Source organism: Pristiophorus japonicus, unplaced genomic scaffold (assembly GCF_044704955.1).
Source record: "Pristiophorus japonicus isolate sPriJap1 unplaced genomic scaffold, sPriJap1.hap1 HAP1_SCAFFOLD_331, whole genome shotgun sequence".
NCBI classification, from domain to species: domain Eukaryota; kingdom Metazoa; phylum Chordata; class Chondrichthyes; family Pristiophoridae; genus Pristiophorus; species Pristiophorus japonicus.
In genome coordinates this window covers 1-72,089 of record NW_027253117.1, presented here as the reverse complement: position 1 = coordinate 72,089, position 72,089 = coordinate 1, and the positions used below count along the sequence as shown (strand labels likewise).

General features: G+C 47.0%; 1 protein-coding gene across 1 annotated transcript; it reads right to left on the bottom strand.

The window, feature by feature from the left end:
• Positions 1-30,027: 30,027 nt before the first annotated feature.
• Positions 30,028-67,967, bottom strand: LOC139249761 (di-N-acetylchitobiase-like). Its single transcript, XM_070872550.1, has 7 exons — positions 67,821-67,967; positions 63,998-64,136; positions 46,922-47,130; positions 44,408-44,579; positions 44,223-44,320; positions 41,084-41,245; positions 30,028-30,876 (listed from the first exon to the last, which is right to left on the bottom strand). Exons 1-7 carry the CDS (start codon positions 67,950-67,952, stop codon positions 30,691-30,693), a joined length of 1,098 nt encoding a protein of 365 aa, XP_070728651.1. The 5' UTR covers positions 67,953-67,967; the 3' UTR covers positions 30,028-30,690.
• Positions 67,968-72,089: the final 4,122 nt, after the last annotated feature.

The following is a 72,089-nucleotide window of genomic DNA, read 5'->3' as shown; positions in this document are numbered from 1 at the left end:
GCTGGGTTTGGGGGCTCGGGCTGAGCTGGGCTGGGGGGCTCGGGCTGGATTCGGTTGCGGGGCTCGGGCTGGGCTGGGTTTGGGGGCTCGGGCTGGGCTGGGCTGGGGGGCTCGGGCTGGGTTCGGTTGGGGGGCTGGGCTGGGCTGGGTTTGGGGGCTCAGGCTGGGTTGGGATGGGGGGCTGGGCTGGGCTGGGCCTGGGTACACAGGCTGGGCTGGGGGTCTCGGGCTGAGCCGGCTGGGGGTCTCGGGCTGGGCTGGGCTGGGCTCGGTTGGGGGGCTGGGCTGGGCTGGGTTGGGTTGGGGGGCTCGGGCTGGGTTGGGCTGGGGGCTGGGCTGGGCTGGGTTGGGGGGCTGGGCTGGGCTGGGTTGGGTTGGGGGGCTGGGCTGGGCTGGGCCTGGGTACACGGGCTGGGCTGGGGCGGGGATAGAGATGACACCTGGGTAGGCTCCAGCCTGTGTCACAGGGGGGAGAGGTCATTGGCCAAGTATCGGGAAAATGCTGAGGGATGTGGGTTGTGGTTGGGAACAGGCAAAGCTAGTGGAACGGTGCAAGGGTCAAGTCTGAATATTGTGGAATTGCAGAGTATGATATTATAGTCTGTAAGTTAAAATGTTAATCTTGCTGCAGTTACAGCCTGTATAAAATAGAACATTCTCTTGAGCAATGCAAAGATATTTTAGCAAGTGCAGCATCAATAAAATGTGTTTTATAAAATTGTGCAGTGTCTTAAATAATTGTGATCGACCTCCAACTGCATAATGCCACGGTTAAGGCTTGTGGTTTACACAGAATGTTCATCCCAAAGCACCTGTTAAAAATCCTGGAATCCCATGTAAAAAAATGGGATTTGACTGAGTCATTGTAAAGGGTGATTAAACTGGTCATGATTAAACTGAACCTTACTTATCCCTAATTTGTTAGCCATGGTTGAGCCAGCTTCCCTATTTTATTTTTACGCCAGACAGGGATGTACAATTGTTGAAGTTCATCCATGTGATCTTTAAATGTGATCTTTAAATTATCAACAAAGGCAGACATTGATGCAGAGATGCAACATCGCCTCCAGTGCGCTAGTGCAGCCTTCGGAGGTCTGAGGAAAAGAGTGTTTGAAGACCTGGCCCTCAAATCTACCACCAAGTTTATGGTCTACAGGGCTGTAGTGATACCGACCCTGCTGTATGGATCTGAGGCATGGACCATGTATAGAAGGCACCTCAAGTCGCTGGAGTTATCTCACCAACAATGTCTCCAACACTGTCTCTGCAAGATCCTGCAAATCTCCTGGGAGGACAGGGGCACCAACATCAGTGTCCTCGCCCAGGCCAACATCCCCAGTAATGAAGCACTGACCACACTCGATCAGCTTTGTCCTTTTAGAATTATGTTGTGGTGAGGGTAGTGTATTTGATTCTTTAGGACGCGGGTTTTTTGTTGGACCTCGGCCTTAAGCCGTCTGTAATGCTGCTTTGCTGCTCCCGAGTTGGGTTGTTGCTTAAGGCTCAGAAATGCCCTGCGCTTGCGATTTATTAGCTCTTGGATCTCCTGGTCATTCTCATCAAACCAGTCCTGATGTTTCTTGATTGAGTGACTGAGTTTCTCTTTGCAGGCACTGGTTATAGAGGCCTGGAGGGCAGACCAAGCGCTGTGTCTCGGGGTCATCAAGGGTCGCCAGGTTAGCAGTGAGGCGCTGGCTGTATAGGACTCTCTTAGCTGGGTCTTTGAGTGCCCTGGCATTGACTTTTTATGGGACTGCTTCTGCTACCGTTGCTGATTTGGGGCTATGTTGATGTCGATGATGCATCGGATTAGGCGATGGTCCACCCAGCAGTCATCAGCTCCTGTCATGGCGCGGGTGATACGCACATCCTTGCGATCTCTGGCTCGAGCAGGTGCCAGTGTTTGGAGCGAGGGTGTTGCCACGATGCCTTGTATTTGTCCCTCTGGTGGAACAAGGTGTTGGTGATGACAAGGTCGTGCTCTGGACAGTTTGTCAGGAGCAGGGTACCGCTGGAGTTGGTTTTCCCTACTCCCTCTCTGCCGATCACGCCCCCCCCCCGCAGAGGTCTGTGTCCTTACTGACCCTGGTGTTGAAGTCGCTGAGGAGGATCATAAGAACAGAAGAACATAAGAACATAAGAATTAGGAACAGGAGGAGGCCATCTAGCCCCTCGAGCCTGCTCCGCCATTCAATAAGATCATGGCTGATCTGGCCGTGGACTCAGCTCCACTTACCCGCCCTCTCTCCGTAACCCTTAATTCCCTTATTGGTTAAAAATCTATCTATCTGTGACTTGAATACATTCAATGAGCTAGCCTCAACTGCTTCCTTGGGCAGAGAATTCCACAGATTCACAACCCTCTGGGAGAAGAAATTCCTCTCAACTCGGTTTTAAATTGGCTCCCCCGTATTTTGAGGCTGTGCCCCCTAGTTCTAGTCTCCCCGACCAGTGGAAACAACCTCTCTGCCTCTATCTTGTCTATCCCTTTCATGATTTTAAATGTTTCTATAAGATCACCCCTCATCCTTCTGAACTCCAACGAGTAAAGACCCAGTCTACCTAATCTATCATCATAAGGTAACCCCCTCATCTCCAGAGTCAGCCTAGTGAATCGTCTCTGTACCCCCTCCAAAGCCAGTATATCCTTCCTTAAGTAAGGTGACCAAAACTGCACGCAGTACTCCAGGTGCGGCCTCACCAATACCCTATACAGTTGCAGCAGGACCTCCCTACTTTTGTACTCCATCCCTCTCGCAATGAAGGCCAACATTCCATTCGCCTTCCTGATTACCTGCTGCACCTGCAAACTAACTTTTTGGGATTCATGCACAAGGACCCCCAGGTCCCTCTGCACTGCAGAATGTTGTAATTTCTCCCCATTCAAATAATATTCCCTTTTACTGTTTTTTTCCCCAAGGTGGATGACCTCACACTTTCCAACATTGTATTCCATCTGCCAAACCTTAATCCATTCGCTTAACCTATCTAAATCTCTTTACAGCCTTTCTGTGTCCTCTACACAACCCGCTTTCCCACTAATCTTAGTGTCATCTGCAAATTTTGTTACACTACACTCTGTCCCCTCTTCCAGGTCATCTGTGTATATTGTAAACAGTTGTGGTCCCAGCACCGATCCCTGTGGCACACCACTAACCACCGATTTCCAACCCGAAAAGGATCCATTTATCCCGACTCTCTGCTTTCTGTTAGCCAGCCAATTCTCTATCCATGCTAATACATTTCCTCTGACTCCACGTACCTTTATCTTCTACAGTAACCTTTTGTGTGGCACCTTATCGAATGCCTTTTGAAAATCTAAATACACCACATCCATCGGTACACCTCTATCCACCATGCTCATTATAGCCTCAAAGAATTCCAGTAAATTAGTTAAACATGATTTTCCCTTCATGAATCCATGTTGCATCTGCTTGATTGCACTATTCCTATCTAGATGTCCCGCTATTTCTTCCTTAATGATAGTTTCAAGCATTTTCCCCACTACAGATGTTAAACTAACCGGCCTATAGTTACCTGCCTTTTGTCTGCCCCCTTTTTTAATCAGAGGCGTTACATTAGCTGCTTTCCAATCCGCTGGTACCTCCCCAGAGTCCAGAGAATTTTGGTAGATTATAACGAATGCATCTGCTATAACTTCCGCCATCTCTTTTAATACCCTGGGATGGATTTCATCAGGACCAGGGGACTTGTCTACCTTTAGTCCCATTAGCCTGTCCAGCACTACCCCCCTAGTGATAGTGATTGTCTCAAGGTCTTCCCTTCCCACATTCCTGTGACCAGCAATTTTTGGCATGGTTTTTGTGTCTTCCGCTGTGAAGACCGACGCAAAATAATTGTTTACGGTCTCAGCCATTTCCACATTTCCCATTATTAAATCCCCCTTCTCATCTTCTAAGGGACCAACATTTACTTTAGTCACTCTTTTCCGTTTTATATATCTGTAAAAGCTTTTACTATCTGTTTTTATGTTTTGCGCAAGTTTACCTTCGTAATCTATCAGCTTGATGTCCGTAGGGACGCGGGACAAGGATTCTTCGAGGCTGGAATAGAAACCCTCTTTGGTCACATCTGTTGCATCGAGCGTTGAGGCGTACACAGTGATGACTGTGGAGCATTGGTTCCAGGATAGGATGAGTCGGAGAGTCATGAGAGTATATGGATTTTAGCAAGGCTTTTGAGAAGATCCCACATGGCAGACTGGTCACGAAAGAAGTTAAGGATTGCATTAGATGGAAAGCAGAAGCTTATAATGTTGTGAAGCATCGTAGCAAGCCTGAGGATTGGGAGAGTTTCAGCAAAGGGTGACCATAAAATGGATAAAAAGGGAGAAAATCGACAAAGAGAAAACTAGCAAGGAATATAAAACAGATTAGAGCTTCTACAAGTTTGTAAACAGGAAGAGAGTAACAAAAGTAAACATTGGTCCCTTAGAGGCTGAGGTAGGAGAAATTATTATGGGCTATGAGGATATGGCAGAAACGTTAAACAAATATTTTGTATCTGTCTTCACAGTAGAAGATGCACAACACGTACCTAAAAGGTGGGGAACCAAGGGTCTAGTGAGGGTGAGGAACTTAATGTAATTATTATCAGTAGAGTAAAGGTACTAGAGAAAGTAATGGGACTAAAAGCCGACAAAGCCCCTGGACCTGACGGCCTATATCCTCGAGTTCTAAAAGATGTGGTTGTGGAGACAGTGGATGCACTGGTTTCGATCTTTCAAAATTCCCCAGATTCAGGAACGGTCCCAGCAGATTGGAAGGTCGCAAATGTAACCCCGCTTTTCAAGAAAGGTGGGAGAGTGAAAACAGGGAACTACAGGCCAGTTAGTCTGACATCAGTCATCGGGAAAATGCTGGAATCCGTTGTTAAGGGCACTTAGATAATTATAACATGATTAGGCAGAGTCAACATGAGTTTTATGAAAGGGTTTGACAAAGTTTAGGGAAGAGTTTTTTGAGAATGTAACTAGCAGGGTAGATAAAGGGGAACCAGTGGATGTAGTATATTTGGATTTCCAAAAGACTTTCGATAAGGTACCACATAAAAGATTATTACACAAGATAAGGACTCATGGGATTGTAGGTAATGTATTAGCATGGATAGAGAATTGGTTACCAGACAGAAAACAGAGAGTAGGGATAAACGGCTCTTTTTCAGGTTGGCAGGCTGTAACTAGTGGGGTGCCACAAGGGTCAGTGCTGGGGCCCCAGCTATTTACAATCTATATTGATGACCTAGATGAAGGGACTGAGTGTAATGTAACCAGTTTGCTGATGATACAAAGTGAGGCGGGACAGTAAGCTGTGAGGAGAACACAAAGCGTCTGCAAAGAGGTAAAGATAGACAAAGTGAGCGGGCAGTAAGGTGGCAGATGGAAGAACAGAAAAACAGAATAGTTTTTAAATGTTGTGAAACTTTAAATGTTGGTGTTCAGAGAGATTTGGGTGTCCCTTGTGCAAGAAACACAGAAAGTGAGCATGAAGGTACAGCAAGCAACAAGGGAGGCAAATGGTATGTTGTCCTTTATTGCTGGGGGGTTGGAGTATAAGAGTGAGGAAGTCTTGCTACAATTGTACAGGGATTGGTGAGACCACACCTGGAGTACTGTGCACAGCTTTGGTCTTCTTATTTAAAGAAGGATATACTTGTCTTGGACACGGTACAACGGAGGTTCACTGGATTGATTCCTGGGATGAGAGCTGTGTCTTATGATGAGAGATTGTGTAGAATGGGCCGATACTCTCTGGAGTTTAGAAGAATGAGAGATGATCTCATTGAAGCATACAAGATTCTGAAGGGGATTGACAGGGTAGTTATAGGGAGGGTGTTTCCCCCGGGCTGGGGAGTGTAGAACTAGGGGGCATATTCTCAGGGGTCGGTCATTAAAGACAGAGATGAGGAGGAATTTCTTCACTCAGAGGGTGGTGAATCTTTGGAATTCTCTGCCCCAGAGGACTGTGGATGGTGAATCTCTGAACATATTCAAGGCAGAGATCGAGAGATTTGGGGCGTCTAGGGGAATCAAGGGGATCTTGATATGGGGATCGGGCGGGAAAGTGGAGTTGAGGTCGAAGATCAGCCGTGATCTTATTAAATGGCGGAGCAGGCTCGAGGGGCCACTTACAAATTAGGGATAGTGTTAAATCCAAGGAAGAGGCATATAAATTGGCCAGAAAAAACAGCAAACCTGAGGACTGGGAGAAATTTAGAATTCAGCAGAGGAGGATAGGGTTTAATTAGGAGGGGGTAATAGAGTATGATAGTAAGCAAGCAGGGAACATAAAAACTGACTACAAAAGCATCTATAGATTTGTGAAGAAAAAAAGATTAGTGAAGACAAATGTAGGTCTCTTACAGTCAGAATCAGGTGAATTTATAATGGGGAACAAAGAAATGGCAGACCAATTGAACAAATACTTTGGTTCTGTCTTCACTAAGGAAGACACAGATAACCTTCCGGAAATACTTGGAGACCGAGTGTCTAGTGAGAAAGAGGAACTGAAGGAAATCCTTATTAGTCAGGGAATTGTGTTAGAGAAAGTAATGGAATTGAAGGCCGATAAATCCCCGGGGCCTGATAGTCTGCATCCCGAGTATTTAAGGAAGTGGCCCTAGAAATATTAGATGCATTGGTGGTCATTCTCCAACATTCCATGGACTCTGGATCAGTTCCTATGGATTGGAGGGTAGCTAATGTAACCCCACTTTTTAAAAAAGGAGGGAGAGAGAAAACAGGTAATTATAAACCGGTCAGCCTGACATCAGTGGTGGAGAAAATGTTGGAATCAATTATTAAAGATGTAATAGCAGCGCATTTGGAAAGCAGTGACAGGATCAGTCCAAGTCAGCATGGATTTATGAAAGGGAAATCATGCTTGACAAATCTTCTAGAATTTTTTGAGGATGTAACTAGTAGAGTGGACAAGGGAGAACCAGTGGATGTGGTGTATTTGGACTTTCAAAAGGCTTTTGACAAGGTCCCACACAAGAGATTAGTGTACAAAATTAAAGCACATAGTATTGGGGGTAATGTATTGACGTGGATAGAGAACTGGTTGGCAGACAGGAAGCAAAGAATAGGAATAAACGGGTCCTTTTCAGAATGGCAGGCAGTGACTAGTGGGGTACTGCAAGGTTCAGTGCTGTGACCCCAGCTATTTACAATATACAATAATGATTTAGATGAAGGAATTGAGTGTAATATCTCCAAGTTTGCAGATGACACTAAGCTAGGTGACAGTGTGAGCTGTGAGGAGGATGCTATGAGGCTGCAGGGTGACTTGGACAGGTTCGGTGAGTGGGCAAATGCATGGCAGATGCAGTATAATGTGGATAAATGTGAGGTTATCCACTTTGGTGGCAAAAACAGGAAGGCAGAACATTATCTGAATGGTGACAGATTAGGAAAAGAGGAGAATCACAAGACCTGAGTGTCATGGTACATTAGTCATTGAAAGTTGACATGCAGGTACAGCAGGCAGTGAAGAAGGCAAATGGTATGTTGGCCTTCATAGCGAGAGGATTTGAGTATAGGAGCAGGGAGGTCTTACTGCTGTTGTACAAGGATTTGGTGAGGCCACACCTTGAATATTGTGTTCAGTTTTGGTCTCCTAATTTGAGGAAGGACATTCTTGCTATTGAGGGAGTGCAGCGAAGGTTCACCAGACTGATTCCTGGGATGGCAGGACTGACATATGAAGAAAGACTGGATCGACTAGGCTTATATTCACTGGAATTTAGAAGAATGAGAGGGGATCTCATAGAAACATATAAAATTCTGATGGGATTGGACAGTTAGATGCAGGAAGAATGTTCCCAATGTTGGGGAAATCCAGAACCAGGGGTCACAGTCTAAGGATAAGGGGTAAGCCATTTATGACCGAGATGAGGAGAAACATCTCCACTCAGAGAATTGTTAACCTGTGGAATTCTCTACCACAAAAAGTGGTTGAGGCCAGTTCATTAGATATATTCAAAAGGGAGTTAGATGTGACCTTTCTGGCTAAAGGGATCAAGGGGTATGGAGAGAAAGCGGGAAAGGGGTACTGAAGTTGCATGATTAGCCATGATCATATTGAATGGTGGTGCAGGCTCGAAGGGCCGAATGGCCTGCTCCTGCACCTATTCTCGATGTTTCTATGTTTCTATGCTGGGGATATTGGCCTGGTCGAGGACACTGATGTTGGTGCGTCTGTCCTCCTAGGGGATTTGCAGGATCTTGCGGAGACATCGTTGCTGGTATTTCTCCAGCGATTTGAGCTGTCTACTGTATATGATCCACGTCTCTAAGCCATACAGGAGGGCTGTGTGTACATAACTATTACAGCTCACAGATAGAATGGAGGAAGCCCTGGAGACAGTGGCACATCTGTGCCTTCTCCGTTGAAGATGAAGACATAAAGAGCTCACAGAAAGCTGGTGATAGAATTACAAATATCTCTGACACACACATTGTTGTCTTAAAACAAACTTCTGTTTGTTCACTTGAGCAGTAATGATTTCAGTCCTCTGGTTATAATCATTTTATTCTTTAAGCTCAGCATCAAATGTGATTTACAAGCAGAGTATAGTCGCAGATAGAGCTAGGAATCCCTTGGCATGGTTATCACTGTGCTCGCCAACAAAGGACAATACTTACACTGATACACTATTGGCTTATCAAACATTGCCTAATATGGTAGTCACTGGCTGCTGCATTGTGCAGAGACACAAGTCTACTTCAGCACCCAGAGAAACATTGTGGGCTTGCTGTGTAAGCATAAACCACTAGTCTCTCAACTTTTCTGATCCTAACATAATATTTCTAATCTAGAAGAACATTCTATTGAAGGCTGGTTCGTCGCAAAACACCAGTGGTTGCTAAGTGAACTCTGTCTGTCTCTCTCTAATGATTTTTCCCTCTATTGAATGAATCTCCTTTCAGAAGCTGAATTAACCGGGGTCCATATGCTGACTTATTTTCATCAATGGCTGAACTATGAGAAGACCTGAGTAGAGATTGTCAAAATTGTGACTTTGTCACAACGAAGTCCTATCTCTTTATTGTGTCTTCCAGGGACTTCACGTGAACAGCAAGTGTGACAGGACATCCATGAGCACGTTTCCTCGGAGGACCTCACTCCTTCTGAGGGTGCACTGTCACAGGATCGACAACCATGCACCAGCACAGAGACTCACACTTCAGTGGGTTCACTTTGAGAGTTAGTTGTGTGTTCACCTGGTAACTCACACCTCACAAGTGAGTACGAGCAGACGCTGGTGGTAGGGACAGCTGTGTGGAGGTCACATCGGGGGGGCGCAGTACTTTCCGAGCTCTAATCAGCTGGATACAGACACTGAACTCTGGGGCCTATTGTTGAGAACCAGATTGCTAGAGGTGCATCGGCAACTTGGGCAGGTACTGACAGAAGTGTCGCACACACTCCCCACAATAGCGGAGAGGATGGAGGAGACCAACTTGATCGCTAGTGGATTGGTAGTGTAGGGAATTGTAAGAATGTCTTCCATGGAGCGAGAGTCCGTTTCCATGGAGCTTGAAGCCAGGATCTCAAATGAGTCCATGCAGGGATCACGGCGGCCTTTGAAAAATGTTGTGTGCTTTCTGCCAAACATTTGCCAGATGGAACTGAGAAAGCAGCTGTGATAAGTGAGGTTTTATAAAGATGGGACAATGATAAGTTTAAATACCCACCTGAAACACTGCTCAAACTCACCTGTTTCTCTTGGCAGTTTCCCGAGCCGGGGGAACCTGTGCTGCCCAAGTAAAATTTGGAGCCAAGTTTAAAAACAATTAAAAAATACCTCATTAACATCTCCTGAGTTTTTACTGAGTCCAGTTCATTAGATATATTCAAACGGGAGTTAGATGTGGCCCTTACGGCTAAAGGGATCAAGGGGTATGGAGAGAAAGCAGGAAGGAGGTACTGAGGGAATGATCAGCCATGATCTTATTGAATGGTGGTGCAGGCTCGAAGGGCCGAATGGCCTACTCCTGCACCTATTTTCTATGTTTTTATGTTTCTATTGAGGATGTCAATTGCACCAATAATACCGTCCGCATGCAATTAGGAAATGCCAATGTCGGCCAGGAGGTTACTCACCGGTATGAAATCACACCTCTGGTAAACCTGGAAGTGGGAGCGATGCAGCCGGGTTGCTCACCCGCTGTAAAATTAAAGTGCTACCCCCACCCGCTCACAACCCACCCACCCTTGTGGGTTAAAATCCCTCCTGCCCCCACCCCCCGCCCCGATGTGACTGAATGTCAGCTGGATTTCAATTTTGTTTGCCCGGGATGAAACAGGAGAAATACTTCAATCGTTTTATGTCTAATGTTTCAAAAAGGATCGTCTTTGTAACATTGTATTGTGAGCATACAGCACAAATGGATTTGCAAATTGTACAAAGCGTGCTAGTGTTTTGGGTATTCTCCCTGCGGGACAAACTGAACTGAAGTTCATGCCTTGGAAAGTTGCACATGATGTGATCAGTTTAGGAGATAGCTTTTTGTCTGAAGGATGCTGACAGGTGGTTCATATCCGTTGTTTCATTTTAACATTCTCATTTCCTGCTCAAACGCAAGTCTCAAGACCATCAACATTTGATACTTGCTTCTCAGAGTTTACAGTATCTAGAAATTGCAACTTCTTTATGTTGTATTTAACATCAAACTTTTTATATTGAGACCAAGTATTGCTTGCTTTGAAAGAATTTATCTTGGTCACGGCAAGGATTATACTTGGTAAACTATGGGCAGTGTGAAAATCATTTGAATTAGCTCTCCATGTCCTTCTGGGGGCAGCCCTTACGGCTAAAGGGATCAAGAGGTATGGAGAGAAAGCAGGAAAGGGGTACTGAGGGAATGATCAGCCATGATCTTATTGAATGGTGGTGCAGGCTCGAGGGGCTGAATGGCCTACTCCTGCACCTATTTTCTATGTTTCTCTGTTTCTATGTAACCCAAATTTTGTGAGAGGAGTGAAACTTTAGCGCTTGGCACTGAGTTTCACAGCTCCCAACTGTTATCGCAGCCAAATGGGCTGTGAATGAATTTCTCCCCCATAGAATCATAGAATGTTTACAGCACAGAAGGAGGCCATTCAGCCCATCGCGCACTTGCCGGTTATCTGCAGCAGCACCTCAGGTAGTCCCACACTCCTGCCCTTTCCCCTGGGCCCTGCAATGTGTTTTTTCCCAGGTCCTGATCCAATTCCCTTTTGAAAGCCTTGATAGGGTCTGCCTCCACCGCCTTTTCAGGCCGTGCATTCCAGATCCCAACCACTCGCTGCGTAACATTTTTTTTTCTTCTGTTGCCTTTGTTTCTATTATCAATCGCCTTAAATCTGTGTCTTCTGCTTCTCAACCCTTCTGCCAATGGGAACAGTTTCTCTTGATGTACAGAGCCCTCATGTCTGCCCATCCCACCAGCCTGTCTGTGCCTTCCTGAAGTCTATCACTACCCTCCTCACTGCTCACTACACTTCCAAGTTTTGCGTCATCTGCAGATTTTGAAATTGTGCCCTGTACACCCACGTCCAAGTCATTAATATATATCAGGAAAAGCCGTGGTCCCAGTCCCGATCCCTGGGGAACACCACTGTATACCTTCCTCCAGTCCCAGAAACAACTGTTCACCACTATCTCTGTTTCCTGTCACTGAGCCAATTTCCTGTCCACTCTGCCACTGTCCCTTTTATTCCATGGGCTTCAACTTTGCTACAAGCCTATTAGATGGCATTTTGTTGAATGCCTTTTGGAAATCCATGGACACCACGGCATCCACATTACCCTCAATAACCCTCTCTATTACCTCATCAAAAGATTCAATTAAGTTGGTTAAACACAATTTGCCTTTAACAAATCCATGCTGGCTTTCCTTAATTAATCCACACTGTCTAAGTGACTGTTAATGTTGTCCCTAATTATCGTTTCTAAAAACGTCCCCACTACCGAGGTTAAACTGCCCGGCCTGTAGTTGCTGGATTTATCTTTACACCCTTTTTTGAACAAGGGTGTAACATTTACAATTCTCCAGTCCTCTGGCATAACCTACCTTTCTAAGGAGGATTGGAATATTATGGTCATTACCTCTGCGATTTCTTCCTTCACTTCTCTCAGCATCCCAGGATGCATCCCATCCGGTCCTGGTGACTTATCTACTTTAAGTACAGACAGCCTTTCCAATACCTCGTCTTTATCAATTCTTATCCCAGCCAGTATCTCCTCGATCTCCCTCTTTATGATGTCGATGGCAGCATCTTCTTCCTTGGTGAAGACAGCTGCAAATAACACATACAGTACCTGAGCCTCCATGCATAGGTCTGCTTCTGTCTCTAATCGGCCCCATCCCAGAAAAAATACTTTGGTTCTGTCTTCACTAAGGAAGACACAAATAACCTTCCAGAAATACTAGGGACCGAGGGTCTAGTGAGAAGGAGGAACTAAAGGATATCCTTATTAGTCAGGAAATTGTGTTAGGGAAATTGATGGGATTGAAGTCCGATAAATCCCCAGACCTGATAGTCTGCATCCCAGAGTACTTAAGGAAGTGGCCCTAGAAATAGTGGATGCATTGGTGATCATTTTCCAACATTCTATAGACTCTGAATCAGTTCTTATGGATTGGAAGGTAGCTAATGTAACCCGACTTTTTAAAAAGGGAGGGAGAGAGAAAACAGGGAATTATAGACCGGTTAGCCTGACATCGGTGGTGGGGAAAATGTTGGAATCAATTATTAAAGATTTAATAGCAGCGCATTTGGAAAGCAGTGACAGGATCAGTCCAAGTCAGCATGGATTTATGAAAGGGAAATCATGCTTGACAAATCTTCTAGAATTTTTTGAGGATGTAACTAGTGGAGTTGACAAGGGAGAACCAGTGGATGTGGTGTATTTAGACTTTCAAAAGGCTTTTGACAAGGTCCCACACAAGAGATTAGAGTGCAAAATTAAAGCACATGGTATGGGGGTAATGTATTGACGTGGATAGAGAACTAGTTGGCAGACAGGAAGCAGAGAGTTGGGATAAACGGGTCCTTTTCAGAATGGCAGGCAGTGACTAGTGGGGTACTGCAAGGTTCAGTGCTGGGACCCCAGCTATTTACAATATACATTAATGATTTAGATGAAGGAATTGAGTGTAATATCTCCAAGTTTGCAGATGACACTAAGCTGTGTGGGACCTTGTCAAAAGCCTTTTAAAAATCCAAATACACCACATCCATTGGTTCTCCCTTATCCACTCTACTAGTTACATCCTCAAAACATTCTAGAAGATTTGTCAAGCATCATTTCCCTTTCATAAATCCATGCTGACTTGAACCGACCCTGTCACTGCTTTCCAAATGCGCTGCTATTACATCTTTGAAATAATTGATTCCAGCATTTTCCCCACTACCGATGTCAGGCTAACCAGTCTATAATTTCCTGTTTTCTCTCTCCTTTTTTAAAAAGTGGGGTTACACTAGCTACCCTCCAATCCATAGAAACTGATCCAGAGTCCATGGAAGGTTGGAAAATGACCACCAATGCATCCACTATTTCTAGGGCTCCTACCTTAAGTACTCTGGGATGCAGACTATCAGGCCCTGGGGATTTATCGACCTTCAATCCCATCAGTTTCCCTAACACCATTCCTGACTAATAAGTTCCTCCTTCTCGCTAGACGCTCGGTCCCCTAGTATTTCCAGAAGGTTATTCTGCAAACTGAACATGAGATTTCTCTGGCAAGTTGAGCAAAAACACACCACTGAGTGTGTATCTCTTGACAGTTACCGTTTGCAAACTCCAATTGAACCTGGCACAGCAGACACAGCGATGGCGGCTAAAAGGATCGTTGTAGCTCTGTGGGCTCAGCCTGCAATGCAACACTAAATCTGTATATACAATTAAACATATAAATACAAAAATTGGACAATAAAAGGTACCAGAAAGGCTGTCTGTGCTTAAAGTAGATAAGTCACCAGGACCAGATGGGATGCATCCTGGGATGCTGAGGGAAGTGAAGGAAGAAATCGTGGCTGTACTGACCATAATATTCCAATCCTCCTTAGATACAGTACCAGAGGACTGGAAAATTATAAATGTTACACCCTTGTTCAAAAAAGGCTGTAAAGATACAGTTTTGGTTTCCATATTTACGAAAGGATATACTTGCTTTGGAGGCAGTTCAGAGAAGGTTCACTCGGTTGATTCCGGAGATGAGGGGGTTGACTTATGAGGAAAGGTTGAGTAGGTTGGGCCTCGACTCATTGGAATTCAGAAGAATGAGAGGTGATCTTATCGAAATGTATAAGATTATGAGGGGGCTTGACAAGGTTTATGCAGAGAGGATGTTCACTGTTAGGGGAGACTAGAACTAGGGGACATAATCTTACTATAAGGGGCTGCCCATTTAAAACTGAGATGAGAAATTTCTTCTCTCAGAGGGTTGTAAATCTGTGGAATTCGCTGCCTCAGAGAGCTGTGGAAACTGGGACATTGAATAAATTTATGTGAGAAATAGAGAGTTTCTTAACCGATAAGGGGATAAGGGGTTATGGGGAGCGGGTGGGGAAGTGGAGCTGAGTCCATGATTGGATCAGCCATGATCTTATTGAATGGTAGAGCAGGCTCGAGGGGCCGTATGGCCTACTCCTGCTCCTATTTCTTATGTTCTTATGATAAATCCAGCAACTATAGGCTGGTCAGTTTAACCTCGGTAATGTGGAAACTTTTAGAAACAATAGCAATAATAATCAGGGACAAAATTAACAGTCACTGGGACATGTGTGGATTAATTAAGGAAAGGCAGCACAGATTTGTTAAAGGCAAATCGTGTCTAAACAACTTGATTGAGTTTTTTGATGAGGTAACAGAAGGTTGATGAGGGTAATGAGGTTGACGTGGTGTACATGGATTTCCAAAAGGCGTTTGATAAAGTGCCACATAATAGGCTTGCAGCAAAGTTGAAGCCCACACGAGGCTCATCCAGGCCCATGATCTCTCCCTCGCCCCCGCCCTGTCCAGCACCGGGGAATGGCTGTCCCCACAACCCAGCCCGCGGCTCAGTGGGTACAACTCTCGCCTCTGAGCCAGAAGGTTGTTGGTCCAAGTCCCACTCCAGGGAAGTGAGCACAGAAATCTAGGCTGACACTGCTGTGCTGCACTGTGGGAGTACTGCACTGCCGGAGGTGCCGTCTTTCAGGTAAGATGTTAAACTGAGGCCCTGTGTGTGATCTCAGGTGGATATAAATGATCCCATGGCACTATTTCAACAAAGAGCTGGGGAGGTAATCTGGCAGCCTGAACAATATTTATCCCTCCATCAACATCACCAGAAACAGATTCTCTGGTCAGATTATCACATTGCTGAGTGTGGGAGCTTGCTGTGCGCAAATTGGCTGCAGCGTTTCGTACATTACAACAGTGACTACACTTTAAAAGCACTTCATTGGCTGTAAAGCGCTTTGGGACGTCCTGGGGTTGTAGAAGGCGCTAGACAAATGCCAGACTTTCTGTTTCTCTTACTTCCCAGGGCGGCCGGATTAAAGAGCAGCAATGAGTGCTGCCCTCTGCGGGGGAAAGCTGGAATTACATCGCTTTGTAATTCCCAATTCCCCATCTCATCCCAATCACAGGCTCTGGTTAAAGGTTTCTATCTCCGGCAGGTGGAGCCCGGTTTCCCCCAGCCCGGGCTCCTCCTGAAGAGCAGTCCCAGATGCAGCAGGCAGTACCAAGGATGTGGAGCTGTGGCTCTGTTGGGCAGAGTTACAAGAGCCAGACTGAAGACCTCTGTGTGTCCCATATCTCAGCGGGTCTGAGGCCAATGTGTCCCTTCTACAACCGGTCCTGGTGTGGGCTGTAACAGGTTCCATACCGGACTCTCGCTCTGGATCCAACAATCCTTTCATTGCGTGATACAATATCTTTAAACATGAGACACACAGAGACATACATCATACAGCCGCGTGTTCTTTCTCTGGGTAGAGAACTCTTGTTGCTCCTTCCACTGCTGACTTTCTCTGCAAATTGCACAGAAAAGTGGGATTCTCAGGAGACAATTATCAATGACAGATTTTATTTAATAAGACTCCTGGAAACATTATTTCCTTCAAAAATAACAGTTACAAACTGCATTTATCCCATTAACCATCGTTCCTTACCATGGCTTGTGGAGACAATGCTGGTGGTATTTCTCCAGCGACTTGAGGTGCCTGCTGTACATGGTCCATGTCTCTGAGCCATACAGGAGGGCGGGTATCACTACTGCCCTGTCGACCATGAGCTTGGTGCCGGGTTTGAGGGCCTGATCTACGAACACTCTCTTCCACAGGCGGCTGAAGGCTGCGCTGATGCAGTGGAGGTGGTGTTGGACCTCGTCATCGATCTGTGCCTTTCCTGATACAGGTTGAGCGTCTGAAATCCCGAGTTCCAAAATGCAGAATGTTCTGGAATCCGGACTCCGCCCGTCTCGGAGGCCCGACCTCGCCCTGGCCCCGGCTTCTCCCCCATCTCCCCCTTACCCCAGGCGGCCTGACCCCACCCACCTCGGCCCAGGCAAAGACGTTCCAAAATCTGGAAATATCCGGAATCCAGAACGGCCTTGGTCCCGAGGTTTCCGGATTTCGGATACTCCACCTGTAGTAGGCTCCCGAGGTATGGGAAAGGGTTCCCTGGGAGGACAGACGCACCAACGTCAGTGTCCTCGACCAGGCCAACATCCCCAGCATCGAAGCACTGACCACACTCGACCAGCTCCGCTGGGCGGGCCACATTGTCCACATGCCAGACACGAGACTCCCAAAGCAAGCGCTCCACTCGGAACTCCTACACAGCAAGCGAGCCCCAGGGTGGGCAGAGGAATTTTTACAAGGCCCCCCTTAAAGCCTCCCTGATAAAGTGCACCATTCCCACCGACACCTGGGAGTCCCTGGCCAAAGACCGCCCCAAGTGGAAGAAGTGCATCCGGGAGGGCGCTGAGCACCTCGAGTCTCGTCGCCGAGAGCATGCTGAAACCAAGCGCAGGCAGCGGAAGGAGTGTGCGGCAAACCAGTCCCACCCTCCCCTTCCCTCAACCACTGTCTGTCCCACCTGTGACAGGGACTGTGGCTCCTGTATTGGACTGTTCAGACACCTGAGAACTCACTCTTAGAGTGGAAGCAAGTCTTCCTTGACTCCGAGGGACCTGCCTATGATGATGAGTCCCACAAAACAAGTCACGAGTCTGACATTGTGTGTTACATCACACAATTGCAAAGTAGTGTCTGCTAAAACTATTCCTCGACACATCAAATTCTAAATCATCTTGGGAATGAACATCTATAATCTTTTCATTCAGTCAAAAGAAACCAAAAACATTAATCATATGAGATGAAAGCATATCCTAATCCGATGTATATAGTTATACACAACAATGGTATGTTACAGGGCACAGGACACCGTCTCAGTGAACTCAGCCTGGCACTGGGGAGTGGCTGTCCCCACAACCCAGCCCGTGCCAGCCCGTGGCTCAGTGGGTACAACTCTCACCTCTGAGCCAGAAGGTTGTTGGATCAAGTCCCACGCCAGGGAAGTGAGCACAGAAATCTAGGCTGGCACTGCTGTGCTGCACTGTGGGAGTACTGCACTGCCGGAGGTGCCGTCTTTCAGGTAAGATGTTAAACTGAGGCCCTGTGTGTGATCTCAGGTGGATATAAATGATCCCATGGAAGTATTTTAACAAGGAACGGGGGAGGTAATCTGGCAGCCTGAACAATATTTATCCCTCCATCAACATCACCAAACACAGATTCTCTGGTCAGATTATCACATTGCTGAGTGTGGGAGCTTCCTGTGCGCAAATTGGCTGCAGCATTTCGTACATTACAACAGTGACTACACTTCCAAACACTTCATTGGCTGTACAGCACTTTGGGACGTCCTGGGGTTGTAGAAGGCGCTAGACAAATGCCAGACTTTTTGTCTCTCTTACTTCCCAGGGCGGTCGGATTAAAGAGCAGCAATGAGTGCTGCCCTCTGCGGGGGAAAGCTGGAATTACATCGCTTTATAATTTCCAATTATCCATTTCACCAGAATCATAGGCTCTGGTTAAAGGGTTATAACTCCGGCAGGCGGAGTCCGATTTGCCCCAGCCCTGGCTCGTTCTGAAGAGCAGTCCCAGACGCAGTGGGCTGTACCAAAGATGTGGAGTTGTCCCTCAGTTCGGCAGAGTTACAATAGCGGGACAGAAGACCGCTGTGCGTCCCACATCTCATAGAAACAGAGAAAATAGGTGCAGGAGTAGGCCATTCGGCCCTTCGAGCCTGCACCACCATTCAATATGATCATGGCTGATCATGCAACTTCAGTACCCCATTCCTGCTTTCTCTCCGTACCCCTTGATCCCTTTAGCCATAAGGGCCACATCTAACTCGCTTTTGAATATATCTAATGAACTGGCCTCAACAACTTGCTGTGGTAGAGAATTCCACAGGTTCACAATTCTCTGAGTGAAGAAGTTTCTCCTCATCTCAGTCATAAATGGCTTACCCCTTATCCTTAGACTGTGACCCCTGGTTCTAGACTTCCCCAACATCGGGAACAATCTTCCTGCATCTAACCTGTCCAATCCCATCAGAATTTTATATGTTTCTTTGAGATCTCCTCTTATTCTTCTAAATTCCAGTGAATATAAACCTAGTCGATCCAGTCTTTCTACATATGTCAGTCCTGCCATCCCGGGAATCAGTCTGGTGAACCTTCGCTGCACTCCCTCAATAGCAAGAATGTCCTTCCTCAGGTTAGGAGACCAAAACTGTACACAATATTCCAGGTGAGGCCTCACTAAGGCCCTGTACAACTGCAGTAAGACCTCCCTGCTCCTATACTCAAATCCCCTAGCTATGAAGGCCAACATACCATTTGCCTTCTTCACCGCCTGCTGTACCTGCATGCCAACTTTCAATGACTGATGAACCATGACACCCAGATCTCGTTGCACCTCCCCTTTTCCTAATCTGCCGCCATTCAGATAATAGTCTGTCTTCACGTTTTTGCCCGCAAAGTGGATAAACTCACATTTATCCAAATTATACTGCATCTGCCATGCATTTGCCCACTCACCTAACCTGTCCAATTCACCCTGCAGCCTCTTAGCATCCTCCTCACAGCTCACACTGCCACCCAGTTTAGTGTCATCTGCAAACCTGGAGATATTACACTCAATTCCTTCATCTAAATCATTAATGTATATTGTAAATATCTGGGGTCCCAGCACTGAGCGCTGCGGCACTCCACTAGTCACTGCCTGCCATTCTGAAAAGTACCCGTTTATTCCGACTCTCTGCTCCCTGTCTGCCAACCAGTTCTCTATCCACATCAATACATTACCCCCAATACCATGCGTTTTGATTTTGTACACCAATCTCTTGTGTGGGACCTTGTCAAAAGCCTTTTGAAAGTCCAAATACACCGCATCCACTGGTTCTCCCTTGTCCACTCTACTAGTTCAAAAAATCCTCAAAACATTCCAGAAGATTTGTCAAACATGATTTCCCTTTCATAAATCCATGCTGACTTGGACCGATCCTGTCACTGCTTTCCAAATGCGCTGCTATTTCATCTTTAATAATTGATTCCAACATTTTCCCCACTACTGATGTCAGGCTAACCGGTCCATAATTACCCGTTTTCTCTCCCTCCTTTTTTAAAAAGTGATGTTACATTTGCTACTCTCCAGTCCATAGGAACTGATCCAGAGTCAATAGACTGTTGGAAAATGATCACCAATGCATCCACTATTTCTAGGGCCACTTCCTTAAGTACTCTGGGATGCAGACTATCAGGCCCCGGGGATTTATCAGCCTTCAATCCCATCAATTTCTCTAACACAATTTCCGGCTTTATAAGGATTTCCTTCAGTTCCTCCTTCTCACTAGACCCTCGGTCCCCTAGTATTTCCAGAAGGTTACTTGTGTCTTCCTTTGTGAAAACAGAACCAAAGTATTTGTTTAACTGGTCCGCCATTTCTTTGTTCCCCATTATAAATTAACCTGAATCTGACTGCAAGGGACCTATGTTTGTTTTCACTAATCTTTTTCTCTTCACATATCTATAGAAGCTTTTGCAGTCAGTTTTTCTGTTCTCGGCAAGCTTCTTCTCGTACTCTATTTTCTCCCTCTTAATTAAACCCTTTGTCCTCCTCTGCTGAATTCTAAATTTCTCCCAGTCCTCAGATTTGCTGCTTTTTCTGGCCAATGTATAAGCCTCTTCCTTGGATTTAACACTATCCTTAATTTCCCTTGTTAGCCACGGTTGAACCACCTTCCCCGTTTTATTTTTACTCCAGACAGGGATGTACAATTGCTGAAGTTCATCCATATGATCTTTAAATGTTTGCCATTGCCTATCCACCGTCAATCCTTTAAGTATCATTTGCCAGTCTATTCTAGCCAATTCACGCCTCATACCGTCGAAGTTACCTTTCCTTAAGTTCAGGACCCTAGTTTTTGAATTAACTGTGTCACTCTCCATCTTAATAAAGAATTCTACCGTATTATGGTCGCTCTTCCCCAAGGGGCCTCGCACAACAAGATTGCTAATTAATCCTTTCTCATTACACATCACCCAGTCTAGGATTGGGGAGGAGTTAAACTAATATGGCAGGGGGATGGGAAACAATGCAGGGAGACAGAGGGAAACAAAATGGAGACAGAAGCAAAAGACAGAAAAGAGACGAGTAAAAGTGGAGGGCAGAGAAACCCAAGGCAAAAAACAAAAAGGGCCACTGTACAGTAAAATTCTAAAGGGTCAAAGTGTAATAAAAAGGCAATCCTGAGAGCTCGGTGCCTCAATATGAGCAGTATTCAGAACCCAGGAGAGGGCTCTGAGCTAGTTAGAGTGGGTGAGAGCTCAGATGAACAGGACCCCAAGAAAGAATGCAAAAGGCAGGAGGCAACAGAGCAGAGTAGCACTGGGGTAAGTGTAAACCACAAGGTGATCGGAAGGGACAATATGTATGAATATAAAGGGGCTGCAGGAGGGGTCAAAACTAAAAATCATGGTTTAAAAACTAGTATTAAAACACTCTACCTAAACGCGCGCAGTATTTGAAATAAAGTAAATGAGTTGACGGCACAAATCATTACAAATGGGTATGCTTTGGTGGCCATTACAGAAACGTGGTTGCAGGGTGGCCAAGACTGGGAATTAAACATATGGGGGTATATGACGATTCGGAAAGATAGACAAGAAGGGAAAGGTCTGTTAATAAAGGATGATATCAGGGCAGTTGTCAGAGACGATATTGGCTCTAATGAACAAAATGTTGAATCATTGTGGGTGGAGATTAGAGATAGTAAGGGGAAAAAGTCACTGGTGGGCATAGTTTATAGGCCCCCAAATAATAACTTCACGGTGGGGCGGGCAATAATCAAGGGAATAATGGAGGCATGTGAAAAAGGAACGGCAGTAATCATGGGGGATTTTAACCTACATATCGATTGGTCAAATCAAAATCGCAAAGGGTAGCCTGGAGGAGGAATTCATAGAATGCATACGGGATTGTTTCTTAGAACAGTATGTTACAGAACCTACAAGGGAGCAAGCGATCTTAGATCTGGTCCTGTGTAATGTGACAGGAATAATAAACGATCTCCTAGTAAAAGATCCTCTCGGAATGAGTGATCACAGTATGGTTGAATTTGTAATACAGATTGAGGGTGAGGAAGTAGTGTCTCAAACGAGCGTACTATGCTTAAACAAAGGGGACTACAGTGGGATGAGGGCAGAGTTGGCTAAAGTAGACTGGGAACAAAGACTAAACGGTGGCACAATTGAGGAACAGTGGAGGAGTTTTAAGGAGCTCTTTCATAGTGCTCAACAAAAATATATTCCAGTGAAAAAGAAGGGCGGTAAGAGAAGGGATAACCAGCCGTGGATAACCAAGGAAATAAAGGAAATAAGTTAAAAACCAATGCGTATAAGGTGGCCAAGGTTATTGGGAAACTAGAAGATTGGGAAAATTTTAAACGATAGCAAAGAATGACTAAGAAAGCAATAAAGAAAGGGAAGATAGATTACGAAGGTAAACTTGCGCAAAACATAAAAACAGATAGTAAAAGCTTTTATCGATATATAAAACGGAAAAGAGTGACTAAAGTAAATGTTGGTCCCTTAGAAGATGAGAAGGGGGATTTAATAATGGGAAATGTGGAAACGGCTGAGACCTTAAACAATTATTTTGCTTCGGTCTTCACAGTGGAAGACACAAAAACCATGCCAAAAATTGCTGGTCACGGGAATGTGGGAAGGGAGGACCTTGAGACAATCACTATCACTAGGGGGGTAGTGCTGGACAGGCTAATGGGACTCAAGGTAGACAAGTCCCCTGGTCCTGCTGAAATGCATCCCAGGGTATTAAAAGAGATGGTGGAAGTTATAGCAGATGCATTCGTTATAATCTACCAAAATTCTCTGGACTCTGGGGAGGTACCAGCGGATTGGAAAGCAGCTAATGTAACGCCTCTCTTTAAAAAAGGGGGCAGACAAAAGGCAGGTAACTATAGGCCGGTTAGTTTAACATCTGTAGTGGGGAAAATGCTTGAAGTTATCATTAAGGAAGAAATAGCGGGACATCTAGATAGGAATAGTGCAATCAAGCAGACGCAGCATGGATTCGTGAAGGGGAAATCATGTTTAATTAATTTACTGGAATTCTTTGAGGATATAACGAGCATGGTGGATAGAGGTGTACCGATGGATGTGGTGTTTTTCGATTTCCAAAAGGCATTCGATAAGGTGCCACACAAAAGGTTACTGCAGAAGATAAAGGTACGCGGAGTCAGAGGAAATGTATTAGCATGGATAGAGAATTGGCTGGCGAACAGAAAGCAGAGAGTCGGGATAAATGGGTCCTTTTCGGGTTGGAAATCGGTGGTAATAGGAGGTGTGTGGGGGACCTGACCCATCCACCTCCATGGCACGAACCTGGTATTGCAGTACTTCCAGGAACGGTGCAGTGGCTCTAGGCCTTTTGGCTAAGAGCATTGGCGCAGAGTGATCCTTGATGTGTGCAAGGTGACCTCTGGCGTTTGTGATTTGACAAAGAATTGGAAAGATTGGCAACGAAAAATTTAAAAAAAAAAATCGGTGGTTAGTGGTGTGCCACAGGGATCGGTGCTGGGACAACAACTGTTTACAATATACATAGATGACCTGGAAGAGGGGACAGAGTGTAGTGTAACAAAATTTGCAGATGACACAAAGATTAGTGGGAAAGCGGGTTGTGTAGAGGACACAGAGAGGCTGCAAAGAGATTTAGATAGGTTAAGCGAATGGGCTAAGGTTTGGCAGATGGAATACAATGTCGGAAAATGTGAGGTCATCCACCTTGGGAAAAAAAACAGTAAAAGGGAATATTATTTGAATGGGGAGAAATTACAACATGCTGCGGTGCAGAGGGACCTGGGGGTCCTTGTGCATGAATCCCAAAAAGTTAGTTTGCAGGTACAGCAGGTAGTCAGGAAGGCGAATGGAATGTTGGCCTTCATTGCGAGAGGGATGGAGTACAAAAGCAGGGAGATCCTGCTGCAACTGTATAGGGTATTGGTAAGGCCGCACCTGGAGTACTGCGTGCAGTTTTGGTGAACTTACTTAAGGAAGGATATACTGGCCTTGGAGGGGGTACAGAGACAATTCACTAGGCTGATTCCGGAGATGAGGGGGTTACCTTATGATGATAGATTGGGTAGACTGGGTCTTTACTCGTTGGAGTTCAGAAGGATGAGGGTGATCTTATAGAAACATTTAAAATAATGAAAGGGATAGACAAGATAGAGGCAGAGAGGTTGTTTCCACTGGTCGGGGAGACTAGAACTAGGGGGCACAGCCTCAAAATACGGGGGAGCCAATTTAAAACCGAGTTGAGAAGGAATTTCTTCTGCCAGAGGGTTGTGAATCTCTGGAATTCTCTGCCCAAGGAAGCAGTTGAGGCTAGCTCAATGAATGTATTCAAATCACAGATAGATAGATTTTTAACCAATAAGGGAATTAAGGGTTATGGGGAGCGGGCGGGTAAGTGGAGCTGAGTCCACGGCCAGATCAGCCATGATCTTTTTGAATGGCGGAGCAGGCTCAAGGGGCTAGATGGCCTACTCCTGTTCTTAATTCTTATGTTCTTATGTAGGATGGCCAGCTCCCGAGTTGGCTCCTCGACATATTGGTCTAGAAAACCACCCCTAATACACTCCAGGAAATCCTCCTCCACCGCATTGCTACCAGTTTGGTTAGCCCAATCAATATATAGATTGAAGTCACCCATGATAACTGCTGTACCTTTATTGCATGCATCCCTAATTTCTTGTTTGATGCTGTCCCCAACATCACTACTACTGTTTGGGGGTCTGTACACAACTCCCACCAGCGTTTTCTGCCCTTTGGTATTCCGTAGCTCCACCCATACCGACTCCACATCATCCAGGCTAATGTCCCTCCTTACTATTGCGTTAATTTCCTCTTTAAGCAGCAATGCCACCCCACCTCCTTTTCCTTTCTGTCTATCTTTCCTAAATGTTGAATACCCCTGGATGTTGAGTTCCCAGCTTTGGTCATCCTGGAGCTGTGTCTCAGTGATGCCAATTACATCACATCCGTTAACTGCTATCTGCGCAGTTAATTCGTCCACCTTATTCTGAATACTCCTCGCAGTGAGGCACAGAGCCTTCAGGCTTGTCTAACACACTTTGCCCCTTTACAATTTTGCTGTAATGTGGCTCTTTTTGCTTTTTGCCTTAGGTTTCTCTGCCCTTCCTTTTACTTTTCTTCTTTCTATCTTTTGCTTCTGCCCCCATTCTACTTCCCTCTGTCTCCCTGGATAGGTTCCCATCCCCCTGCCATATTAGTTTAACCTGTGGAATTCTCTACCACATAAAGTTGTTGAGTCCAGTTCATTGGATATATTCAAAAGGGAATTAGATATGGCCCTTACGGCTAAAGGGATCAAGGGGTATGGAGAGAAAGCAGGAATGGGGTACTGAAGTTGCATGATCAGCCATGATCATATTGAATGGTGGTGCAGGCCCGAAGGGCCGAATGGCCTACTCCTGCACCTATTTTCTATGTTTCTATGAATTCTGTCACGCCCACAAAGGATCTTAACTCTCTGCGTCTGGCAGGCGTCAGGCTGCAGTTTTTTCAAGTCCGACCAAAAATTAGGGGAAATTGGATAAATTCCCACTCCAAAAGGGTTTAAATTGGTTCAGTGGCAGTCTGGGTCGCTGTCCACAGACCTGGAGCCTCCAGACACAAATCTGGAAGTCTCAATTTGCCACCGGTACTTGACCAAGTCGACCCCACCAGAAAGGCAACTTGCAAAGCACCCTTCCGATGTCCATCGCTGCGTCTCCCCCGGAACGGACTCCTCACGGCAAGGTTCGACACTCGCATTTTGGTCAGATTTCCTCCCAAAATGTTCAAATTTGCTTAATGAGTTCCCCGTACCGATGAAGAAATTCCCCTTTTTAGACTTTAGTCTCTGCACGTTACATCGGTTCACCATTTCCCCTTTGTAACAATGTTGTGGTGCTTCTGGTTAACTATTTTGGCCTTGGTCTCTCAAGATTATTATTTTTTTATTCATTTACCGGATGTGGGCATCGCTGGCAAGGCCGGCATTTATTGCCCATCCCGAATTGCCCCTTGAGAAGGTGGTGGTGAGCCGCCTTCTTGAACCGCTGCAGTCCGTGTGGTGAAGGTGCTCCCACAGTGCTGTTAGGGAGGGAGTTCCAGGATTGTGACCCAGCGACGGTGAAGATATACTTCCAAGCACGGAGTGATCTTAAATGCAGTAATGCAACACGAGTGCTAAAGTTGGGCATTTGGAGAGAGTGGGAATTCGGAGCAGAGGGGGAAGAAGTTTGGGGGTTAGGGTTAGGTTAGAGGCTTTTGCCTCCAACACTTGGAGTGCTTTGGGTTAGAGGTAAATATTTAATTTCCTCTCCCTAAAAATTAAACTAGATCTAGTAATTGGTTAAAAACTAAATTATTATCCAAGTTAATTAGATACATAAATTTTAATTAACTAAAGAAATATAAACCAGGTTATATGGCAGGGCAGTTGATGTGCCATAGCTGCAGCATGGGGGAGTTTGTGGGGACCACCGCGATCCCGGATGATCTCGTCGGCAGTGTCTGCATTTCGAGGAACTTCTGCTCACAGTTGTTGAGCTGGAGTCTGAGATGCAGACATTGCGGGGCATCAGGGAGGGGGAGCGTTATCTGGACACTTTGATCCAGGAGGCAGTCACACCCCTTAGGTTAGCTCGTGGTGCAGGCCTGGTTAGTGGTCAAGGACAGGAGGCTGTGACTGTGACTCAGGCAGGTAAGGGGACCCCAGGTGCAATATGCTGGAGGAGCCTCGGCCTTTGCCCTTATCCAACAGGTACGAGATTCTTGCTGCCTGTGAGGATGAGGGAAAGGTCTGCAGGGTGGATGAGCAGACTGACCATGGCAGCATGGTGCAGGAGGCCATTCAAGTGCGGGGAGTGAAAGGGAATGTAGTTGTGGTACGGGACAGTATGGTCAGAGGGATAGATACCGTTCTCTGCAGCTGCCACTGGCCATTCCAAAGGCTGTGCCAGAGCTAAAATATCTCCTCATGGCCGGAGGAAAAGTTGGAGTGGAAGGGGAAGAACGTTTCAAAAAGGCAGGCAGAATGGAAGTGAGGTGAGAAAGGATTTTGGTTTGGAAGATTAGGAAGTAGATTCAGTAAGGTAGAGACAATAACATTTCTGTGTAATGAGACAGGATTAATAAATGATCTCCTAGTAAAGGATCCTCTAGGAATGAGTGACCATAATACAATTGAATTTCAAATTCGGTTGGAGGGTGAGAAAGTTGGTTTTCAAACCAGTGTCCTCAGATTAAAATAAAGAAGACTACAAAGGTATGAAGGTAGAGTTGGCTGACGGTTGATGAACAGTGGCAGACATTTAAGGAGATATTTCATAACTCGCAACAAAAATATATTCCAGTGAGAAGGAAAGACTAAGAGAAGGGATAACCATCCGTGGCTAACTAAGGAAATAAGGGAGGGTATCAAATTGAAAACAAGGGCATACAATGTGGCCAAGACTAGTGGGAGGCCAGAGGGTTGGGAAACTTTTAAAAGCCAGCAAAGAACGACTAAAAAAAAGATAGAGAGGGCAGATAAGATTATGAAAGTAAACTAGCACGAAATATAAAATCAGATAGTAAGAGTTTCTACAGGTACATAAAAAGGAAAAGAGTGGCTAAAGTAAATGTTGGTCCCCTGGAGGATGAGACTGGGGAATTAATAATGGGGAACAGGGAAATGGCAGAGATGTTGAACAAATATTTTGTATCGGTCTTCACGGTAGAAGACAGTAGAGATATCCCAATAGTGGATAATCAAGGGGCTATAGGGAGGGAGGAACTTAATACAATCACTATCACTAAAGAAGTAGTACTCGGTAAAATATTGGGACTAAAGGTGGACAAGTCCCCTGGACCTGATGGTTACATCCTAGGGTCTTAAAAGAAGTGACTGCAGAGATAGTGGATGCATTGGTTGTAATCTACCAAAATTCCCTGGATTCTGGGGAGGTCTGAATAGATTGGAAAACTGCAAATGTAACACCCTTATTTAAAAAAGGAGGCAGACAAAAAGTAGGAAACTATAGACCAGTTAGCCTAACATCTGTGGTTGGGAAAATGCTGGAGTCCATTATTAAGGAAGCAGTAGCAGGACATTTGGAAAAGCATAATTCAATCAAGCAGAGTCAGCATGGCTTTATGAAAGGGAGATAATTTTTGACAAATTTACTGGAGTTCTTTGAGGATGTAATGAGCAGAGTGGATAAGGGGGAACCTGTGGATGTGGTGTATTTGGATTTCCAGAAGGCATTTGATAAGGTGCCACATCAAAGGTTACTGCACAAGATCAAAGCTCACGGAATTGGGGGGTAATAATGGATAGAGGATTGGCTAAGTGACAGAAAAGAGAGTCGGGATAACTGGGTCATTTTCCGGTTGGCAAACAGTAACTAGTGGGGTGCCGCAGGGATCAGTGCTGAGTCCTCAACTATTTACAATCTATATTAATGACTTGGATGAAGGGACCGAGTGTAATGTAGCCAAGTTTGCTGATGATACAAAGATGGATGGGAAAGCAAGTTGTGAGGAGGACACAAAAAATCTGCAATGGAATATAGACAGACTCAGTGAGTGGGCAAACATTTGGCAGATGGAGCATAATGTGGGAAAATGTGAGGTTATCCACTTTGGCAGAAATAATAGAAAAGCAAATTATAATTTAAATGGAGAAAAATTGTAAAGTGCTGCAGTACAGAGGAACCTGGGGGTCCTTGTGAATTAAACACAAAAGGTTAGTATGCAGGTACAGCAAATAATCAGGAAGGCCAATGGAATGTTGGCCTTTATTGCAAGGGAGAGAGAGTATAAAAGCAGAGAAGTCCTGCTACAACTGTACAGGGTATTGGTGAGGCCACACCTGGAGTACTGCGTACAGTTTTGGTCTCCGTATTTAAGGAAGGATATACTTGCATTGGAGGCTGTTCAGAGAAGCTCACTAAGTTGATTCTGGAGATGAGGGAGTTGAATTATGAAGATAGGTTGGGTTTATACACATTGGAGTTCAGAAGAATCAGAGATGATTTTATCGAAACATATATGATAATGAGGGGGCTCGACAAGGTGGATGCAGAGAGGATATTTGTACTCATAGGGGAAACTAAAACTAGGGAACATAGTCTTAGAATAAGGGGCCGCCCATTTAAAACTGAGATGAGAAGGAATTTCTTCTCTCTGAGGGTTGTAAATCTGTGGAATTCTCTGCCCCAGAGAGCTGTGGAGGCTGGGACATTGAATATATTTAAGGCGTCGATAGACAGATTTTTGAATGATAAGAGAGTAAAGGGTTATTAGGAGCGGGCGGGGAAGTGGAGCTGAGTCCATGATCGGATCAGCCATGATCTTATTGAATGGCGGAGCAGGCTCGAGGGGCCGAATGGTCGACTCCTGCTCCTATTTCTTATGTTCTTATGTAACATGGGTCAGAAAACACTGGTGGGAGTAGTTTATAGGACCCCTAACAGTAGCTATACCATTGGTCAGAGTATTAATCAACAAATAATAGGAGTTTGTAACAAAGGCAAAAGGCAATACAATAATCATGGGGACTTCAATCTTCATATAGACTGGGCAAATCAAATTGCCAAAGATTGTCTGGAGCACAAGTTCATGGAATGCAATCGAGTTTCCGAGAACAATTGTCATGGAACCAACCAGGGGACAGGCCAGTTTAGACCTTGTATTGTGCAATGAGACAGGATTAATTAGCAATCTCATAGTAAAGGATCCTTTGGGGCAGAGTGATCATAATATGATAGAATTTCACAGCGAGTTTGAGAGTGAAATACTTCAGTCGGAAATGAGAGTTTTAAACTTAAATAGAGCCAATTGCATAGGTGCGAGGGTAGATTAGGAAATTCGATTAGAAGGTATGATGGTAGATAAGTATTTAAATAAGTATTCCAACGAATATACACTCCATTGAGAAATAAATACTCCACGGGAAAAGTGATCCATCCGTGGCTACTAAAGAAGTTAAGGATGGTATTAGATTGAAAGAATGTTGAAGAATAGCAGTAAGCCTGAGGATTGGGAGAGCTTTAGAAACCAGCAAAGGATGGACAAAAAATTGATAACAAGGGAAAAAATAGAATACAAGAGTAATCTAGCAAGAAATATAAAAACAGATTGTAAAAGCTTCTATAAGTATGCAAAAAGGAAGAGAGCAGTAACAATAAGGTTACAGAGCAATTATTAGGGTACATCTATCCTGCTCGTAACAGGGAATAGATAGGAGACAGCAGGAGGGTTCAGAGTTCAAGTGCTGGGGTGGGATAAAGTTGACCTCGGTCGGGTGGGGTCAGCATCGACCAACTGTTCAAAGACAGACGTGGCCAGCCGAGTCAAGTCCACAGCTAAAAAGACAAAAAGACTTATTTGAAAACAGCATTTTATTTTGTAAAAAACATATTCACTTAGAAATGTTAAATTGCCTTTCAGGAATAGATAATTGTAAAGCACTCAGGAGGATTAAAAAGACAAATAGTCACAGCGTTTTGCAATATTACAATTTTAAAAAACAGTAGCAGTAACCAGGACACTGTTTTGCTGGCCCATTCACATCCATTAAAGGAGGACATTGAAAATTAAGAAGTTATCTAGGTTCAAAATGCTAAGCTAAAGCAAAATAAAGTCAAACTAAAGATCATCAAGAATTAAGATGTGCATAAAATGGACAGCACACATGTGCATGTCATAAGTGGACTGTACCCAATGGGAAAGCTAAATTGTTTCCTGAATTGTAAGTATTTAATGGCAAGGAGTTTTATCCTGCACTATCATTAAGCATTATGATAGTTAATATAGGTTAGGTGCATTTTGTAAACAATTTAAGATGTCTGAAGCGACCAGATCTTGTAGTGCAAATCGCAGAAGTACATTTGGTTTTCATTGGATAGAAATTAGTCAGTTAGATAAAAGGTTAAAACAGTTCTCTAGCTCTACATTAATTGAATTTCTAATGCTGGAAGCGAGCTCACTTTTCATTGCGTTTACTTGCAAAACAAAAGGATCACATTGTGCGAAGATTGACTGGCTCAGAAAGGACACAGAGCATTCCACATTTCTGTAGTTTGCTTTGCTGCTGTGGGATCAGCGCTGTAGTCCAAGAGATCTCCATTCCACATGCCTATGCCACGGAGTTTTAATCTCGTCACGATAGCTGCCTTAATTGAAATGCTCCGTGGATCGTCATACCAGACCTCATGGTATGTATTATTAACCTGCCATAAAAAAACAGAGTTACGCAGATAGGAGCTAGAGTGCAAATAATGTAATAGGTTAATGACGCCACTCAAATAGCTCAAGGTTGATCATCTAATTGGATTTAAGCGTTTATCCGCAAACACAGCATGATTTCAAGCCAATTACATAACGATGTTACAGCACTTCAAATAAACTTATTGTGTGAAGGACTTTGGGATGATCGAGAGACATGATCAAGCACAATATAAATGCCAACAACTTGTATTTATATAGCGCCTTTAACATAGTAAAACATCTCGAGGCGCTTCACACAAGCGATTACCAAACAAAATTTGACACTGAGCCAAATGGAAGAGAAATTAGGACAGGTGAGATAGGCTTTAAGAAGTGTTTTAAAGGAGGAATAGTAGAGAGGCGAAGAGGTTTAGGGAGGGTATTCTCGTGCGTAGTGCCCAGGCAGCTGAAGGCACTGCCCACCATGAGGAATTATGAAAATTGGGGATGGGCAGGAGACCAGAATTGGAGGAGTGCTGAGATCTCAGAGAGTTGTAGGGCTGGAGGAAGATACACAGTTAGGGAGGGGTGAGGCGACAGAGGGATTTGAAAACAAGGTCCGGAAGCCAATGTAGGTCAGCAAGCACAGGGGCGTTGTGCCCCCCAGCATCGAAGCACTGACCACACTCGACCAGCTCCTCTGGGCGGGCCACAATGTCCGCATGCCCCAGACACGAGACTCCCAAAGCAAGCGCTCTACTCAGAACTCCTTCACAGCAAGTGAGCCCAAGGTGGGCAGAGGAAACGTTACAGGGACCACCCTCAAAGTCTCCCTGATAAAATGCAACATCCCCAGTGACACCTGGGAGTCCCTGGCCAAAGACCACCCTAAGTGGAGGAAGTGCATTTGGGAGGGTGCTGAGCACCTCGAGTCTCGTCACCAAGAGCATGCAGAAACCAAACGCAGGCAGCGGAAGGAGCGTGCGGCAAACCAGTCCCACCCTCCCCTTCCCTCAACCACTGTCTGTCCCACCTGTGACAGAGACTGTAATTCCCGTATTGGACTGTTCAGTCGCCTGAGAACTCATTTAAAGAGTGGAAGCAAGTCTTCCTCGATTCCGAGGGACTGCCTATGATGATGATGATGGTTGGGTGAATGTTTTGAATGAGCTCATATTTATGGAGGGTGGAAGATGGGAGGCCGGTCAAAGGAGAGCATCGGAATAGTCAAATCTGGTGGTAATAAAAACACGGATGAGGGTTTGAGCAGCAGATTAGCTGAGGCAGGGCAGGGACAGGCGATGTTACGGAGGTGAAAGTCGGCAGTCTTGGTGATGGAGCAGTGGGAGCGGATCTGGGAACATAAAGTGGCCAGAGTGGCTCTGGGGGCCGAGAACAGCAGAACAGTAGAAACTGTGAAAGATTGATGTCAGAGGGTCGTCAAAATGGCCGCAGAGAGGCAGGAGTGGCCGAACCAGAGGGAGCCAAGATAGGCATCGAGGATACGTTTTATGGCAAGGATCTAAGAGAAAGAACGAGAATAATTTAACCGGTTTAAAAAAGGCGAGAGGCTTTCGAGCAGTGCCCATTCAGCCCCTCCTGCACCCAGTGACGTCACAAGCGCAATATATTATTTGCTGTCTAATCTGGGGGAGTGGTTTAACCCGAGGAAGTAGGAACCGACGACTTGCTTTATTAAATTAATAGTTTAAATTCGCTAAATTAGTGCAAAAAAAACAAAAAAATAAACCAAGTGAATTAATGAGATAATTAACTACCTATATAAAAAACACCGCTCGATAGATGTCTATGCAGGAGGGGTGCTATGGTGGTATGTGGAGAGCAATGTGACCCCAGGCATTCACATCTGCAGCAAGTGTCTGCAACTCGAGCAACTTCGGCTCAGACTTGTTGAGCTGGAGTCCGAGGTGCAGACATGGTGACGAGGTACCAGGACAGTTTGAGCCAGGAAACAGTCGCACTTCTTAGGGTAGGTCGTAGAAAGATAGAAAATAGGTGCAGGAGTAGGCCATTCGGCCCTTCGAGCCTGCACCAACATTCAATAAGATCATGGCTGATCATTCACCTCAGTACCCCTTTCCTGCTTTCTCTCCATACCCCTTGATCCCTTTAGCCGTAAGGGCCATATCTAACTCCCTTTTCATTATATCCAATGAACTGGCATCAACAACTCTCTGCGGCAGGGAATTCCACAGGTTAACAACTCTCTGGGTGAAGAAGTTTCTCCTCATCTCAGTCCTAAATGGCCTACCCCTTATCCTTAGACTGTGTCCCCTGGTTCTGGACTTCCCCAACATCGGAAACATTCTTCCTGCATCTAACCTGTCCAGTCCTGTCAGAATCTCATATGTTTCTATGAGATCCCCTCTCATCCTTCTAAACCCCAGTGAATATAAGCCCAGTTTATCCAGTCTCTCCTCATATGTCAGTCCTGCCATCCTGGGAATCAGTCTGGTGAACCTTCGCTGCACTCCCTCAATAGCAAGAACATCCTTCCTCAGATTAGGAGACCAAAACTGTACACAATACTCCAGGTGAGGCCTCACCAAGGCCCTGTACAAATGCAGTAAGACCTCCCTGCTCCTATACTCAATCCTCTCGCTATGAAGGCCAACATACCATTTGCCTTCACCACCTGCTGCACCTGCATGCCAACCTTCAATTACTGATGTACCATGACACCCAGGTCTCGTGGTTTAGATTTGGTTAGTGATTAGGGACAGGAGGGTGCGACTGTGAGTCAAGCAGGTAAGGGGATCTCAGATGCAATGTTGGAGGAGCCTCAGCCTTTGTCATTGTCCAACAGGTACAAGATACTTGCTACCGGTGAGAACAAAAACGGAAGGGAGGATGGGCAAATTTACCACGGCAATGTGGTACAGGAGGCCATTCAAGTGGGGGGAGAAAACATAGAAAATAGGTGCAGGAGCAGGCCATTATTTGGGGGCCTATAAACTACGCCCACCAGTGACTTTTTCCCCTTGCTATCTCTAATCTTCACCCACAATGATTCAACATTTTGTTCATTAGAGCCAATATCATCTCTCACAACTGCCCTGATATCATCCTTTATTAACAGAGCTACCCCAAAAGTAGTAATCTCGGGATTGCTACCAGTGCCACGTGCTAGTCAGAGTAGGAATCGCAGGATAGCACAGATGAATACGTGGCTTGAGCAGTGGTGCAGCAGGGAGGGATTCAAATTCCTGGGGCATTGGAACCAGTTCTGGGGGAGGTGGGACCAGTACAAACCGGACGGTCTGCACCTAGGCAGGACCGGAACGAATGTCCTAGGGGGAGTGTTTGTTAGTGCTGTTGGGGAGGAGTTAAACTAATATGGCAGGGGGATGGGAACCAATGCAGGAAGACAGAGGGAAACAAAATGGAGACAGAAGCAAAAGACAGAAAAGAGACGAGTAAAAGTGGAGGGCAGAGAAACCCAAGGCAAAAAACAAAAAGGGCCACTGTACAGCAAAATTCTAAAGGGTCAAAGTTTAATAAAAAGGCAAGCCTGAAAGCTCGGTGCCTCAATGCGAGGAATATTCGTAACTCAGGAAAGGGCTCTGAGCTAGTTAGAGTGCGTGAGAGCTCAGATGAACAGGACCCCAAGAAAAAATGCAAAAGGCAGGAGGCAACAGCGCAGAGTAGCACTGGGGTAAGTGTAAACCACAAGGTGATAGGAAGGGACAATATATATGAATATAAAGGGGCTGCAGGAGGGGTCAAAACTAAAAATCATGGTTTAAAAACTAGTATTAAAACACTCTGCCTAAACACACGCAGCATTCAAAATAAAGTAAATGAGTTGACGGCACAAATCATTACAAACAGGTATGATTTGGTGGCCATTACAGAAACGTGGTTGCAGGGTGGCAAAGACTGGGAATTAAACATACAGGGGTATCTGACAATTCGGAAAGATAGACAAGAAGGGAAAGGAGGTGGGGTAGCTCTGTTAATAAAGGATGATATCAGGGCAGTTATTGAGAGATGATATTGGCTCTAATGAACAAAATGTTGAATCATTGTGGGTGGAGATTAGAGATAGTAAGGGGAAAAAGTCACTGGTGGGCGTAGTTTATAGGCCCCCAAATAATAACTTCACGGTGGGGCGGACAATAATCAAGGGAATAATGGAGGCTTGTGAAAAAGGAACAGCAGTAATCATGGGGGATTTTAACCTACATATCGATTGGTCAAATCAAATCGCACGGGGTAGCCTTGAGGAATTATTCATAGAATGCATACGGGATTGTTTCTTAGAACAGGATGTTACAGAACCTACAAGGGAGCAAGCTATCTTAGATCTGGTCCTGTGTAATGAGACAGGAATAATAAATGATCTCCTAGTAAAAGATCCTCTCGGAATGAGTGATCACAGTATGGTTGAATTTGTAATACAGATTGAGGGTGAGGAAGTAGTGTCTCAAATGAGCGTACAATGCTTAAACAAAGGGGACTACAGTGGGATGAGGGCGGAGTTGGCTAAAGTAGACTGGAAACACAGACTAAACGGTGGCACAATTGAGGAACAGTGGAGGACTTTTAAGGAGCTCTTACATAGTGCTCAGCAAAAAGATATTCCAGTGAAAAAGAAGGGTGGTAAGAGAAGGGATAACCAGCTGTGGATAACCAAGGAAATAAAGGAGAGTATCAAATTAAAAACCAAGGTGTATAAGGTGGCCAATGTTAATGGGAATCTAGAAGATTGGGAACATTTTAAACGACAGCAAAGGATGAATAAGAAAGCAATAAAGAAAGGAAAGATAGATTACGAAAGTAAACTTGCGCAAAACATAAAAACAGATAGTAAAAGCTTTCACCGGTATATAAAATGGAAAAGAGTGACTAAAGTAAATGTTGGTCCCTTAGAAGATGAGAAGGGGGATTTAATAATGGGAAATGTGGAAACGGCTGAGACCTTAAACAATTATTTTGCTTCGGTCTTCACAGTGGAAGACACAAAAACCATGCCAAAAATTGCTGGTCACAGGAATGTGGGAAGGGAGGACCTTGAGACAATCACTATCACTAGGGGGGTAGTGCTGGACAGGCTAATGGGACTCAAGGTAGACAAGTCCCCTGGTCCGGATGAAATGCATCCCAGGGTATTAAAAGAGATGGCGGAACTTATAGCAGATGCATTCGTTATAATCTACCAAAATTCTCTGGACTCTGGGGAGGTACCAGCGGATTGGAAAGCAGCTAATGTAACGTCTCTATTTAAAAAAGGGGGCAGACAAAAGGCAGGTAATTATAGGCCGGTTAGTTTAACATCTGTAGTGGGGAAAATGCTTGAAGCTATCATTGAGGAAGAAATAGCGGGACATCTAGATAGGAATAGTGCAATCAAGCAGACGCAACATGGATTCATGAAGGGGAAATCATGTTTAACTAACTTACTGGAATTCTTTGAGGATATAAGGAGCATGGTGGATAGAGGTGTACTGATGGATGTGGTGTATTTAGATTTCCAAAAGGCATTCGATAAGGTGCCACAAAAGGTTACTGCATAAGATAAAGGTACGCGGAGTCAGAGGAAATGTATTAGCAAGGATCGAGAATTGGCTGGCTAACAGAAAACAGAGAGTCGGGATAAATGGGTCCTTTTCGGGTTGGAAATCGGTGGTTAGTGGTGTGCCACAGGGATCGGTGCTGGGACCACAACTGTTTACAATATACATAGATGACCTGGAAGAGGGGACAGAGTGTAGTGCAACAAAATTTGCAGATGACACAAAGATTAGTGGGAAAGCGGGTTGTGTAGAGGACACAGAGAGGCTGCAAAGAGATTTGGATAGGTTAAGCGAATGGGCTAAGGTTTGGCAGATGGAATACAATGTCAGAAAATGTGAGGTCATCCACCTTGGAAAAAACAGGAAAAGGGAGAAATTACAACATGCTGCGGTGCAGAGGGATCTGGGGGTCCTTGAGCATGAATCCCAAAAAGTTAGTTTGCAGGTGCAGCAGGTAATCAGGAAGGCGAGTGGAATGTTGGCCTTCATTGCGAGAGGGATGGAGTACAAAAGCAGGGAGGTCCTGCTGCAACTGTACAGGGTATTTGTGAGGCCGCACCTGGAGTACTGCGTGCAGTTTTGGTCACCTTACTTAAGGAAGGATTGGAGGGGGTACAGAGACGATTCACTAGGCTGATTCCGGAGATGAGGGGGTTACCTTATGATGATAGATTGAGTAGACTGGGTCTTTACTCGTTGGAGTTCAGAAGAATGAGGGGTGATCTTCTTGAAACATTTACAATAATGAAAGGGGTAGACAAGATAGAGGCAGAGAGGTTGTTTCCACTGGTCGGGGAGACTAGAACTAGGGGGCACAGCCTCAAAATACGGGGGAGCCAAATTAAAACCGAGTTGAGAAGGAATTTCTTCTCCCAGAGGGTTGTGAATCTGTGGAATTCTCTGCCCAAGGAAGCAGTTGAGGCTAGCTCATTGAATGTATTCAAGTCACAGATAGATAGATTTTTAACCAATAAGGGAATTAAGGGTTATGGGGAGCGGGCGGGTAAGTGGAGCTGAGTTCACGGCCAGATCAGCCATGATCTTGTTGAATGGCAGAGCAGGCTCGAAGGGCTAGATGGCCCACTCCTGTTCCTAATTCTTATGTTCTTATTCGGCCCTTCGAGAAGGAATGTGGTCGGGGATCGTACAGTGGGGGAACAGATATTGTTCGCTGCAGTCACGACCAAAAGTCCCAAAGGCTGTGTTGCCTGCCTGGTGCCAGGGTTGAGGATATCTGCTCACAGCTTGGGACATAGGAACAGGAGGAGGCCATTCAGCCCCTCCAGCCTGTTCCACCATTCAGTGAATTTATGGCTAATCTTTGACCTAACTCCATCCCACGCCTCTGCCCCATTTCCCTTAATTCCTCTGATTAACAGAAATCTATCAATCTCAGGTTTAAAATTAACAATTGGCCCAGCATCGACTGTCATTTGCAGAAGAGAGTTGCAAACTCCTCCCACCCTTTGTGTGTAGTGGAACAGTTTCCTAATTCCACTCCTGAAAGGTCTGGCTCTAATTGTTCAACTATGCCCCCTCGTCCTAGACTCTCCAACCAGCAGAAATAGTTTCTCTATTTACCCTAATATTAGTTCCTCTTAATATCTTGAACACTTTGATTCAAATCACCCCTTAAATCTTCTAAATTCCAGGGAATTGGTGTAATCGCCTCTCTTAATTTAACCTTTGGAGTCCGGGTATCATTCTGGTAAACCTACACTGTATTTTCTCCGCGGCCAATTTGTCCTTGCATAATGGCTCAGAGTACTCCAGGTGTGATCTAACAGGACTTTGTATAGCTGTAGCATAACTTCAATAGAGAAAAACTTGGAGCAGGAAAGGGAGGCTCCAATTGTCGTGGTCCATGTGGGAACCAACCACACAAGTAGAACTAGGAATGAGGTTCTGCGGAGGGAATTTGAGGATTTCGGATACAAATTAACAAGCAGAACCTCAAAAGTAATAATCTCTGAATTACTATGGTGAGGTTTTAGGAAAGAAAATTGTGTTTGACAAATCAATTAAGAGATTTTGAATAGTAACTGACAGAGTAGATAAGAGGGATCCAGTTGATGTAGTATATTTGGATTTTCAGAAGGCACTCGATAAGTTGCCACACAAGATGAGGGTTTGTGGGTAATACATTAAGCTTGTATTAAGGATTGGTTAACAGATAGAAAACAGAGCAAGAATAAATGGGTCATTTTTGGGGTTGGCAGGTTGTAACTTGTGCAGAGCTGCAAGGATCAGAACTTGGGCCTCAGATATTTACAATCTATATCAACAACTTAGAAGAGGGGAGAGAGTGTAATATATCCAAGTTTGCTGATGATACAAATCTAGGTGGGAAGGTAAGCTGTGAGAGGACACACAGAGCCTGCTAAGGGATATAGATCAGTTAAGTGATTGGGCAAGTTGGTGGGCAGATGGATTACAATGTGGGGATTGTGAAATTATCCACTTCGGTCGAAAGAACAGAAAATCAGGAAAAGGTGAGAGACTAATAAATATTGGTATTTAGAGGGATTTTTAAGAACACAAGAAATAGGAGCAGGAGGCCATTCGGCCCTTCGAGCATGCTCCACTCCTATAAGATCATGTCTGATCATCGACCTCAAAACCACCTTGCCGCACTATTCTCATCTCAGTCCTAAACTGCCGACATCTTATTCTGATTGTGAAACCTGGTTTTAGACTCCACAGCGAAGGGAAACATCCAGCATGTACCCCATCAAGCATTTTATGAGATTAGGTCTACTCTCCTTAATCCCTCTTCATAGGACAATCCCCCCCCATTCCCAGGGATCAGTTTGGTGAACCTTCATTGCACTCCCTCTAAGGCAAGTATATCCTTCCTTAGGTAAGCTGGAGTCATACCCAGCACAAAGGAAGATGGTTGTGGTGGTTGGAGGTCAATCATCACATCCCCAGGACATCGCTGCAGGAGTTCCTCAGGGCAGTGTCCTCGGCCCAACCATCTTCAGCTGCTTCATCAATGACCTTCCCTCCATCACAAGGTCAGAAGTGGGGATGTTCGCTGATGACTGCACAGTGTTCAGTTCCATTCACAACTCCTCAGATAATGGAGCAGTCCGTGCCCACATGCAGCAAGACCTGGACAACATTCAGGCTTGGGCTGATAAGTGGCAAGTAACATTCGCACCACACAAGTGCCAGGCAATGACCATCTCCAACAAGCGAGAGTCTAACCACCGCCCCTTGACATTCAACAACATTACTATCGCCGAATCCCCCACCATCAACATCCTGGGGGTCACCATTGACCAGAAACTTAACTGGACCAGCCACATAAATACTGTGGCAACAAGAGCGGGTCAGAGGCTGGGTATTCTGTGGCCAGTGTCTCACCTCCTGACTCCCCAAAGCCTCTCCACCATCTACAAGACACAAGTCAGGAGTGTGATGGAATACTCTCCACTTGCCTGGATGAGTGCAGCTCCAACAACACTTGAGAAGCTCGACACCATCCAGGACAAAGCAGCCCACTTGACTGTCACCCCATCCACCACCTTCAACACTCACTCCCTCCACCACCGGCGCCCCCTGGCTGCAGTGTGCACCATCTACAAGATGCACTGCAGCAACTCGCCAAGGCTTCTTCGACAGCACCTCCCAAACCTGCGACCTCTACCACCTAGAAGGACAAGGGCAGCAGGCGCATGGGAACACCACCACCTCCACGTTCCCCTCCCAGTCACACACCATCCCGACTGGGAAATATATCGGCCGTTCCTTCATCGTCGCTGGGTCACAATCCTGGAACTCCCTTCTTAACAGCACTGTGGGAGCACCTTCACCACACGGACTGCAGCGGTTCAAGAAGGCGGCTCACCACCACCTTCTCAAGGGGCAATTAGGGACGGGCAATAAATGCCGGCCTTGCCAGCGACACCCAGATCCCAGGAACAAAATGAACAAAAAGAAACTGTGCACAGTATTCCAAGTGTGGATTCCCAAGGCCCTATATCATTGCAGTCACACTTCAATGTGGAATATTCAATCATTTCAAAATACTAAAGTAACACAATATTGTAATCAAAAGGGGAAAACATGATTGAAATGCTGTTGCTGCAAGCTCAGTCTTAGACTGCAGTGCACTCAATTATCTCAGCAAGATTTGGCTGATGTCCATGAGGCATTCAGCCATGAACTCATTGAATGGCGGTGCAGGCTAGAAGGGCCGAATGGCCTACTCCTGCACCTATTTTCTATGTTTCTATGTGACAAGGTAAAACACAGGCGGTTAAGAGCGCGTGGCATTTGTACCTGAGTAGTTTTCTGATGTACAGAGCAGGTGATCTTCAATCTTTTGTGCTAAATTGATCATCAAATAGGAGCCAGGGGCATACATTTTACAAACCAAATTATCAATACTTTTCACAAATGGGTCAATATTGATTGTGTCAAGTGATTTATTTGCAAAATCCAGATCATCTCATTTGTATGCAACGAGTGATGCACAATATTTTAAAAAACTGAAATGGGTTTGGTGTTTTGTATAAATCCCATTTTCTTGGCAATTTTCTAACCCAACTACAGACATTTTGTACCGTATAAATTGGACGTTCTGAACTTTGCTGAATCCTGTACACAGAGAATATTGAATCATTAAACACTACAATGTTCGCATTCGACAAATAATGTTACAATGCACAGAACCCCATTGTCTTACCATGTAGATGTAGTATGGGGCTTTCTGATCATCGTCCCAAAACCTGCCTGTAATTGATTTGTGAACCTGCTTCATGATCTCTTTGTATGGGATCTGCCGTCCAGCTGCATCACTGCAAGGGGCACCTCGGAAAGGAATGTATGGCAAAGCACATCGACCAGCCTGAAAAATACAAAAACGGTGAAAAAATAGTTTGTGACCGCAGTTTTCTTATCTCACTATCTTCAATCTTTTATGTTAAATTGTGATTATAGTTACATTGGTAACTTCAAAATTACAGCAACAGCATCTCCAAATGTAAAGGCCACGAGAGACAGTGAGAGAACATAGAACATACATAAGAACATAAGAAATAGGAGCAGGAGTCGGCCATTTGGCCCCTCGAGCCTGCTCCACCATTTAATAAAATCATGGCTGATCTGATCATGGATTCAGCTCCACTTCCCCGCCCGCTCCTCATAACCCTTTACTCCCTTATCGCTCAAAAATCTGTCTATCTCCGCCTTAAATATATTCAATGACCCAGCCCCCACAGCTCTCTGGGGCAGAGAATTCCACAGATTTACAACCCTCTGAGAGAAGAAATTTCTCATCTCAGTTTTAAATGGGCGACCCCTTATTCTGAGGCTATGTCCCCTAGTTTTAATTTCCCCGATGTGTAGAAATATCCTCTCTGCATCCACCTTGTCGAGCCCCTTCATTATCTTATATGTTTCGTTAAGATCACCCCTTCTGAAGTCCATTGAGTAGAGGCCCAACCTACTCAACCCATTTTCATAAATCAACCCCCTTTACTCTGGAATCAACCTAGTGAACCTTCACTGAACAGCCTCCAATGCAAGTATATCCTTCCTTAAATATGGAGACCCAAACTGTACGCAGTACTCCAGGTGTGACCTCACCAATACCCTGTACAGTTGTAGCAGGACTTCCCTGTTTTTATACTCCATCCCCCTGTACCATCTGTACCGCAGCACTTTGTAATCTCTCTCCATTTAAATAATAATTTGCTTTTTTATTTTTCCTGCCAAAGTGGATAACCTCACACTTTCCCACATTATATTCCATCTGCCAAATGTTTGCCCACTCACTTAGCCTGTCTATATCCCTTTGCAGATTTTTTGTGTACTCACCACAATTTGCTTTCCCATCCATCTTTCTATCATCAGCAAACTTGGCTACATTACACTCGGTCCCTTCATCCAAGTCATTGATATAGATTGTAAATAGTTGAGGCCCCAGCATCAATCCCTGCGGCACCCCACTAGTTACCACTTGCCAACCGGAAAATGACCCATTTATCCCGACTCTCTGTTTTCTGTTTGTTAGCCAATCCTCTATCCATGCTAATATATTACCCCCCAACCTCGTGAGTTTTTATCTTGTGCAGTAACCTTTTATGTGGCACCTTATCGAATGCCTTCTGGAAATCCAAATATACCACATCCACTGGTTCCCCCTTATCCATCCTGCTCGTTACATCCTCAAAAACTCCAGCAAATTTGCCAGCAAAACCTGATTTCCCTTTCATAAAACCATGCTGACTCTGCTTGATTGAATTATGCTTTTCCAACTGTCCTGCTACTGCTTCCTTAATAATGGACTCCAACATTTTCCCAACCACAGATGTTAGGCTAACTGGTCTACAGTTTCCTGCTTTTTGACTACCTCCTTTTTTTAAATAGGGGCGTTGCATTTGAAATTTTCCAATCTGCTGGGACCTCCCCAAAATCCAGGGAATTTTGGTAGATTACAACCAATGCATCCACTATCTCTGCAGTCACTTCTTTTAAGATCCTAGGATGCAGGCCATCAGGTCCAGGGGACTGGTCCCCTTTTGGTCCCATTATTTTACCGAGTACTATTTCTTTAGTGATAGTGATTGTATTAAGTTCCCCCCTACCTAAAACCCCTTGATTATATATTATTAGGATGTTGTTAGTGTCTTCGTGAAGACTGATACAAAGTATTTGTTCAAAGTCCCTGCCATTTCCCTGTTCTCCATTATTAATTCCCCAGTCTCATCCTCTAGGGTACTAACATTTACTTTAGCCACCCCCTTCCTTTTTATATACCTGTAGAAGTTCCTACTATCTGTTTTTATATTTCTTGCTAGTTTACTCTCACAATCCATCTTCTCTCTCTATTATTTTTATAGTTGTCCTTTGCTGGTTTTTAAAATGTTCCCAACCCTCTGGTTGGAGTAATTAAAGCTTAAGCTTTACAATTTAGAAAAAAGGGGCGCTTATTGGATATATAAATTAAATGGCACATTTATAGACAGCAACGAGACTGAATATAGAAGGTTAAGGGATGATCTAATTCATGTGCTTAAGATGATCAAAGGAGGTTGATTAGGTAGATGGTTCAAAACTATTTCCTTTGGTGGGGGCCCAGAACAAGGGGACATAACCTTAAAATTAGAGCCAGACCGTTCAGGTGTTGTCAGGAAGCAAATCTTCACACAAAGGGTAGTGGAAATCTTGAACTCTCCCCCCAAAAAAGCTGTTGAGCCAGGGGGTCAATTGAAAATTTCAATCCGAGACTGAAGATTTTATTTCGGCAAGGGTATTAAGGATTACAGAACCAAGGCAGATGGAATTACGCTACAGATCAACCATAATCTAACTGAATGGTGAGTAGGCTCGAGGGGATGAATGGCCTATTCCTGTTTCTATGATCCCATCTATAAAGGGACGACATTGAGAAAAGATTTGAGAAGTTTATGATTTACAGCCTAGGTGAATGCAGTTAGGGAAATACAATATTAAATACCATGGATAAGATAAGCCCAGAGAGCTTGCCAAAAGAAATGAGTGAAAAGTAAAATGTAGAGCAGGAATTAGAAGTCTTCGTTATGTAAAAGAGAAGTTCTTGAGATAGTCTACAAGCAAGTAATAGAGGGAAAAATACTGGGCTGTTGCAAAATGCAATGCGATGCCCTGATGGGACAGTTCATGTAGCAGAGGGATGAGTTCCAGTTGAACTGACATTACGTGCACAATGCAATCTAATCATTTATCCAGAAAACAAAATCAATCAGACAGTTTGCACAGCAATAAGACAATGGTTTATAAAAGTTTATTCTAAATAATTAGGGTAAGTGAAAAACAAAAAAATGACAACACCAACACCTTACCTCAAACAAGTGTGTGCAAGCGTAGTCATACCCATACCATGGAACTCCCATCACGAGCTTGCTGGGGTCAATACCCAGACTGATATAAGAGGTGTAGCCTAAATGGGACAAAAATAAAGAGAGTCTTAGGTTAACATTGATATAGGGCAGGTAGACCCTGAACCAGAACATCTTATTGTACATACCTGATAAAGTCTGCTGATAGGGAGCATTTGCTTTTGCAATGCAGTCGTCCCAAATTTGACTCTGCATATCATAGGACATCACAAATAAAAAGTCACAGGAATTTGCAATTGCCACATAATCATAACATCGGCCATCTATGCAGTCTGGAGACCAAGCCACGTCAAATGTGACCTAAGGGCCAAAGAGTTCAAGAAGTAGTTAATTTCATCCCATACCTCACACTGGATACCACTAGTAGTTGTATGAAACATAGAAACATAGAAAATACCTGCAGGAGCAGGCCATTCGGCCCTTCAAGGCTGCACCACCATTCAATAAGATCATGGCTGATCATTCACCTCAGTACCCCTTTCCTGCTTTCTCTCCATACCCCTTGATCCCCTTAGCCTTAAGGGCCATTAACGCACTCGCTACTCGCACATGGGTCATGGGAGCTGTGTTTTTAAAACAGGTTAGGAGTTCTAAAGTGTTCATGACTGTATAAAAAGGGACATGATAAAGTTGGGGCAAATAGTGAATTAGAATTTATAGGATCCTGATCAAAATATGAATCATGTTCAATTCCCCACCTTCTTCCTCCAAATTTTGTCTCAAATTTCTCTCCTCCTCTCCTAAAGGCATCGAGTTGTGGCCAATTTCCAATTGCAAAAGTGCCGATCATGCTTCAATACCGAGCCAAAGTGGCCACGTTTTATTATGCGAGACCAGACATTGAGTGCTGGCAGGACATTCGACCGTGAGGGGAGGAGAAAATGCAATTGGTGTCCTTGCTCTTCATCTGCACGGCAGTTTATGCGGGTGGCTCCAGATAACAATCACATGCTTCATTTGACCTTCCCTGACCCAGTGGCACTCGGGATAATTTAAATGGAGAAAGATTACAAAGTGCTGCGGTACAGAGGGACCTGGGGGTCCTTGAGCATAAAACACAAAAAGTTAGTATGCAGGTACAGCAAGTGATCAGGAAGGCCAATGGAATGTTGGCCTTTATTGCAAGGGGGATAGAGTATAAAAGCAGAGAAGTCCTGCTACAACTGTACAAGGTATTGGTGAGGCCACACCTGGAGTACTGCGTGCAGTTTTGGTCTCCGTATTTAAGGAAGGATATACTTGCATTGGAGGCAGTTCAGAGAAGGTTCACTAGGTTGATTCTGGAGATGAGAGGGTTGACTTATGAAGATAGGTTGAGCAGGTTGGGCCTATACACATTGGAGTTCAGAAGAATGAGAGGTGATCTTATCGAAACATACAAGATAATGAGGGGGCTCGACAAGGTGGATGCAGAGAGGATATTTCCACTCATAGGGGAAACTAAAACTAGGGGGCATAGTTTCAGAATAAGGGGCCGCCCATTTAAAACTGAGATGAGGAGAAATTTCTTCTCTCTGAGGGTTGTACATCTGTGGAATTCTCTGCCCCAGAGAGCTGTGGAGGCTGGGTCATTGAATATATTTAAGGCGGATATAGACAGATTTTTGAGCGATAATGGAGTGAAGGATTATGGAGAGCGGGTGGGGAAGTGGAGCTGAGTCCATGATCAGATCAGCCATGATCATATTAAATGGTGGAGTAGGCTCGAGGGGCCAGGTGGCCTACTCCTGCTCCTATTTCTTATGTTCTTATGTGCCCTCCAACATCCCAGCTGAGATCACATGATTCACCATGGATCAGGAATTGTATAGCTCATGTATTCACTGCCTTAACACAAAGCATTGGTGAGCCTAAACTCAAGAATTAATCACTGCACTCCAGGTTAGCAATGCATGTCACAGTGAAAACCTCTTCACAATAAAATTCTGCTTCAACCATCACACAATAAAAAAATCAGCGAGTGTTTTTTTTGCCGACTTAATGTTCCCTTTATCTGAAAGTAACTCATTGCATGTAAACCGTGGGGCATTTCTGAAGGATCTTATAAGGCGCTCATAAATACAAGTCTTTCCTCCCTTTCTGGAAGGTTTTGATAAGAGTAAATAAGGAGAAACTATTTTCAGTCGCAGGAGGGTCGGTAACCAGAGGACAAAGATTTAATGTAATTGACAAAAGAATCAGAGGTGAGATGAGAAGAGCGGTTTACACGGTAAGTTGCTGTGATCGGGAACGCGCTGCCTGAAAGGGCACTGGAAGCAGATTTAATCGTAACTTTCAAAAGGGATTTGGATAAATACCGGAAGGAGAATAAACTGCAGGGCTCTGGGACTATTTGGATAGCTCTTTCAGAGAGCTAGCACAGGCACAAGGGCTGAATGGCCTCCTTCTGTGCCTTATCATTCTCAGAAACTATGAACATTAGAGTTTGACCCATCCCGTGGGCATCAATTCACCACCAGATTGACTGCAACTCCAGCTTAAGCTGGTTCATTTCTAACCGTGGCAATGGTCAAAGCAGCCTTGTAAAAAGATGGTTCACTAATAAACAGCAGATAAAAATCATCATTTCTATTTACTTATCCAGAAAAATATCAATGTTCCTTTCTAATCAAATCGAAACTAAACTGCATATCCTTCTTTACCTGAGAGCCAGGTATTTCTCGGTGGAAGATTTGCGAGGTTTCGTTAACCAATTGAGTTAGTGCGTAATATTCTACAGATTGAAATGGAACAGCTTCCTCCAGATCCAAATTGATTCCATCCATGTACTGATTTTTTGCCAATTGCACTTGACTATTGATCCAAGCTGTTCGGTTAGTTTTGTCTATAATGTTACTTATTGGTACATCTCCTGGTAAAGGGGGAAGAAAGAACTTACATTTATATAGCATCATTCAACAACAACAACAACTTACATTTATATCGTGCATTAAGTGTAGGAGAATGTCCCAAGGTGCTTAATAAGAGCAGTGTCAATAAAAACATTTTTGACATTGAGCCACAGAAGGAAGTATCAGGCCAGATGACCAAAACCTTGGTCAAAGAGGTAGGGTTCAAGGAACATCTTAAAAGGAGGAAAGAAAGGCAGAGAGGTTTAGGGAGGGAATGCCAGAGGTTTGAGCCGAGGCAGCTGAAGGCATGGCGGCCAATGGTGGAGCGAGTAAAATTGGGGATGCACAACAGACCAGAATTGGAGAGCGCAGAGATCTCGAAGGCTTGTAGGGCTGGATAAGGTTGCAGCGATAGGGAGGGACGAGAGAATGGAGGGATTTGAAAACAAGGATGAAGATTTTAAAATTGATGTTTTGTCACATTGGAAACAGTGTAGGGCAGCAAGCACAGGGGTGATGGGTGAACGACACTTGGAGCGAGTTAAGATACGAGCGAGCAGCAGAGTTTTGGATGATATTAGGCCAGCCATGAGAGCATTGGCATAGTCAGATCTGGAGGTAACAAATGCATGGATGAGGGTTTCAGCATCTGATGAGCTGAGGCAGGGGTGGAGTCAGGTGATGTTACGGGGGTGGAAGTAAGCAGTCTTAGTGATGGAGCGGATACATGGTCGGAAACTCATAGAAACATAGAAATTTACAGCGCAGAAGGAGGCCATTCCGGCCCATCGTGTCCGCACCGGCCGACAAAGAGCCACACGGCCCTCGGTCAGCAGCCCTGCAGGTTACATATAAACCTATGAACAATGAACAATGACAGAAAGGCAAAGAGCACCCAGCCCAACCAGTCCGCCTCACACAACTGCAATACCCCTTATACTGAAACATTCTACACTCCACCCCAATCGGAGCCATGTGATCTCCTGGGCGAGGTAAAAAAACTGATTAAAAACCCAGGTCAATTGGAGGAAAACAAATCTGGTAAAATTCTTCTCCGACCCATCCGGGCAATCGAAACTAGTCCAGGGGATCACCCTGGCCGTATTTGATTCCCTGCAGTACTTACCAACGTAATCTGCGCCGGCCAACAAGAGGTTAATCCAGTCTAATCCCAATTACCAGCTCTAGGTCCGTAACCCTGCAGGTTACTGCACTTCAAGTGTCCATCCAACCATCTCTTAAAAGTGGTGAGGGTTTCTGCATCCACAACTCTTCCAGGCAGCGAGTTCCAGATCCCCACAACCCTCTGTGTAAAGAAGCCCCCCCTCAAATCCTGTGAACCTTCCACTGACCACCTTAAAACTATGCCCCCCTCGTAATAGACCCCTCCACCAATGGAAATAGACCCTTGCTATCCACTATGTCCAGGCCCCTCAAAATTTTGTACACCAAAATGAGGTCTCCTCTCAGCCTCCTCTGTTCCAATGAGAACAAACCCAGCCTATCCAATCTGTCTTCATAACTAAGATTCTCCATTCCAAGCAGCATCCTAGTAAATTTCCTCTGCACCCTCTGTAGTGCAATCGCGTCCTTCCTGTAATACGGCGACCAGAACTGCACGCAGTACTCCAGCTGTGGCCTAACTAAAGTATTATACAATTTAAGCTTAACCTCCTGGCTCTTGTACTCTATGCCTTGGTCAATAAAGGCAAGCATTCCGTATGCCTTCTTAATCACCTTATCCACCTGGCCTGCTACTTTCAGGGATCTGTGGACAAGCACCCCTTTTATAGGGGGCACTTGGAGAAAAAAAATGATTTTAGTGCCCAAAAAAAACTTTAAAAAAACCCAAAAACACACACAAAAAAAAAGGACCTTGGAAATGTTTGGTGCGCCCCCCAGATTGGGGGATGCGATTTAATGTTTTAATTTTTTTTCACAAAAAGAGTTCTGTGGACAAGCACTCCAAGGTCCCTTTGTTCATCTACACTATTAAGTAGCCCATCGCTTAATGTGTATACCCTTTCCTTATTAATCCTCCCAAAGTGCATCACCTCACACTTCTCTGAATTAAATTCCATTTGCCACTGCACTGCCCACCTGACCAGTAGATTGATATCCTCCTGCAGCCCATTATCAACCACACAACCAATTTTAGTGTCGTCTGCAAAATTCTTAATCATACTCCCTACAGAAGATAAAGGTACGCGGGGTCAGAGGAAATGTATTGGCATGGATAGAGAATTGGCTGGCGAACAGAAAGCAGAGAGTCGGGATAAATGGGTCCTTTTCGGGTTGGAAATCGGTGGTTAGTGGTGTGCCACAGGGATCGGTGCTGGGACCACAACTGTTTACAATATACATAGATGACCTGGAAGAGGGGACAGAGTGTAGTGTAACAAAATTTGCAGATGACACTAAGATTAGTGGGAAAGCGGGTTGTGTAGAGGACACAGAGAGGCTGCAAAGAGATTTGGATAGGTTAAGCGAATGGGCTAAGGTTTGGCAGATGGAATACAATGTCGGAAAGTGTGAGGTCATCCACCTTGGGGAAAAAAAACAGTAAAAGGGAATATTATTTGAATGGGGAGAAATTACAACATGCTGAGGTGCAGAGGGACCTGGGGGTCCTTGTGCATGAAACTCTTTTTGGAGTTCATCTGCAAAACAAAAAACATTAAAAGGTGCCACCCGACCTGGGTGACACACCAGACATTTACAAGGCCCCTTTTTTTCCACCCCCCCCCTCTTTTTTTTGGTTTTTTTTTGTGTTTTTCTTTTTTTGGTTTTTTTTTGGGCACTAAAATCGCAATTTTCCCCAGTGCCCCCTATAAAAGGGAAGGGGGACACTAAAAGCACCGGCAATTAAAACAAATTAAACTTAAAAACGTAAAATAAAATTAAAATTTGGTTGCCGGGCGTGATGATGCACTCCAGTCCCTCCGGTGCCCACCTCTCGCGGAAGGCCGCGAGCGTACCGGTGGACACCGCGTGCTCCATCTCCAAGGACACCCTGGACCGGATGTAAGAGCGGAAGAGAGGCAGGCAGTCAGGTTGAACGACCCCCTCGACCGCCCGCTGCCTGGACCGGCTGATGGCACCCTTGGCCGTGCCCAGGAGCAGTCCTACGAGGAGGCCCTCGGACCTACCCGCTCCCCTCCGCACAGGGTGCCCAAAGATCAGGAGAGTGGGACTGAAGTGCAGCCAGAATTTCAGGAGAAGCCCCTTCAAATAATGGAACAGGGGCTGCAACCTCGTGCACTCAATAAAAACATGGAACACGGACTCCTCCAGACCGCAGAAATTGCAGGCGGCCTGGGAGTCCGTGAACCGGCTTAAAAATTTGTTGCACGGCACTGCTCCGTGCACCACCCCCCAGGCCAAGTCCCCGATGAATAGTGGGAGGACTCCCGCGTAGAGTGCCCTCCATCGGGGACCCCCACCTCCTCCGGACGGCAAGATGGTACGCCATGGCGTGTCCGGACGGCCGGCGAGGATGGCAAAGTTGAGGGTGTGCAGGAGCAGCCCGTACAGGAAACCCCTCCGCGCGGAACTGAAAGGCACGGAGGGGATTTCCCCGAGGCGGCTCAAGTTGTGAGGCGCCGGCCCCCGAGGGAGGTTCCGGGGTTTGGCGCCGATGAGGAATTCCGTCCGGACGGGGGTCAGTTCGGACGGGATCTCCCCACGTGCTTGAGCCTCCTCGATGCACCTAACGGAGTCAGGGCCCAGAGCTGTTTTTAGCGACTCGATGGCATCGGCCGCGTGGCGGACGTTGGCAGAATTTAGGTGCCGCGCCAGCGTGTCTGGCGCCATCCAGCCCGCTCCTCCGCCATCGAGCAGGTCCCTGACCCTGGTCACCTCACCAGCCACAGCCCTCTCTTCCGACCGCCACATAAAACCTCGGCCGTGGAGGTACGGATTCCCGAGCAGCGGTTCCTGCAGGACGGCCGCCACTCCAGCCGGCGGAGAGCTGCGCTTGCTGGAGACTTTGTTCCAGACCCTGATGAGTTCCCTGTAAAAGACAGGCAGCTCCCGGAGGGCGGTCCTGGCACCCCCCAAGTTCACAAACAGGAGCTGCGTGTCATAATTGAGGTCGCGCTGCTGGCGGAAGAAATACGTCGCCAGAGCGCATCACCTAGGAGGGGGCTCGACGTAAAGGTATCTCTGCAGGGTCTGAAGACGGAAAGTCGCGAGCTGGGCGCTGACGCACACCAACGACTGACCGCCCTCCTCAAGCGGGAGACTCAAGACCGCAGCAGAGACCCAGTGCTTCCTGTTGTTCCAGAAGAAGTCCACCAGCTTCTTCTGTATCTTGGCGACAAATGCAGGGGGAGGGGTCAAAGTGACCAGCCGGTACCACAACATTGCGGCCACCAGCTGGTTTATGACTAGCGCTCGACCCCTGTAGGACAGCACTCGGAGCAGTCCTGTCCAGCGCCCTAGGCGAGCGACGACCTTGGCCTCCAGCTCCTGCCAGTTCGCCGCCCAGGCTCCCTCGTCGGGGCTAAGGTAGACTCCCAGATAGAGGAGATGGGTCGTGCTCCAGGCAAAAGGCCTGAGCTCCTCCGGCAGGGAGTCCACCCGCCACTGACCCACCAGGAGTCCGGAACATTTCTCCCAGTTGATCCTGGCGGAGGACGCGGCCGAGTAAATCTCCTGGCACTCACGCATCCTCCGCAGGTCAGCGGGATCCTCTACCGCGAGGAGCACGTCATCGGCGTAAGCCGAGAGGACGACCTCCACGCCCGGCCCTTGCAGAGCCAGTCCCGTCAACCTCGTCCGCAAGAGGCGCAGGAAAGGCTCCACGCAAACGGCGTATAACTGGCCGGACATGGGGCATCCCTGGCGTACCCCTCTCCTAAAGCGAAGGGGCGCCGTCAAAGACCCGTTAACCTTAATCAGACACTCCGCGGCGGCGTACAAAAGTCGGATCCGGGCGACGAAATGCGTCCCGAACCCGAAAGCGCGCAGAGTTCCGAGCAGATAGTCGTGATCCACCCTGTCGAACGCCTTCTCTTGGTCGAGGGATAGGAAGGCGACCGACAGACCAGCCTCCTGGGAACAATGGATGAGGTCCCGGACCAGATGGATGTTATCGTGGATTGTCCGGCCCGGGACCGTGTAGGACTGGTCGGGGTGGATCATGTGGTCCAGCACGGCACCAAGGCGAGCAGACATCGCCCTGGCGAAGATTTTGTAGTCCTTGTGCATGAATCCCAAAAAGTTAGTTTGCAGGTGCAGCAGGTAATCAGGAAGGTGAATGGAATGTTGGCCTTCATTGCGAGAGGGATGGAGTACAAAAGCAGGGAGGTCCTGCTGCAACTGTATAGGGTATTGGTAAGGCCGCACCTGGAGTACTGTGTGCAGTTTCGGTCACCTTACTTAAGGAAGGATATACTGGCTTTGGAGGGGGTACAGACACGATTCACTAGGCTGATTCCGGAGATGAGGGGGTTACCTTATGATGATAGATTGAGTAGACTGGGTCTTTACTCGTTGGAGTTCAGAAGGATGAGGGGTGATCTTATAGAAACATTTAAAATAATGAAAGGGATAGACAAGATAGAGGCAGAGAGGTTGTTTCCACTGGTCGGGGAGACTAGAACTAGGGGGCACAGCCTCAAAATACGGGGGAGCCAATTTAAAACCGAGTTGAGAAGGAATTTCTTCTCCCAGAGGGTTGTGAATCTGTGGAATTCTCTGCCCAGGGAAGCAGTTGAGGCTAGCTCATTGAATGTATTCAAGTCACAGATAGATAGATTTTTAACCAATAAGGGAATTAAGGGTTACGGGGAGAGGGCGGGTAAGTGGAGCTGAGTCCACGGCCAGATCAGCCATGATGTTATTGAATGGCGGAGCAGGCTCGAGGGGCTAGATGGCCTACTCCTGTTCCTAATTCTTACGTTCTTATTCAAATCTAAATCGTTAATATATACCACAAAAAGCAAGGGACCCAGTACTGAGCCCTGTGGAATCCCACTGGAAATAACCTTCCAGTCACAAAAATATCCATCAACCATTACCCTTTGCTTCCAACCTCTAATTTTGGATCCAACTTGCCACTTTGCCCTGGATCCCATGGGCTTTAACCTTCGTGACCAGTCTGCCATGTGAGACCTTATCAAAAGCTTTGCTAAAGTCCATATACACTACATCGTACACACTGCCCTCATCAACCCTCCTGGTTATCTCCTCAAAAAGTTCAATCAGGTTAGTCAAACATGATCTTCCCTTAACAAATCCGTGCTGACAGTCCCTGATTAATCCTTGCCTTTCCAAATGTACATTTATCATGTCTTTCAGGATTTTTTCCAATAATTTTCCCACCACTGAGGTTAGGCTGACAGGCCTGTAATTACTCGACCTATCCCTTTCTCCCGTCTTAAACAAGGGTACTACATTAGCATTCCTCCAGTCCTCCAGCACCATGTCCAGATCCAAAGAGGACTGGAAAATGATGGTCAAGGCCTCTGCTATTTCCTCTTTCACTTCGCTCACTAGCCTGGGATGCATTTCATCCGGGCCTGGGGACTTATCTAATTTCAAAGCTGCTAAACCCCTTAATACTTCCTCTCTCAGTTTGTTTATTTTATCCAGAATATCACACTCCTCCTCGATAGCAGTATCTGCATTGCTCCTTTCCTTTGCAAAAAGAGATGCAAAGTACTCATTAAGAACTCTACCAACATCTTCCACCTCCACACAAAGATTACCCTCTTGGTCTCTGCATGGCTACTGTTGGTACAATCACAAGGTTTGCCACCAGAGGGCACAGCAGTGGGAGGTTTGTAGGTTACCTGTACAGGTGTGCCAGGCCCAGTATAAAAGGCAGGCCACCAGGTGTGATCCTCACTCTGGAGTTAACCAATAAAGGACTAAGGTCACTACAGTTCAAGTACAACACACTGCCTCGTGGAGTCACTACTGGAGCATCTAAGGACACTCGTCTCTAATAGGCCCTACTCTTTAGTTACCCTCTTGCTCTTAATATATTTATAGAACATCTTTTGGTTTTCCTTAATTTTTCAAGCCAACAATTTTTTATGCTCTCTCTCAGCATTCCTAGTATCCTTTTTAATTTCACCTCAACGTTCTATATTCCTCCAAAGATTCTACAGTATTTAGCCGTTGGTATATGACATAAGCGTTCCTTTTTTCCTTTATCCTCCCCTGTAAGTCCCGAGACGTCCAGGGGGCTCTAGAATTACTTTTCCCACCCTTTTTCTTTAAGGGCACATGTTTGGCCTGAGCCTTCCGGATCTCCTCCTTGAATGCCTCCCACTGTTCCGACACTGATTTACCCAAAAGTAGCTGTTTCCAGTCCACTATGGCCAAATCACTTCTCAACTTAGCAAAATTAGCTTTTCCCCAATTTGGGACTTTTATTCCTGGTCTATCCTTGTCCTTATCCATAACCAACTTGAATCTGACTGAATTATGGTCACTGGCACCCAAGTGCTCCCCCACTAATACCCCTTCAACCTGCCCAGCTTCAATCCCCAAAACTAAATCCAAGACAGCCCCCTCCCGTGTTGGGCTTGCTACATACTGACTAAAAAAGTTCTCTTGAATGCATTTTAAGAATCCCGCAACCTCTATACCCTTCACACTATATTTGTCCCAATCAACATTAGGATAGTTCAAATCCCCTACTATTACTACACTATGGTTTTTGGACCACCGTAATTTGCCGACATATTTGCTCCTCTATCTCCCTCTCACTGTTTGGGGGTCTGTAATTCACACCCAGCAATGTGATCACCCCTTTTTTATTTTTCAATTCGACCCATTTGGCCTCATTTGATGATCCCTCTAACATATCATCCCTCCTCACCGCTGCAATAGTTTATTTAATCAATACTGCGACCCCCCTTTTTACCCCCCTCTCTGTCTTGTCTGAAAATCCGGTAACCAGGAATATTTAGCTGCCAAACCTGCCCCTCTTTCAGCCATGATTCTGTAATGGCTATAATGTCATACTCCTAAGAATCTACCTGTGCTCTCAGCTCATCCACCTTATTCGCTATCCTCCTTGCATACCATTTAGCACAGGAAGACCTACTTGATTACTACTTACTAACCCTCATTTCCTCTGTCTTACAGATTCACTTTCTAAATTCTTGCTAACCAATTTCTGCTTTACTTCCTTCCCTATTGAATTTGTTCTCAGGTTCCCAACCCCCTGCCAAGCTAGTTTAAACTCTCCCCAACAGCACTAGCAAAACTCCCCGCGAGGATATTGGTCCCGGCGCTGATGAGGTGCAACCCAGCCAGTTTGTATAGGTCCCATCTCCCCCAGAAGTGGTCCCAATGCCGTAAGAATTTAAAGCCCTCCCTCCTACACCAACTCTCCAGCCACACGTTCATCCTCTCTATCCTTCTATTCTTGTACTCATTAGCACGTAACACCGGTAGTAACCCGGAGATTACTACCTTTGAGGTCCTATGCTTTGATTTTCTTCCTAGCTCCCTAAATTCTGCCTGTAGGACCTCATCCCTCTTTCTACCTATGTCGTTGGTCCCGATATGGACCATGACCTCTAGTTGTTTACCCTTCCCCCACCCCCAGGATGCCCTGCGTCCGCTCGGTGACATCTTTGACCCTGGCACCAGGGAGGCACAAAACCATTCTGGAGTCACGTCTACGGCCGCAGAAACGCCTGTCTGTTCCCCTAACTATGGAATCCCCTATCACTAGAGCTCTTTTATTCTTCGTCCCTGCCCACTGTGCAGCTGAGCCGCCCGTGGTGCCTTGGAATTGGCTCTGGCTGCACTCCGCAGAGGCACAATCGTCCTCACCGTTACACAGAAGTGAATATCGGTTTGAAAGCGAGATGGACTCACGGGGGGACTCCTGCACTACCTGCCTAGCGTTCTTCCTTCGTCTGGTGGTCACCCACTTCCCCTCTACCTGCACGCTTTTAAGCTGCGGGGTGACCACCTCCTGAATCCAGTAGCTCTCAGCCTCGCGGATGCACCACAGTGACCCCAGCCGTCGCTCAAGCTCCAAAACGCAGAGCTCGAGCAGTTGAAGCTGGAGACACCTCCTGCACACATGGTTGTCTAGGTCACACAAAGCGTCCAGGACTTCCCACAAGCCGCAGTATGTGCACTCCATGGGACTGAGCTGCAATGCCATCCCTCTAATTAAAAATCTAATTAAAAGAAAGAGGAAAAAAAGAGATGCTTACCAAACAAACAGCCAACCACTTCCCTGCCCAGACGAGGGCTGTGACATCCTCGTCAGAATTGAACTCCTCGCTGACCTTCAGGTCTCCTGCCCCTCAGACCTCCCGAACTTCCGACCTCTCGGAACTCCCGGACCTCTTGGAACCCCCGGAACCCCCGGACCTCTCGGAACTCCCGGACCTCCTCAGAGTAAAGCACAACATCAATGTTGCAAACGGTCTGGCTCAGCTTCAGGCAGTTGCCAGGGGTGGAAATGGTGACCAGAGAACGAAATTTGTGGTGGGGACCAAAGACAATTGGCTGGATTTTCGGTCCGTTGCTGCCTCGGTTTTCGCCCCGGAGGGGCAGTAATGGCAGCGGAAACCATTTCCGGGCAAGCAGCCAGCTTCCAGTGTCCCGCCGGCGCGCGGAGCAGTACCGCCCAGGAGTGGCGAACCGGTGAGCAACGTCCCTGGTTGCGAAATTTTAAACTCACCGACCCGTAGCACGCCCTAGTGGGACCGCCTGTGAAAGCTATAGCAGCCACAGTGAGGGAAAGAATGGCGACCTCAGGCAAGTCTGGTTGTTTTTTATTCTTGCGATTCATTTGAATGTGGCGTCAGGAAAGTATTGGGAATGTTTTTGGTGTTTTTATTCTCATGGAATCCTTTCTTAGGGCACTCGGAGACCGACTCGGGATTTTCATTTGCTCAGCCAGCCTATTGTCCTGAAAGAGGTGTGGAACGCCTCCCTTTGCGCTCCACTCCACACTCAGGGCCCAGTTGGTAAATTTTGCGGCTGCAGACACAAATCATTTCCCGGCGCAAAGTTTTCTGCTCCGCCCGGGTTACTGCCGCAACAGAGGCATGACCGAATTTCCACCCCAAAGTCTTTAGACTCCCCAATATTTAGTTGGGAGGAAATTTCTGCTCATCCAATATTGGATGCCAGACAAGCCGTGTGACGAATCAGAGACAGTGGAGGGTTCCAAAGAGGTGAGACAGAGCCAAGTGTCGTCAGCGTACATGTGGAACCTGATGTTGTGGTTTCAGATATCATGTCCCAAGGCAGTTTACAGGACAAAACTGCCACCGCAAAGTCAAAAGTAGGAGAGGAAAATTTAGCTAGAAGTTTCATTTATAAAGTACTTTTCACATTAAGTGCTTCCAAACCCAATTCATTATTTTTGAAGTGTCATTTGCATTTTGGTGGTGTTGGTTGAGGATAAACGTTGTCCAGGACACCATCAGAGCTCCCCGTTGTGCCAATGTGGTCTTTACATTCACCTGAATAGCAGGTGGAGAATTTGTTTAATGTCTCATCCGAAACACAGCACCTGTGGAAATGCAGCACTCCCTCAGTACTGCCCTTATATGTCAGGTCCTGAAGTACACCAACACCTTCTGGTCCAGAGGAGAGAGGAAGTGCGACCACTGAGCCAAGCTGACACTTGAGGGAAATACCCAAATGCACAGTCAATGAGGGAGTTTTTGATGTGGCTTGAGAAAATAGGAAGAGAATGACCAAGGCAAAGAGGTTCAGCTAGCGTTCAGGTCAACAACAGCTGACGTCTCTGCCATTGATGGTGGACGAGGAGAAATCTCAGTGGGACAGAGACAGTAGAAACATAAAAACGTAGAAAATAGGTGCAGGAGTAGGCCATTCGGCCCTTCAAGCCTGCACCACCATTCAATAAGATCATGGCTGATTATGCAACTTTATTCCTGCTTTCTCTCCATACCCCTTGATCCCTTTAGCCATAAGGACCACATCTAACTCCCTTTTGAATATATTTAACAAACCGGCCTCAATAACTTGCTGTGGTAGAGAATTCCACAGGTTCACAATTCTCTGAGTGAAGAAGTTTCTCCTCATCTCGGTCCTAAATGGCCTACCCCTTATCCTTAGACTGTGTCCCCTGGTTCTGGACTTCCCCAACATCGGGAACATTCTTCCTGCACCTAACATGTCCAATCCCATCAGAATTTTATGTTTCTACGAGATTCCCTCTCATTCTTCTAAATTCCATTGAATATAAGCCTAGTCGATCCAATCTTTCTTCATATGTCAGTCCAGCCATCCCGGGAATCAGTCTGGTGAACCTTCGCTGCACTCCCTCAATAGCAAGAACATCCTTCCTCAGATTAGGAGACCAAAACTGAACACAATATTCCAGGTGTGGCCTCACCAAAGCTCTGTACAACTGCAGTAAGACCTCCCTGCTCCTATACTCAAATCCTCTCGCTATGAAGGCCAACATGCCATTTGCCTTCTTCACCGCCTGCTGTACCTGTATGCCAACTTTTAATGACTGATGTACCATGACACCCAGGTCTCGTTGCACCTCCCTTTTCCGAATCTGTCACCATTCAGATAATATTCTGCCTTTCTGTTTTTGCCACCAAAGTTGATAACCTCACATTTATCCACATTATACCGCATCTGCCATGCATTTGCCCACTCACCTAACCTGTCCAAATCACCCTGCAGCCTCTTAGCATCCTCCTCACAGCTCACACTGCCACCCAGCTTAGTGTCATCTGCAAACTTGAAGATATAACATTCAAGTCCTTTGTCTAAATCATTAATGTATATTGTAAATAGCTGGGGTCCCAGCACTGAACCTTGCAGTACCCCACTAGTCACTGCCTGCCATTCTGAAAAGGACCCGTTTATTCCTACTCTTTGCTTCCTGTCTGCCAACCAGTTCTCTATCCACGTCAGTACATTACCCCCAATACCATGTGCTTTTATTTTGTACACTAATCTCTTGTGTGGGACCTTGTCAAAAGCCTTTTGAAAGTCCAAATACACCACATCCACTGGCTCCCTCTTGTCCACTCTACTAGTTACATACTCAAAATATTCTAGAAGATTTGTCAAGCATGATTTCCCTTTCATAAATCCATGCTGACTTGGACCAATCCTGTCACTGCTTTCCAAATGTGCTGCTATTTCATCTTTAATAATTCATTCCAACATTTTCCCCACTACCAATGTCAGGCTAACTGGTCTATAATTGTTTTCTCTCTCTCTCCTTTTTTAAAAAGTGGTGTTACATTAACTACCTTCCAGTCCAAAGGAACTGATCCAGAGTCTATAGAATGTGACCACCAATGCATCAACTATTTCTAGGGCCACTTCCTTAAGTACTCTGGGATGCAGTCTATCAGTGCCCTGAGAATTTATCGGTCTTCAATCCCATCAATTTTCCTAACACAATTTGCTGACTAATAAGGATTTCCTTTAGTTCCTCCTTCTCGCTAGACCCTCGGTCCTCTAGTATTTCCGGAAGGTTATTTGTGTCTTCCTTAGTGAAGACAGAACCAAAGTATTTGTTTAACTGGTCTGCCATTTCTTTGTTCCCCATTTTAAATTCACCTGATTCTGACTGTAAGGTACCTACATTTGTCTTCACTAATCTTTTTCTCTTCACATATCTATGGAAGCTTTTGCAGTCAGTTTTTACGTTCCCTGCAAGCTTATTCTCATATTCTATTGTTCCCCTCCTAATTAAGCCATTTGTCCTCCTCTGCTGAATTCTAAATTTCTCCCAGTCCTCAGGTTTGCTGCTTTTTTTGGCCAATTTATATGGCTCTTCCTTGGATTTAACACTATCCCTAATTTCCCTTGTGAGCCACCTTCCCCATTTTATTTTTACGCCAGACAGGGATGTACAATTGTTGAAGTTCATCCATATGATCTTTAAATGTCTGCCATTGCCTATCCACCATCAACCCTTTAAGTATCATTCGCCAGCCTATCCTAGCCAATTCATGTCATACCATCGAAGTTACCTTTCTTTAAGTTCAGGACTCTAGTCTCTGAATTAACTGTCACTCTCCATCTTAATGAAGAATTCTACCATATTATGGTCACTCTTCCCCAAGGGGCCTCACACAAGATTGCTAATTAATCCTCTCTCATTGTACATCTAGTCTAGGATTTTAGGCCACACCAAAATGAAGAAATCCAACGGGGAAACTTAGAACATTTTTTTTGGCGTACTTGGGTCCCCCAAAAAAATCAGGCGTAACTCTTCAAGCACACCAAAAAAATGTTTTGGGGAAAATTGAGCCCTTACTTTCTATTAAGAGTTTCTAAAACAAAACAAAAAATGAAAATATTACATTCCACAGTAACATGATTAAATGTATCCACTTTTGTGTATTTTAATGTCTTCATTAAAGTTTTACTTTCAGGCCTAAGCCAGTCTCAAAAAGCCTGGACTTGGACTGGATATTTTTACCCTGTAATAGTTAGAGAAAGTTTTCAAGCACATCGCTACATTCTCAGCGTGTACAATTTGCAGAATTTCCCAGCATGAAAATAAAATTCTCATCCCAGTTTTCAAATCGCTCCGTGGCCTCACCCCCTCTCTATTTCTGGAACCTCCTCTGAGATCTCTGCTCTCCTGCAATTCTGGTCTCATGCACATCCCCAATTGTCTTCACTCCATCCTTGAGGGTGATGCTTTCAGCTTCCCAGGCCCCAAGTGCCAGATTTCCCTCCCTAAACCTCTCTGTCGCGCGCTCTCTCTCTCTCTCTCTCTCCTGCTGCAGGATATTTCTTAAAACCTACCTCTTTGACTAAGCTTTTGTTAATTTGTTCTAATATCCCTTATGTGGTTCAGTGTCAAATTTTGATTGATAATCACGCCTGAAACACCTTGACATTTTACTACGTAAAGGCGCCTTATAAATTCAAGTTGTTGATGTGCAGCAACAGGAGTGGAAGGGTCTGTCCCTTCTATTCAGAGTACTGGAGTTTCTTTATCTTGCCCCTGCCGCAAAGACCTTTGAAAGAAACTGGAGACAGAATTCTCAAAGCTTTTAGTTCAAGCAAGTGATGAATTTAGAAACATAGAAAATAGGTGGAGTAGGCCATTCAGCCCTTCGAGCTTGCACCACCATTCAATAAGATCATGGCTGATCATTCGCTCAGTACCCCTTTCCAGCTTTCTCTCCATACCCCTTGATCCCTTTAACCGTAACTCCCTCTTGAATATATCCAACGAATAATTATATAAATATATTACAATTGTGCTTTTCTATCATGCTTAAATACTCAAGGCAAAAACAGAGGATAGGATGGGTTTAATCTGGGGGTCCTTGTGCATGAAACACAAAAGGTTAGTATGCAGGTACAGCAAGTGATCAGGAAGGCCAATGGAATCTTGGCCTTTATTGCAAAGGGGATGGAGTATAAAAGCAGGGAAGTCTTGCTACAGTTGTACAGGGTATTGGTGAGGCCACACCTGGAATACTGCGTACAGTTTTGGTTTCCATATTTACGAAAGGATATATTTGCTTTGGAGGCAGTTCAGAGAAGGTTCACTCGGTTGATTCTGGGGATAAAGGGGTTGACCTATGAGGAAAGGTTGAGTAGGTTGGGCCTCTACTCATTGGAATTCAGAAGAATGAGAGGTGATCTAATCGAAACGTGCAAGATTATGAGGAGCCTTGACAAGGTGGATGCAGAGAGGATGTTTCCACTGATGGGGGAGACTAGAACTAGAGGGCACGATCTTAGAATAAGGGGCCTCCCATTTAAACCTGAGATGAGGAGAAATTTCTTCTCTCAGAGGTTGTAAATCTGTGGATTTCGCTGCCTTAGAGAGCTGTGGAAGCTGGGACATTTAATAAATTTAAGACAGAAATAGACAGTTTCTTAAACGATAAGGGAATAAGGGGTTATGGGGAGCGGACGGGGAAGTGGAGCTGAATCCATGATCAAATCAGCCATGATCTTATTGAATGGTGGAGCAGGATCGAGGGGCCGTATGGCCTACTCCTGCTCCTATTTCTTATGTTCTAACTATGAGAGAAGCAGTGGTCAGGACATCTGACTTGTAGGAACATGCAAGGGGTGAGGGTTTGATGGTTCCAAATAAAGTCAAAAGTAGTTTGTGTCCCATTCCATTAGACCCCACCTTCCCACCACACACACCCCACCCCCCAACACCATCACCACTCCTCCATAACAAGGTATGTTGGGCCCCGCTTTCACCCATGCCCCAATACTGCCAGATCCCAGCAACCCCCGACCAGCTCCAGAAACCTCCTCAATGCCACGATCTCTCTTCTCCTACCCCCACTCCGAGACCACAGAACTCTCTGTCAGTGCCCACAAACCCAGCAAAAGCCAGCAAGTTTGGGGGGGGTGAAAAGCAGAAAGAAAATACACCACTTGTCAATCTCATATGCTAGTGGACAAAGGGAGCTCAGGCTTAATTGTAGTCTTCAGGTGAAGCAGGTTTAGATTGTGTGCGATAATTCAACCAGGGTATTCAGATGTAATTCAGTCCCCATTGTGAAAACATACGTCCTGTCCTAATTTTTTTATATAATACTTTGATTTGATATTTTATAGTTAAATAGCAATTTATATAGGAAAATACGGAATAGAGATGCTAGTATCCCCACTGGTGGGGAAAACATAATTACCCTGCAACAAGTTTACACAGACAGTTCCTATGATAAATGTGGACAAACAAATTTATAAATGGAAAAAGTAGACAACAAAAAGTCTTGCATTTATATAGCACTCATCACAACCACTGGACGTCACAAAGTGCTTGGAAATCGAACTTCATTTGCATGAATAGAAGTAAGATTTGGTAGACATGAGGTGTCTAGATGCAAGATATTTCATATATTATAGATGGAATGAAGGATGTTGTACCAGAGCTGCAGAGGAAATTCTGTAAGGTCAAGAACATTGTCTTTAAAATTATGAAAGGTTTTCATAAAGTAGATAGTGTGTTTCCACTTGTGGGGAAGAGCCGAGGCTATCAATACAAGATACTCACCAAGAAATCAAATTGGGAATTCAGAAGAAATAGTACAAATGCATTTAAGGGGAGGCTAGCCAAAATGCAACATCCCCACCGACACCTGGGAGTCCCTGGCCAAAGACCGCCCTAAGTGGAGGAAGTGCATCCGGGAGGGAGCTGAGCACCTCGAGTCTCGTCGCCGAGAGCATGCAGAAACCAAGCGCAGGCAGCGGAAGGAGCGTGCGGCAAACCAGTCCCACCCTCCCCTTCCCTCAACGACTATCTGTCCCACCTGTGACAGAGACTGTGGTTCTTGTATTGGACTGTTCCACCGGTACGCTCGCGGCCTTCCGAGAGAGGTGGGCGCCGGAGGGACTGGAGTGCATCATCACCCCCGGCAACCAAATTTTAATTTGATTTTGTATGTTTTAGTTTAATTTGTTTTATTGCCGGTTTTAGTGTCCCCCTCCCCTTTTATAGGGGGCACTTGTACATATTTATGTTTTAGAGCCCCCAAAAAACCCCCAAAAAACACAAAAAAGGGCCTTGAAAAATGTTTGAAGTGTCCCCCAGATTGGGGGGCACTTGATTTAACTGTTGATTTGTTTTCTCCAACCAAAAGAGTTGTATTGGACTGTTCAGTCACCTAAGAACTCATGCTAAGCGTGGAAGCAAGTCTTCCTCGATTCCGAGGGACTGCCTATGATGATGAGACAAGTATATGAGGGAAAAGTTAATCGAGGGTTATGCTGATAGAGTTAGATGAGGAAAGACAGGAGGCGGCTCGAGTGGGGCATAAATGCTGGTATGGACTGGCTGGGCCGATGTAATCCTGTGTAAGAGTCAGAATAGCAAAGTCAAGGCATGTTCTTTTATGTGGTTCTCAATAATACAGCTTGCATTGCAAGACAGAAGGACATTTTGTCTGTGTTAAAATTAATTACCTTTCAGGACAACTCGAACATCATTTGCATGGGCATGGCACAGAAGCTGAGGGTCATAAATTCCAAAGGCTGAAATTGTGGTGACCTTGGACCAGTCATAATGCTTCCAATCTGTTCCTCCAACATCAAATACAAAGATCTAATACAAAAATACAGCAGTCAACTGCAGTGGTGAAGTGCATAAAGCTTTTAGATTTTCCCCATCAATAACATTTTCCCCAGACTACGGGATAAGGCAGGGCTGGTGAACTGCCTCTCAGTTACCACCAACGCCGATCTGAAAGCAGCCACCAATACAAAAGAACATCGTATCGAGGAAATCTCTCAGAACTTCCTCTTCCACAATACAGAGAAACTGACAACATGAGGAAGTACGGTTATCAACCCTAAACATTAACTGTGTATCTCGAGATCAGCCTGTGCCCCCAAACTGTAAATGTAGATTCTTTTCTCTCAATCTGGTTCAGCAAAATTACTGAAACGAATACCGTTTGTGCTTTAAACAAAGCAAGCTTTTATTTAAAAAGCAAATCCCGATCGGGGACCTTATCAGACAGAAGGAATGCAACTCTGATAGATCGCATCCACTTCCTACGGACAAGGTGAGGTTACATTGTAAAGGGACGACGGTTATACATTTTCGGCAAAAGATAACAAGATAGGGCTAGAGTGACATCCTAGTCCAGCCTATCCCTTTTGATCCCTCTTTCCCTTTGTCCACTCATAAGCCGACCTAAGTATGGTCTGATTTTAAACAAAGACCTTCTGTTAATGTTTCAGGTGAATAACATGATTTAATAAGACCTTGAGGTTTTTCTGCAAGCTGTGGGTTTTGTTTCAATATGTGTTAGTGTTGTAACATTTCGCAGTCTCGAGTCTGAGATGTCATGGCTATTCCTCCATGAATTCTTTGTTAGCTTATACTGTCCCTATACAATTCCCACATTCTCAACTTCAATGTCTATACATTTTTAAACATTCACATTCCCCCCTTTTATCATTCCATGATAACACTTAGGATCATTCTAGGAGTATCGCATTCATCCGTTCACACTCTATTTCCTGAATCATATTGTTGCTAGTGTCGAGTAGTTCTTTAGTTCGTTGGATCATAACTCGGGAGCCCTTGACCACAAGAGGGTTTGCTAACCTTGCCATCATTACTTTACAACAAAGGTTAAGGTAACCAACAATTAGATAGGATCTCCAAGATCCATCTGATAGCCAATCAAACCAGCTAGATCCTTCTGCTGGTGTGGATAACTTCTTCACCTCCCTTCTTATGTGATCAGCGAGATTGGTTATGTTTTCTGAACTATCAGGAATGTAAGTGCAACATTCAGATCCTATCAGGGCACACGTTCCCCCTTTCTCAGCTAACAGGTAATCGAGGGCCATTCGGTTTTGTAATGCTACGGTCCTTATTGCTACCATTTCAGCTGTGATGCCTTCCAGAGCTTCAGCAGTATTGTTCGCTATCTGTTCCAATATCGTCTCTAGGTTCTGTACTTCATCCATGAGACGTCCTATCCTGATTGGGAACATCATGACCCCAAAGAGCTTGTCGACGGGGGTGATGGCTCGCTTGTATCGGCTGGAGGCATGTGCTTCCACCAGGGTACGTACTTGCTGCACAAATGGCACCACATATCCCAGATAGCAGGACCCTGGCCATCGCCTGGGCAACCAAGGATATGCCTTACGACCGCATACGAAATACGTGGCGTTAAAAGCTGCTTTCTGATATATTGCTTCCGGGTCCCAGGACTGGGCCCACAAACCTCCACCTGTGTTATTTGGAAGGTGAAAGTGGATGGTGACTCGTGCACCTGTGGTGATGTTGAGATTGTTTGGGCATTTGCTGTACCCTATGATATGTCTCTTGTTACTGGTGTCATTTCGGGTTAGACATATGTCCCCGGTTGGCCTCCCAATCCCCGAGGTATTGGTCAGGGCTATGAATGGGGGTTCCTTTTCACGGTTGTAGGTTGGGGTACCATCCCTGGAATGTCTGACTGTGAGTTTTGTTTCAATATGTGTTAGTGTTGTAACATTTCGCAGTCTCGAGTCTGAGATGTCATGGCTATTCCTCCATGAATTCTTTGTTAGCTTATATTGTCCCTATACAATTCCCACATTCTCAACTTCAATGTCTCTATACATTTTTAAACATTCACAAAACTATCACAGGCCAGGCCCACCAGCCCAGCCCAGCGTGTACTCCCCCATTACCCCAGACCGTGCCCCCCATTACCCCAGCCTGTTCCCAGCCCGTGCCCCCATTGCCCCAGCCCGTGCCCCGCATTGTCCCCTCCAGCCTGTCCCCCCTATTACCACAGCTTCTGCCCCCATTACACCAGATTGTGCCCCTTATTACCCACGCTTGTGCCTCCACATTACCCCAGCCTGTGACCCCCCATTACCCCAGTCTGTGCCCCCCATGACCCCAGCTTGTGACCCCCCCATGACCCCAGCCTGTGATCCCCCATTACCCCAGCCTGTCACGCCCCATTACCCCAGCCTATGACCCCCCCATTACCCCAGCCTGTGACCCCCCCCATTACCCCAGCCTGTGACCCCCCATTACCCCAGCCTGTGACCCCCCATTACCCCAGCCTGTCACCCCCCATTACCCCAGCCTGTGACCCCCCCATTACCCCAGCCTGTGCCCCCATTACCCCAGCCTGTGAACCCCCCATTACCCCATCCTGTGCCCCCCCATTACCCCAGCCTGTGACCCCCCCATTACCCCAGCCTGTGACCCCCCCATTACCCCAGCCTGTGAACCCCCATTACCCCAGCCTGTGACCCCCCCATTACCCCAGCCTGTGCCCCGCATTACCCCAGCCTGTGACACCCCCATTACCCCAGCCTGCGCCCCCCATTACCCCAGCCTGTGACACCCCCATTACCCCAGCCTGTGCCCCCCATTACCCCAGCCTGTGACCCCCCCCATTACCCCAGCCTGTGCCCCGCATTACCCCAGCCTGTGACACCCCCATTACCCCAGCCTGTGACACCCCCATTACCCCAGCCTGTGACACCCCCATTACCCCAGCCTGTGCCCCCCATTACCCCAGCCTGTGACACCCCCATTACCCCAGCCTGTGACCCCCCATTACCCCAGCCTGTGACCCCCATTACCCCAGCCTGTGACCCCCCCCATTATCCCAGCCTGTGACCCCCCATTACCCCAGCCTGTGACCCCCATTACCCCAGCCTGTGACCCCCCCCATTATCCCAGCCTGTGACCCCCATTACCCCAGCCTGTGATCCCCCATTACCCCAGCCTGTGACACCCCCATTACCCCAGCCTGTGACACCCCCATTACCCCAGCCTGTGACCCCCCATTACCCCAGCCTGTGACCCCCCATTACCCCAGCCTGTGACCCCCCATTACCCCAGCCTGTGACCCCCCATTACCCCAGCCTGTGACCCCCATTACCCCAGCCTGTGACCCCCATTACCCCAGCCTGTGACCCCCCATTACTCCAGCCTGTGACCCCCCCATTACCCCAGCCTGTGACCCCCCCATTACCCCAGCCTGTGACCCCCCCATTACCCCAGCCTGTGACCCCCCCATTACCCCAGCCTGTGACCCCCCCATTACCCCAGCCTGTGACCTCCCATGACCCCAGCCTGTGGCCCGCGGCGGGCTGGAGGGCCGGCTGTCCCCATGGCAACGGCGCGGGCCGCGGGGGGCTCCCCCCCCGGACACCCCGCACCCTGAGCCCGGCCCAGCCCCCCGGCCCTGGGGATAGAGCCCGGCCCCAGCTCCAGGCCCTCGGCCCAAGCCCCGGCCCCCGGTGCCGACATACCCACCTCGAACGGGTTGTCCCCGGCCAGCGGCTGGCACAGCGCCGGGTCGGAGCACGGACAGTCCGAGCCGCCACTGCCCAGCCCCAGGGTCAGGGTCAGAGCCCAGCTCCAGGCCCAGCTCCGGCTCCGGCTCATCTCTCGGCCCCGCCCCACCCCGCACTGCCCGGATGTGGGCGGTCACACAGCTCCCCCCGCCCCCCGGAGACTCACTGCTCCCCGCCACAGGCCCCGCGGGGGGGCCACTGTCTGTCCCCCTGTCCCTCTGTACCCCCCCAATCCCCCCTCCCGTGTCCCTCTATACCCCCCAATCTCCCCTCCCCCTCCCCCTCTATATCTCCCCTCCCCCTCCCCCCCTCTATACCCCCCAATCTCCCCTCCCCCTCCCCCTCTATATCTCCCCTCCCCCTCCCCCCCTCTATACCCCCCAATCTCCCCTCCCCTGTCCCTCGATAACGCCCCAATCTCCCATCCCCCGTCCCTCTATATCCCCCCAATCCCCCCTCCCCCTGTCCCTCTATACCCCCCCAATCTCCCCTCCCCCTGTCCCTCTATACCCCCCCCAATCTCCCCTCCCCCTGTCCCTCTATACCCCCCCCAATCTCCCCTCCCCCTGTCCCTCTATGCCCCCCCAATCTCCCTCCCCCTCCCCCTGTCCCTCTACACCATCCCAATCTCCCCTCCCCTGTCCCTCGATACCCCCCCAATCTCCCCTCCCCCTCCCCCTCCCCCTATCCCTCTATACCCCCCCCCAATCTCCCCTCCCCCTGTCCCTCTATACCCCCCAATCTCTCCTCCACTGTCCCTCTATAAGCCCCCCCCCAATCTCCCCTCCCCCTGTACCTCTATACCCCCCCAATCTCCCCTCCCCCTCTATACCCCCCAATCTCCCCTCCCCCTGTCCCTCTATACCCCCCCAATCTCCCCTCCCCCTGTCCCTCTATACCCTCCCAATCTCCCCTCCCCTGTCCCTCTATACCCCCCCAATCTCCCCTACCCTGACCCTCTATACCCCCCCAATCTCCCCTCCCGTGTCCCTCTATATCCCCCCAATCTCCCCTCCCCCTGTCCCTCTATACCCCCCCAATCTCCCCTCCCCTGTCCCTCTATACCCCCCCAATCTCCCCTCCCCTGTCCCTCTATACCCCCCCAATCTACCCTCCCCCTGTCCCTCAATACCCCCCCAATCTCACCTCCCCCTGTCCCTCTATACCCCTCCAATCTCCCCTCCCATTGTTACTCTATACCCCCCAATCTCCCCTCCCCCTGTCCCTCTATACCCGCCCCAATCTCCTCTCCCCTGTCCCTCTATACCCCCCCAATCTCCCCTCCCCTGTCCCTCTATACCCCCCAATCTCCCCTCCCCCTGTCCCTGTCCCTCTATACCCCCCTAATCTCCCTCCCCCTGTCCCTCTATACCCCCCCAATCTCCCCTCCCCCTGTCCCTGTCCCTCTATACCCCCCCAATCTCCCCTCCCCCTGTCCCGCTATACCCCCCCCAATCTCCCCTCCCCCTGTCCCTCTATACCCCCCCAATCTCCCCTCCCCTGTCCCTCTATACCCCCCCAATCCCCCCTCCCCTGTCCCTCTATACCCCCCAAACTCCCCTCCCCCTGTCCCTCTATACCCCCCAATCTCCCCTCCCCCTATCCCTGTCCCTCTATACCCCCCCAATCTCCCCCTCCCTCCCCTGTCCCTCTATACCCCCCCAATCTCCCCTCCCCCTGTCCCTCTATACCCCCCAATCTCCCCCTCCCTCCCCTGTCCCTCTATACCCCCCAATCTCCCCCCTCCCTCCCCTGTCCCTCTATACCCCCCCAATCTCCCCTCCCCCTGTCCCTCTATACCCCCCAATCTCCCCCTCCCTCCCCTGTCCCTCTATACCCCCCAATCTCCCCTCCCCCTGTCCCTCTATACCCCCAATCTCCCCTCCCTGTCCCTCTATACCCCCCCAATCTACCCTCCCCCTGTCCCTCAATACCCCCCAATCTCCCCTCCCCCTGTCCCTCTATACCCCCCCAATCTCCCCTCCCCTGTTACTCTATACCCCCCAATCTCCCCTCCCCCTGTCCCTCTATACCCGCCCCAATCTCCTCTCCCCTGTCCCTCTATACCCCCCCAATCTCCCCTCCCCTGTCCCTCTATACCCCCCAATCTCCCCTCCCCCTGTCCCTGTCCCTCTATACCCCCCTAATCTCCCTCCCCCTGTCCCTCTATACCCCCCCAATCTCCCCTCCCCCTGTCCCTGTCCCTCTATACCCCCCAATCTCCCCTCCCCCTGTCCCGCTATACCCCCCCAATCTCCCCTCCCCCTGTCCCTCTATACACCCCCCCCCAATCTCCCCTCCCCTGTCCCTCTATACCCCCCCCAATCCCCCCTCCCCTGTCCCTCTATACCCCCCAAACTCCCCTCCCCCTGTCCCTCTATACCCCCCAATCTCCCCTCCCCCTATCCCTGTCCCTCTATACCCCCCCAATCTCCCCCCTCCCTCCCCTGTCCCTCTATACCCCCCCAATCTCCCCTCCCCCTGTCCCTCTATACCCCCCAATCTCCCCCTCCCTCCCCTGTCCCTCTATACCCCCCCAATCTCCCCGCTCCCTCCCCTGTCCCTCTATACCCCCCCAATCTCCCCTCCCCCTGTCCCTCTATACCCCCCAATCTCCCCCTCCCTCCCCTGTCCCTCTATACCCCCCAATCTCCCCTCCCCCTGTCCCTCTATACCCCCAATCTCCCCTCCCCTGTCCCTCTATACCCCCCAATCCCCCCTCCCCTGTCCCTCTATACCCCCCAATCTCCCCTCCCCTTCCCCTGTCCCTCTATACCCCCCAATCTCCCCTCCCTCTCCCCTGTCCCTCTATACCCCCCATCTCCCCTCCCCTCCCGTGTCCCTCTATATCCCCCCAATCTCCCCTCCCCCTGTCCCTTTATACCCCCCAATCTCCCCTCCCCTGTCCCTCTATACCCCCCCCAATCTCCCCTCCCCCTGTCCCTCTACACCCCCCCAATCTCCCCTCCCCCTGTCCCTCTATACCCCCCCCAATCTCCCCTCCCCTGTCCCTCTATATCCCCCCAATCTCTCCTCCCCCTCCCCCTGTCCCTCTATACCCCCCAATCTCCCCTCCCCCTGTCCCTCTATACCCCCCCAATCTCCCCTCCCCATGTCCCTCTATACCCCCCCCAATCTCCCCTCCCCTGTCCCTATATAGCCTCCCAATCTCCGCTCCCCCTCCACCTGTCCCTCTATACCCCCCCCAATCTCCCCTGCCCTGTCCCTCTATACCCCCCCAATCTCCCCTCCCCCTCCCCCTGTCCCTCTATACCCCCCCCAATCTCCCCTCTCCCTGTCCCTCTATACCCCCCCAATCTCCCCTCCCCCTCCCCCTCCCCCTGTCCCTCTATACCCCCCCCAATCTCCCCTCCCCCTGTACCTCTCTACCCCCCAATCTCCCCTCCCCCTATCCCTCTATATCTCCCCTCCCCCGCCCCCCCTCTATACCCCCCCAATCTCCCCTCCCCCTCCCCCTGTCCCTCTATACCCCCCCAATCTCCACTCCCCTGTACCTCTATACCCCCCCAATCTCCCCTCCCCGTCCCTCGATACCCCCCCAATCTCCCCTCCCTTGTACCTCTATACCCCCCCAATCTCCCCTCCCCTGTACCTCTATACCCCCCCAATCTCCCCTCCCCTGTCCCTCGATAACGCCCCAATCTCCCATCCCCCGTCCCTCGATATCCCCCCAATCCCCCCTCCCCCTGTCCCTCTATACCCCCCCAATCTCCCCTCCCCTGTCCCTCTATACCCCCCCAATCCCCCCTCCCCTGTCCCTCTATACACCCCCCAATCTCCCCTCCCCTGTCCCCCTCCCCTGTCCCTCTATACACCCCCAATCTCCCCTCCCCCTGTCCATCTATACCCCCCCAATCTCCCCTCCCCTATCCCTCTATACCCACCCAATCTCCCCTCCCCCTGTCCCTCTATGCCCCCCAATCTCCCCTCCCCCTCCCCCTGTCCCTCTATACCCCCCAATCCCCCGTCCCCTGTCCCTCTATACCCCCCAAACTCCCCTCCCCCTGTCCCTCTATACCCCCAATCTCCCCTCCCCCTATCCCTGTCCCTCTATACCCCCCCAATCTCCCCCTCCCTCCCCTGTCCCTCTATACCCCCCCAATCTCCCCTCCCCCTGTCCCTCTATACCCCCCAATCTCCCCCTCCCTCCCCTGTCCCTCTATACCCCCTCAATCTCCCCCCTCCCTCCCCTGTCCCTCTATACCCC

Bases quoted from the DNA above. Each gene is read 5' to 3' on its own strand.
- LOC139249761 (XM_070872550.1), bottom strand. From the start codon at position 67,952: ATGAGCCGGAGCCGGAGCTGGGCCTGGAGCTGGGCTCTGACCCTGACC. The intron at 64,137-67,820 runs GTGGGTATGTCG...TTTTTGTATTAG, and splicing joins CCGGGGACAACCCGTTCGAG to ATCTTTGTATTTGATGTTGG. The intron at 44,580-46,921 runs GTAAAGAAGGAT...TTTGGCCCTTAG, and splicing joins GAGAAATACCTGGCTCTCAG to GTCACATTTGACGTGGCTTG.